This window comes from Onychomys torridus, chromosome 11, assembly GCF_903995425.1.
Source record: "Onychomys torridus chromosome 11, mOncTor1.1, whole genome shotgun sequence".
NCBI lineage: Eukaryota > Metazoa > Chordata > Mammalia > Rodentia > Cricetidae > Onychomys > Onychomys torridus.
The window spans coordinates 1,081,230-1,153,318 of NC_050453.1; positions in this window are offsets into that span (position 1 = coordinate 1,081,230).

Below are 72,089 nucleotides of genomic sequence, written 5' to 3' on the forward strand. Positions count from 1 at the left end.
GTGAGGTGAGCACTCCAGAGCACAAGTTGGGCAAAAGTAGAGAAGCAAGAGGAGCCATTCAACCATAGCTGGTGGTTCATTCAGCCACAGGGGTTGCACATCAGGAGGAACAGAAAAGATCTTTAAAGAAATAATCCACTGTGTGCTGGGCCCTTGATACTATGTAAAACATCAAGAGAAGTAAGACAATGAAAAGATGAAAGGGATGTGGCCCCTACTTTCAAGGAGCTCATGAGTCACAGGAGTTCCTGTGTGGTCATATCATAGTAGCTACAGTTTGCTGAGGTAGTTGGTATCACTGGGTATGCAGGTTTCATTTTTCTTGCTATGACAAATTGTAACTTTGGAGGAAAAATAGTTTATTTGTTATCCAACTCGAAGTCATAGTCCACTATTGAGAGGAGGCAAATCAGGAGCTCAAGTCAGGGCTTTGAAGTCAATGTGACCTGATTGTAATTGCAAAAGCATTACCTTCAACCAAGGAACTTGCTTCACAGCAATGGAAGTGAAGTGTGACAGGATTATGGAGAATGCTGCTTACAAGCTTATAGACAGGCTTATCCTTACATAGTTCCGGATCACCTGCCCAGGGAATGGTGCCTCCCATAGTGGGCTACAGGGCAATCTGATATAAACAATTCTCTGACTGGGGCTTTTCTCTCTAGTGACTCTAGACTATGTCATGTTGACAGTAAAAACTAACCAGGATACCTGGTGTAGTATTCTAGAAGAAAGGCCATGCACATCATGGCTGGGAAACCTGTGCTTCTAGGCTCTGGGATTTTCAGTGTGGAGTCTGATACTGACACTGTGGAGGGACCAAGGGAAGGGGCATTCAGCAGTCCTGGTTAATTTACATACCAACTGAACTGCTCCCCAGACACTTGGCCAGATGTTTTTGAAACCATTTCACACTTGAGCTGGTGGAATGTGCAGAAGTAGAGAGGATAGGAGGAATTTGTCCTGTCAGTTAAAGGCCTAAATATGATTAAAGGCTGTGTAAGACTAAATAGTTCACTTTAACCTGGCTGCTTGAGCTGGGACAGTGATCTTCTTTAGCCTTGAAATTTTGATGGAAAACTTGGATTTTCTTTGGTATCTAGCCTGCTGGGTTTTGTCCTAAAACTTAAATAGTTGCTTCTCCTGGTTCTCAACTATTTGAATTTGGATTGAACTCCACATGGGTATTTCTGGGTCTCTAGGTTATTGGCTGCAAATACTAGGATTTTGAACCTTCATAACTCATCGTAACTATCTATACACTGTTCCACTTACTCTCTTTCTTCCAAGAAGTCCAACCATACATAAACCCCATCAGTAAGCACCTGTCAGCCTCTACTTTCATATCCATCATTACAGGGATCCTCAGTTCTAAGCAGTTTACATTATTGTTTCATTTTTGATGTGGCCTGGCAGTCAGGACATTCCTGCTGTGGGAAGAGAGGGTGATGGTAGATGGGATATGCAACTTGGCTCTCAGCCTCCAGAACCTCCTCACTTCAGCCTCCTTTTGAGGGAAGATCATAATACAGCTTTAGTTCCTGGACATAGTCATCTTGGAAAAGAAATTTAGTGGTATTGTGGGGGAACACTGTCTGAAATACCTCACCACAGACAATGCCATGATGGGAAGAAAGCACTCATTTTCTTTCTTTTTCTCTGTGTTAGCAAAAGGTTTAAATTGACTAAGGGTTTTTGTTGCTGTTGTTTTAATTTCTTACCAACCATAGTCAATGAAGGTAAAGGTACTTCTTCAGGGTACAGAATGTACGAGTTAGCTATTTGCTCTGGAGTTTCTATAGAGTCTCAGTTCTACCCATGCAAATCCCTAAGTCACACAAAGAAGCATGAAACCACAGGGAATTGTATTTCCATACATCGTCAAAAGGTTGTGGTCTCTTTTTGGTGCAGCATAGAGATAGAATTCCCATATATTTATATGTTCTTTTCATCTTACCCTAAGTACTATTCTTATTGGCCTTATTTCCATTATCTTCTCTGAGGCCTTGAAGTGAGCAGTAATATGGATGATCCTTCATATGCAATATGGAGAATTTCAGGATGAGGTGGATTAAGAGATGCAGTGTCAGTCTGTGGAGTCTCACTTGTAAACTGGTTCTTCTTCTTTCCCTCCTTTTTTTCCATCTCTTCATCTTCCTCTCTTGTCTCCTTCCTCAGACATTTGTAGGGAACTAGGTAGAACTTTTCAACTCCTGCCTGGAGACATCTTTGGTAGAACAGAGGCCAACTATACATTCACTCAGCAGGAAATGCAATGTTTGGGAGTAACAGGAGAGGATCAGATAAGGCAGTGGTTTCCTATTTAGAAAAGGCTAAGTTATAGGAGTAACATTTTTATATTAAAATTATTAGAAGTAACATTTAGCTTAGAGATGGAAGGAACTTATTTTAGTTATAGTTTCTTTTGCTGTGAGAAGACATCATGATCATAAGCAACTTGGGGAGGAAAGAGTTTATTTGGCTTATACTTCCACATTGCAATCCATCATTGAAGGAAGTCAGGGCAGGAATCTGGAGTCAGGAACTAAAAGCAGAGGCCATGGTGGAATGCTGCTTACTGGCTTGCTCTCTGGGGCTTGCTTGGGCTCCTTTCTCACACTATCCAGGCCTGGCAGCCCAGGGATGACACCACTCAAAATGGTCTGGGCCCTCCAACCTTAATCATTAGTTAAGAAAATGCTCTACAGCCTGCCTATAAGTCAGTCTGATGGAAGAATTTTCTCAGTTGTCTTTCCCTCTTCTCATATATGTCTCAAATTGATAAGAAAACAAACCAGGACAGAGGTTTGTATGTGAAAGAAGTTATTCCAGGCAGGACAGAGAGAATCTGTGCACACACAGGGCCTGGCACTAGAGCTACAGTGCCAGAGAATCACAGAGCAGTTCAAGTCTAAGGCTCATTTTTTGATTGTGATACCAACTTCCAACAGGAAATGTAATCCCTCCAATCATAGCTCAGCCTCAAGAATAAGAGTCCAGGGAGGTCGTAAACACTACTGACATAGATTAATCCTCCTGCCTGTTGCCAGCCTTTGATAGCTGTTCTTCTTTCTTCAACAATGAAGAGAGCCATGTCCATCTAATGACTGTCATATTATCTCCCATTAACTTCATTATTGGACACCCTTCCCAGTAATAACTCATTCATTGGTAATGACTTGGTGTCCAATTCCTGGATAATTACTGTCACCAATGCAATCAGGCGAATGTTTCGGTGACTGTTATTGTCTGGCATATCAATAGAGGGCTGCAAGATTGTAGGGGTTTCCTGGAGGTAGTAGATAAAAACTACCTTGAAAGTGACATAGTGGAGATGCTGAAAACTCCAACAGATTTTACCCTCCATTGGAGCTTCTGTCTGGCCATACTAGTGAGTATGCACACACACATACACACACACACACCATACACATGCATACCTCTGCAGGACCATTGCTCAGTGGATGCTTCAGGCCCTTATCTCACTAACAAAACATTAAGAGCTGGCTCTGGCCTGAGATTTCTGATAGATTATATTTTATAATCTTTGATAGAAAGAGACTTGACTCCCACATTGCCCAAGCTCTACCCTGATTATCCACATGTATATTGTGAGCTGAAATATGCTACTTATTTATAAAACTGAGGAACAGCCTTCTGAAACTGCCCATGGCTTGGGATAATGCTATAAAGAGGAATAAAATCTGTATGGAATGAAAGGCTAGGTTGTTGTGAAATAGTGCACTTCAGAGGTTGAACTGGTAGAGGGGAGCTAACACAGTAGGTGTGGGAAGCCCTCACTGGAAAAGCCTACCACTTTGGGAAAGATAGCTTCCAGTAGACACAAGTTGTCAATCTTACTGCCCAGAATGTCAGACATGTCCAGAAATGGACCAGTCTCCATTATTCCACACAAAATTACAGCGCACCTAGATCAGACTGTCAAGCTAAGTTTCCAGACATATAATTAACAAATTCTCATTTTCTGAACAAGGTTAACCTCATATTCATGAGTTGGTTTAGTCAGAGTCTTCAGTTCATGTTGTGAAATTAACTAAGTCATTGCAAGAAGTATGACTTGGTAAATTCTGTTACTTTGCACAGCTCTGTTCTGATGTTTGCTTTCATACCCTTTCCTCCCTACATTTCATGTGTATTTTGGTGACTGTATTGGTTTTCTGTGTTCACTTTGACATCTCATAAAAAACAAAGTAGCTTTGAACACTCCAAATCATCTCATAGAATTATGCAGTTCAGAAGTCCAGCCCTCCTGTCTATGTTGCCCAAGGAGACCCCCTCTGCCAGAAATTCAAGTCAAGGTGTGAGTTGGCATTGGTTCTTCCTAGAGGGCATGGGAGACAAACTGCATTCCTTGGTTTGAAGTTCCCAATCCACCTTCAAAGCCAACAGTGACATTCTGGCTCTATCCTGTGCTTAAAATGTCAAACAAAGGCTCTCCAGTCTGTCCTTTGTTTCCTCTCTGCTTTTAAGGATATGGTGGCTCATGTATTTTAATGATTAGTTATCAGGAAGTGGCACTTCTTGAGAAGGATTAGGAGGTATGGCTATGTTGGAGTAGATATGTCCTTGTTGGAGGAAGTGTGTCACTAGGGATGGGCTTTGAGGTTTCAAAAGCCCAAGCCACAACCAGTGGCTTCTCTTTTCTTGCTGCCTGGAGATTTAGATATAGAACTCTTATGGTACTTCTCCAGTACCATGCCTGCCTGTGTGCCATCATGCTTCCACCATGATAATAATGGACTAAACCTCTGAAACTGTAAGCAAAAGCCCAAATAAATACTTTCTTTTATTATAAGTGTTGCCTTGGTCATGGTATCTCTTCACAGCAATAGTATAGTGACTTAAGACAGGGTCATGGATTTACTCCAATAATATAGGTTGGTCTTCCCTATTATAAGGTCAAATTATTAGTTATCTTAATTGCACTTATAATTGAGGCTATATATATCAGCTTACAGTTCTGGGGACTAGAATATAGAATTTTCTTGGAAGTAAATACCTATGTAATGACCTAACTTTTATGTGCTTATTTCATTTCCTCATCCACAGGAATAACCTTTAAATCTAGGTGTTGTTGGTATGATCTAAAAAGTTATTGAATAGTTTTGGGCTAAGGATTCCTATCCTGATAAGGAACATCTGAGAAGTTCTTCTACAGTCACGTGCTTGACTTCTGTCTTAAATGGTCTCCAGGTATAATAAAATTTGCTCCCATTTTACCAGAGGCATTCTTCTAACCTGTTCTCCTAAATTATGGTAACACAAAATGTCTGCCTTTATTTTCCACAACAAATCCTGGAGAGGAGTGATTGATGCATCCTCAAAAGCTCTAGTTGAAAGGACTGGAGGAATCAGCAACAAAGAAACAGTAGGCATGTCCATAAATTATAACCAAGAATGACAGGCACAGCCAACACTCACTGGGTAACATACACATTAGAACACTGTATTAGACTCCTTATATGCATCATCTCACTTCACCTTCCCAATGACCCATGGAAAATGTCTCATGGTAATTGTTTCCATTTTACAATGAAGAAATTGAAATATGGAGAGGAGCACCAACAGCTTGCCAGTTGAAGAGATTGCAATTGAGCTCAACTGTGCAGGATTCCTGAGCCCAAGCTATTAACCATCACTATTGTAAGTGCTGCCATAGCTGCGAGAGCATAGGTTTCAGGTTAGTGAGAGATGCCAAGGGGTAACAGTTGTCTGCCATGAGAATAGAGGGTGGTTTGGATTCTAGGTTTATCTCTGTGTTTATAGAAAGGGACAAATCTGTGGACTGAAGTTTTTTAGAGAAGCTATTATGGAGTAGGTGTGCCTCAAAAACATGGAAGATGGTTGAGACTTGTCTTTTTGATCAGAGAATGTTTCCTATATAGTAAGTAAAACTGAAACAAAATGCCCTAGGCTTACATGAAAACATAGAAAAGACAAGAGTCTTGTGGAGTTTCTTTGGACCTGTGGCTAGAGTAATATTAGGGGGTCCTGTGTTGTCTCTTTCTTTCTTGAAAGAAGCTGATATTATCATTTATCTCAGAAGACAGGGAAGGTTATGTCTTTGAAAGATTTGTCTCAAAGTCCTCATTCTATAGCTTGTTGCACTGAAAGAAATCATATGTCTAGGTTGTTTTTATCTCTCAACACTTGGAAAGATTCCAAAATAACAGCTACTTGATCTATGACACCAATTCAATTTTATTTAAAGAGGGTAACCACATTGGGCAAACTAACTTAGAAGTGAGACTCCAGGAGAACCTGGGCCATGGATAGGAGCATAGTCCTTTCCTTTTGAGGGAATTGATGCTATGGAAGTGGCTCTTTCCCTTTGATGGTAAGTTGTGACTTCCTGTCTGAGGCACAGTCTTTTCTATCTTGAATTACCAGGTGATATAACATGCATAGCATGTATCCAACAGTATACATTATCATTATTCATAGTGAGTGACCTGAACTTGAAATGCTCACATGGTTGTAAACTCCAACAGAGTAAAGAAATTCCATTTATCTGTCATACATTCCTGGGTTAGTCTTCTCCATTGGAGCCCCGTTCAAAGATATGTGGACTGCACATTGAACAAGATTGAATGTGACTTTGCAAAAATAGAATGCCTGGTCTCTTCTCTTCCCCTCTCCATTCGACAATGTAAGATAAATTCACTCTACAGGAACCTTTGTGGGTTGTACTTCTCAGGCAATTTGCAGTTTTCCGGGGGAAAGGCAGCTCACGCTACATTTATCACCCCCTGCCGCTGGCTACAATTCAACCCACTTTGAGCCAATGAGCAGAGGTGCTGATGGGGGCCCTGGCATTAGAATTCCACATCATAATGGAAGTGCAGGGAAGCAAAAGACTGATGAATTAGGGACATTCAGGTCTCTACTGAGAAAGAGGTCAAAATGTACATGATGTTGGATGACAGGGACCCAAGATGAATATACTGAACTAAAGAAAATAAAACAAAAAAAACCCCAACATAGTTGTTCACTTCCTCTTATATTTTTTTCTTTTTGTGATCTTAGTTTGAAAAATGAGTTTCCTGTTGTTATTGAAATCATCACTCACGTTGAGATGGTAGCTTCAATTTCATTCTACAATGATGTTCAGCTCAACATACCCAAAGTGAAAAAGATCCAATTGATCTGCCTTCTCTTTGTCTATTTACTTTACACAGAGGTGTGAGTTCTCCACAGAAACAACTGGCAACAGCCACAGAACTTCAAAGTGGACTGAATGGGTGAGTTGAAGTCTAAGTCAAAATAAACTAGCATGTGCTGCGGAAGTGAGCAACCCCGAATCTCCCCAAACAAAAACGTGTCTGTCTCATGGAAGCTAGTGATAACTCAGAATACATGGCCACCTGGCAGTCCAGGAGGGCGGAATGTATCTTTATGACTACACTAGCTAGCACATATCTCACCAGTCTGACAAAGAGTATGCAGAGAGATCTCCCACTAGAATGAAGTTCTTTGGCTCCAAAGGGAAACAGATTCTTTGCATTCACAGTCTACTGGACAGAACCAGTCATGTGGTCTTTATAACTGTACAGATTCAGGAGAGTATAGTCTTCTTTGCTTCTAGAGGGCAAGAATTGGCTGTGAGTGAGCTGCAGAAGTTTCAGCAATTTTTTCTGCCTTCTGTTGATTGGCTTAGTGAGTCGGCACTAAGTGGTGTGGTAATGCACCTTCAGGTTTAAAGGAAATCAATATATCATTTTTTCGACAAGGACACTTGCAGATACAGTGTGTCTACAAATGGTCACAGTCAAACATTTTCACTATCAAAGACATGAAATCAACCCTTCATTGGAAGAATAGGAAAACAGACCAATCTTGGTGGTAAGTTACCTACATACCCATCATCATTTGATACAGATGATAGGGCTAATGCTTCCCATGGTGCCACAGAACTTTTCTGTTATTGAATTGGTTTTAGATGGTAATACAGTAAAAATCTGACCAGAACAAAAGTGAGAAGCTATGAGACTAAGGGTGGACTAGAAGTTGTAAGACCACACTTAGCATTAGCACCCAGGGCATTCATTGTTCTGATGGAATGGACACAGTTCCCATCATTGCTCTGACTGCTGTCATTGTTTCTGAAATATTTACCATAATATTAGTGATAATCTCTTTCTTCTTGGTTCACCTCAAAGTTCATGGTTGGGTCTAGAGCCTTGTATGTGCAGAAACATGCCCTTTCTTCTAAGATTTTCATGTTGGGCTCATGGGGAAATGCCAGTATTGAGCAGTGTGCTAGAGTAAGCTTACTGAGCTGCTTATCTGCAAGCTCTTCTTGCATTGGGTCCCAGCCTGGTTACCTAAGGGCTGATCACTAGTGCCTTAGCATACAACCGCCGAACTGCTATGCATTCTGGGAAGGAGACACGGCTGTCAGGGAAGAGCCCAAAGCTAGACACAGGTCCTTTTCCTGCCTGGAAGAATTGGGGGCAGAATTACATCCATATTTGTCTATACTGATTTGAATTTTTAGAAATGTTGGTTGGATGTGAATATTAAGAGGAAAAAAATCACTGCCCCTTGACCTCACTTGAGACTCAGGATGTCTTTTTTAAAGAGTCAGATTTTCAGAATTGTTTAGAGAGTTGGAATGGATACCCAGCCTGTTTTAGCTTGTGACCCTGGGGTGTCATTTGGGGCTCATCTGGAGGCATAATGAAGCCGTTTTAAATAGATATTTTTAGTATAAAGTGTGTAAGAGATCAAATACGTCTAGGCTTCTGCAGGTTTCAGAAGAGGCAGAATGGAAAGCCGTGCTGATGAAACACGGCTCACAGGCAAATGTTCTCTTTTGCCATGAGGTGAGCAGCTCATGGGGTCTGACTAGGGAGAGAATGCTTTGGTGGCTGGATGGGTAATGAGCCTCTGCTGGGAATACCTTGTGTGCATTGTTTGTACCAATGTCTGTACAAAAATAAAAGTCCCTCCCTTGATGGTGTTGGGCTTGAAAGAAAAATAGACTGCATTCCACTGGAGTAAAGGGATCTGATCACTGACCAGCCCCATCTTTTTTGGTCCTTTATAATTCTTTTCTATGTCACTGTTTGACACATACAAAGCTGCCAGAATATTTCTTCTCTTCATTTCTACCACAGGGAGGACTCTGTTAAAAACATTAAAAACAAAGATGCTAATGTTTTCATGTGTGTGTGTGTGTGTGTGTGTGTGTGTGTGTGTGTGTGTGTGTGTGCCTATTTATATGTGTGTGTGTATAGAGACGGAATTGTCTGTGGAACACAGATGGGGGCCTGGAATTTTATTCTAACACACTTACTGACTCTGGCCAGCAACCCGAAAACTGCAGAACAGACAGAAGTAGGTCAGGGTGGGAATTGTCCTATCTCAGCATATTATAAGGTAGGTGTGACAAGCAAGTGAGCTGTCAGCTCAGAGACAGAACCAGAAAACCCAGAGATGGGTAGATGACCGTATAATTTATCATCTATGCTAGGACACTATGAGAATGAAAGGGAGGCTGTTAATAATTACACTGGAAAAACATGTGTATTTGGAGGCTGTCTCAGGCAATCTGGAGTGAAGAGTAAGCCTAGGGAAGGGCTGTGTGTCAGAATGCCAGAAGAACAGCCAGTCTTCCTATTAATGAAGGCTGGAGCAAGTCCAACATTGTACACTGCTATAAGATAGGAGATGTACAAAACAGAGCAAGAAGGCGGAACACTGAGGCCTTCCATGGCCAGTGCTGACTTAAAGGCCAACAAGAACAAACAGAAATTCTGCTAGGGAGGTTAAAATGATGTTGGCCTTCTCCAATCTAGGGCAAAAGGCTGTTTATTCCTTTTGAAAGCCAGTAGCAGTCTTCTTACGCTGTGGAAATCTTTTCATCTCTCTGAAAGCCAAAGTTCCCTATACTTGACACCTGTCAGGAGTAGGCCATCCACATTAAGTAGAAGCTGCTCAAGATTACTGTGTTGAAGGTTGGAGGGCAGGGTGTGTAGAGAATTCTGGTAAAAGACTGTCATAAATGGAATGGTTACAGCACTTGAGGGACACTCCCTCTATTCTTTTCTGCTCTGTATTCTGCCAATAAAATGGGTATTAGATGTAATAAAGTAAGATAACAAACAGCCTAGGAATATCTGTGGGGTATTTTTTTGAAGTAAGGGAAGAACATTATTAAGAATTCCAGAAGCATTAAGATTTTGGAAGAAAACATCTAGAATCATCAAATTCCAGATCAAACAATATATACATTTATCATCTATCCATTCATCCATCATCCACCTACTTATCTATCATCCATCTACCCATCCATTTACCATAAATAGTTCATAGAACCTGAATACCTATTATATGTAGGTACCAAACTTGGAACAAAGGAGACATAGATAAAGTAAGCAAGGTTTATAATGTGGAGGACTGTTAAGTCTAGTAGAACCAGTCTAAGAAATTACTCAGTAATATTGTTGAAATGGGAAGGGATAATGCGCTCAGAGTAGTTAGGGAAGTGATATTTAGGGCCTGTGATTATAAAGTGTGTTAGAATTTGACAAGTATAAAAGGTAGAGAAACAAAAATTCCTAAGAGATAATTGAGATTCCAGCAAAGGTATAGAGTGAGAAAAGAGTCCAGTTGGGAAAAGAGCAAACAGCTGGGGGAAGGGCCCAGTGCAGAGAAGGAAGGAGTGGCAGAAAGTTTGCCCTGGCCTCTTATAATGGCCAGTTATCTAAGTGACCATTAACATAAGACAGACTTAAGGAGCCCCCAAAAGTGAAAAGTAGAATCTAGGGAACTAACAACCTAATAAGAAAATAGCCACATACAGGGGCAGTACAGAGACATAGGCCCCTCTGGAGAGGCTGGAGTAGAAATCACAAACTATCCCTTTCCAATGTCTAATAGATGCACGGCCTATCTTCTTTAATTCATTCTGTGGTTAGAATTAGCTGAGGATTCTGAGGCCAACAGGACTCAACACAGATCCTTGGACAAAACACCGCAAAGCCTGCATGAAGAAACTGACCCATGGCATGGATGACATCCAGGAAGATTCTAGTAGACAAATAGGATGGCTTTCTGTGTTTTAACCTCCAGTCTTAAAACCAAGGAAAATATTCTCTTACCTAACCCCACCCCAAACCTTGGCCTTAGAGGACAAGTTCAGTGCTGTGATGGAAGCCTGGAGCCCAGTTTTGGCAGTCCTGTGGCAGGACTTGAAGTAGTGAAGGAAATTACATTATTAACATGCCTAACTACCTGCTGACATAGAGAAGAATGAAATTGTGTGTGTGTGTGTGTGTGTGTGTGTGTGTGTGTGTGTGTGTGCATGTATGCATACACAACCAAGTATTGAGACCAGAAGAAAACCTTGAATATTGTATAGTTTCTAAGGAAAGGCTCATTTGTTTTTTGAGACAAGGTCTCTCATTGAGACCCGAGTCTCATAAGTTGAGCTAGGCTGGCTGGCCCACAAATGATCTACGTATCTGCCCCTTCAACACAGCGATTAACTACATTGCATCCACCACATCAGGCTTTCTGTCTGGGTTCTAGGGATGGAACTCAGATCCTTACAATGCATAGAAAATACTTCACTGACTGAACTCCTCAGAACCTGGAAACAAGATAATTTTTAAGTTAAAAGAAAAAAAAGTCTCTGGATCCTGAGTGAATTTTGACAAGAAGCCTTCCTGCATTGGGCGAGTTTTATCAGACTAGTTCCCTGGCTAACCCCATAGAAAGGAATGTGGCAGCCCAAGACCCCAGCCACTTCCTGAGACTCAGAGACCAGATCCCAGCTCCCATCCACCCTGGAACTCCCATCTGGATCTGGGGTTATAGTCAGAGAGGCAACCGCTCCTGGGTCCCACCCCTGGGCACCACCCTGGGAGGACCTGCCCAACTTGGCCCCAGGTTTTGGCCAATTGGCAGGCCCTGTGGGAAGGCTCCCCTTTCCCAAGACTACAGGCAGACCCTGCAGTCTCCACAACCTGCTCCCACACCCATTTGCCCAGACTCCAGCCACTTCCTGAGACTCAGAGATCAGCCCCCAGCTCCCATCGGCCTCGGAACTCCCATCTGGACCAGACAGAGACCCTCCAGTGGACACTATAACCTAAACGCCTTGCCCCCACACCCATATGCTGGAGACCCCAGCCACTTCTGGAGACTTAGAGACCAGTGTCCAGCATTCCATCCTTGGAACTCCCATCTGGACCAGAGCTTACATCCTGTCCCAAAACTCATATCTGGACAAGAGAAGCTCCCATCTGGACAAGATAAGGTGACCCCAGGGACTTCGTGAGACTCAGAGTCCAGCCCCCAGCTCCTATCTGGCCAGAACTCTCATCTGGACCAGAGCTCCCATACGGCCCAGAGCTTCTATCTGGACCAGAGAGAGACTCCCTAAATCTGTCAGCTCTGTCTGGAACAAGTACACTGATAAGACCAAGAACGAACCCACAAGGAGATGGGCAGATGTCAAGGCAGAAGTACATACAACAAAATAAAGAGCAATACAGCATCACCAGAACCTAGCCCTTCTCCAACAGCTAGACCTGAAAATCACGGAATGGAAGAAGAAGAAGAAGAAGGAGAAGGAGAAGGAGAAGGAGAAGGAGGAGAAGAAAACAATCTTATAAGTAACATCATGATGAGGTTAGAGTCTTATATAGAAGAAATCAAAAATAAAGTGGAGGAACAGACAAACAAAAAATGGGAAGAATGCTATAAAAAACTAAATGAAAGGCCAATTAAAGCAGAAGAATATAATAAGTCCCTGAAAGAAAATCATGAAAAAGCAAGGGAAACAGTCCAAGACCTGAAGAGGGAAATAGAAAAAATGAAGAAGACACTAGCAGAAGGAATGCTGGAAATAGAAAATCTGAGTAAACAAACAGGAACGTCAGATGCAAGTATAACCAACAGAATGCAAGAGATGGAAGAGAGGATCTCTGGTGTTGAAGATACGGTAGAAGAAATAGATTCATCAGTCAAAGAAAACACTAAAACCAAAGAAGTCATGACCCAAAATGTCCAAGAAATTTGGGACACCATGAAAAGACCAAACCTATGAATAATAGGGATAGAGGAAGGAGAAGAATACCAACTCAAAGGCACAGAAAATAAATTTAACAAGATCATAGAAGAAAACTTTCCCAACTTAAAGAACAAAATGCCTATGAAGATACAAGAAGCCTATAGAATACCAAACAGACTAGACCCCCAAAAAAGTCCCCTCGCCACATAATAATTAAACAACTAAATGTACAGAATAAAGCAAGAATATTAAGGGCAGCAAAGGAAAAAGGCCAAGTGACTTATAAAGGCAAACCCATCAGAATAACACCCGACTTCTCAATGGAGACTTTGAAAGCCAGAAAGACCTAGACAGATATAATGCAGACACTAAGAGACCATGGATGCCAGCCTAGACTAATATACCCAGCAAAACTTTAAATCATCATAGATGGAGTGAACAAGACCTTCCAAGACAAAGACAGATTTAAACAATACTTATCCATAAACCCAGCCCTACAGAAAGCACTAGAAGGAAACTTCCAACCTAAGGAAGGAAGATACACCCATGAAAACACAGGCAATAGATAACACCACAGCAGTAAACCCCAAAGAAGGGAAGTACACACACACTACCACCAAAAAATAAAAATAATAACAGGAACGAACAATCACTGGTCATTAATATCCCTTAATATCAATGGACTTAAGTCACCTATAAAAAGACACAGACTAACAGAATGGATATGAAACTAGGACCCATCTTTCTGCTGCATACAAGAAACACACCTCAAATTCAAAGACAGACACCTCCAAAGAATAAAAGGCTGGGAAAAGACTTTCTAATCAAATGGTCTTAAGAAGCAAGCTGGTGTAGCCATCCTAATATCCAGCAAAATAGACTTCAAACTAAAATCAATCAAAAGAGATGATGAAGGACATTACATACTCATCGCAGGAAAGATCCACCAAGATGAAGACTCAATTCTGAAAATTTATGCCCCAAACACAAGGGTACCCACATATGTAAAAGAAACATTACTAAAGCTTAAATCACATATAAAACTCCACACATTAATAGTGGGAGACATCAACACACCACTTTCACCTCTGGACAGATTGGCCAAATTGATACTTAACAGAGACATAATGGTCTTAACTGATGTTATGGCTCAAATGGACTTAATCAATATCTACAGAACATTCTACCCGAACAAAAAAGAATATACCTTCTTCTCAGCACCCCATGGAACCCTTCTCTAAAATCGACCACATACTTGCCCACAAAGCAAATCTCAACATATACATAACAATGGGAATAACCCACTGTGTTCTATCAGACCACCATGATTTAAAGTTAGATTTCAACAACAACAACAACAACAAAAAACCAAAAACAAAACTACAGAAATCCTACAATCTCATGGAAAGTGAACAATGCTCAACTGAATCACCAATGGGTTAAGGAAGAAATAAAGAAAGAAATTATAGACTTCCTAGAGATCAATGAAAATGAATACACCACATACCCAAACTTGTGGGACACTATGAAAGCAGTGCTAAGAGGGAAATTCATAGCACTAAATGCCCACATAAAGAAGCTGGAGAAATCTCTCGCTAGTGACTTGACAGCACACCTGAAAGCCCTTGAACAGGAAGAAGCAAAGTCTCCCAGGAGGAACAGATGCCAGGAAATTATCAAACCAGATCTTCAAAGAAGACTTAATACCAATACTCTTTAAATTGTTCCACACAATAGAAGCAGAAGGAATATTACCAAACTCCTCCTATGAGACTATAATTACCCTGATTGCTAAACCAAACAAAGATGCAACAAAGAAAGAGAACTACAGACCAATCTCCATCATGAACATTGATGCAAAAATAATCAATAAAATACTGGCAAACAGACTCCAAGAACACATCAAACCAATTATCCACCATGATCAAGTAGGCTTCATCCCAGGGATGCAAGGGTGGTTCAACATACCAAAGTCCGTCAATGTAATACACCATATAAACAAACTCAAAGAAAAAAAAACTACATGATCATCTCACTAGATGCAGAAAAGGCATTTGACAAAATCCAACACCCCTTCATGATAAAGGTCTTGGAGCGACCAGGAATACAGGGAACATACCTAAACATAATAAAGGCAAGCCAACAGCCAACATCAAATTAAATGGAGAGAAACTCAAAACAATACCATTAAAATCAGGAACAAGGCAAGACTGTCCCCTCTCCCCATACTTATGCAATATAGTACTTGAAGATCTAGCCAGAGCTATAAGAAAACATAAGGAGATTAAGGGGATACAAATTGGAAAGGAAGAAGTCAAGCTTTCCATATTTGTAGACAACATGATAGTATACATGAGTGACCCCAAAAATTCAACCAAGGAACTCATACAGCTAATAAAAACCTTCAGCAACATAGCAGGATAAAAGATCAACTCAAAAAAATCAGTAGCCCTCCTATATACAATAGACAAACAGGCTAAGAAGGAAATCAGAGATACATCACCCTTTACAATAGCCACAAATGATATAAAATACCTTGGGGTTACTCTAACTAAGCATGTGAAGGACCTATATGACAAGAACTTTAAGTCCCTGCAAAAAGAAATTGAAGAAGATGTCAGAAAATGGAAAGATCTCCCATGCTCATGGATAGGTAGGATTAACATAGTAAAAATGGTGATCTTACCAAAAGCAATCTATAGATTCAATGCAATCCCCATCAAATTACCAACACAATTCTTCACAGATCTGGAAAGAATAATACTCAACCTCATATGGAAAAACAAAAAACCCAGGATAGCCAAAAGAATCCTGTACAATAAAACAACCCCTGGAGGCATCATGATCCCTGACCTCAAGCTCTACTATAGAGCTACCATAATAAAAACAGCTTGGTACTGGCATAAAAACCAACATATGGACCAATGGAATCAAATTGAAGACCCTGACATTAACCGGCACACCTATGAACATATAATTTTTGACAAAGAAGCCAAAAATGTACAATGGAAAAAAGAAAGCATCTTCAACAAATGGTGCTGGCATAACTGGATGTCAATGCGTAGAAGGCTGCAAATAGATCCATATCTGTCACCGTGCACAAAACGTAAGTCCAAGTGGATAAAAGACCTCAATATAAATCCAGTTACTCTGAACCTGATAGAAGAGAAAGTAGGAAGTACTCTTGAATGCATTGGCACCGGAGATCACTTTCTAAATATAACACCAGTAGCACAGACACTGAGAGAAACAATCAATCAATGGGACCTGTTGAAACTGAGAAGCTTTTGTAGAGCAAAGGACATAGTCAATAAGACAAAGCGACAGCCTGCAGAATGGGAAAAGATCTTCACCACCTCACATCTGACAGAGGGCTGATATCCAGAATATATAAAGAACTGAAGAAATTAGACATCAAAATGCCCAACAATCCAATTAAGAAATGGGCTATAGAACTAAACAGAGAATTCTCAGAAGAGGAAGTTCAAATGGCTGAAAGATATTTAAGGAATTGCTCAACATCCCTAATTATCCAGGAAATACAAATCAAAATGACTCTGAGATACCACCTTACACCTGTCAGAGTGGCTAAGATAAAAAACACAGAAGACAGCTTATGCTGGAGAGGATCTGGAGCAAGGGGAACTCTCCTCCACTGCTGGTGGGAATGCAAGCTTGTACAGCCACTTTGGAAATCAATATGGCGCTTCCTTAGAAAATTGGGAATCCATCTCCCCCAAGACCCAGCTATACCACTCTTGGGCATATACCCAAGGAATGCTCAACCATACGACAAGGGCATTTGCTCAGCTATGTTCATATCAGCATTGTTTGTAATAGCTAGAACCTGGAAACAACCTAGATGCCCTTCAACTGAAGAATGTATAAAGGAAATATGGTACATATTCACAATGGATTACTACTCAGCAGAGAAAAACAATGACATCATGAGGTTTGCAGGCAAATGGATGGATCTAGAAAAAATCATCCTGAGTGAGGTAACCCAGACTCAGAAGGACAATCTCATAGGAGGATACTAGATGTAAAACAAAGATGACTAGACTGCTACATAACTGCAGGGAGGCTACCTAGAAAATGGGACCCTAGGAAAGACACAGGCATCACCCATTGACAGAGAAATGGATGAGATCTACATGAACAACCTGGATGACAGTGGGGGTAACGAAGGGCAAGGTTTGAGGGAAAGAAAGCTTAGGGGAACAGCAGATCCCAGCTGATCAAGAACAGAATGGGAGAACAAGGAATAACAGACCATGAAAAATGAAGACCACATGAGAACAGGAATAGGCAGAATGCTGGAGAGGTTCCCTGAAATCCACAATGATACATCCTCTGTAGACTGCTGGCAATGGTCAAGAGAAAGCCTGATCTCACCTAGTCTGGTGATCAGATGGCCAAATACCCTAACAGTCGTGCTGCAATTCTCATGCAATAACTGATGGAAGTGGATGCAGAGATCCTCAGCCAGGCCCCTTGTGGAGCTCCAGGTGTGCAATTGTTGAGAAAGAGGAGGGACTGTAAGAGCATGAATTGTTGAGCTTAAGATTGGAAAAAGCACAGGGACAAATAGCCAAACGAATGGAAGCACATGAATTATGAACCAAAGGCTGTGGAGCCCCCAGCTGGATCAGGCCCTCTAGATAAGTGAGACAATTGAATAGCTTGAACTGTTTGGGAGGCATCCAGGCTGTGGGACCTGGACCTGTCCTTAGTGCATGAGCTGGCTCTTTGGAACCTTGGGCTTACACAGGGACACTCTGCTCAGCCTGGAAGGAGGGGACTGGACCTGCCTGTACTGAATCCACCAGGTTTAAATGAGTCCCCAGGGGAATCTTGGCCCTGGAGGAGATGGGAATGGAGGGGAGTGCCTAGGGGGAAGGTGGGGTGGAGGCGGGGGGTGGGCAGGGGAGTCCATGGCTGATGTGTAAAATTAAAACACAAATATAATAAAAAAATATGCGTATTAAAAAAAGAGAAAGGAATGTGGCTCCAAAGCCCAGTCCAGGCCTATCATTAGAATGAAACTCAGATCTTCACCATCAAACAAACATAGGCAGAACAGCATATTTATTTGTTCATTTTTCATTCCCACTTCCTTTGGAAAAGTAGATTGTTGTATTTAGCTCAGTTGCTCATGATTGGGCTAAGGGTCAGAAGCAGCACACCAATCTGCTCTTTCAGGCCCTCTCCAGACTGGAGAATGCTGTGAAAAAGAGAGAAAAATGTTACAAAGGTTTAATTCAGAACCAGAAGACCCATTTTACCTTACTTGCCATAGAAACACATCACTGGAGAATGCTGCTAGGCAAAGGGGTATGAGATTGTTGTGCCTGCCTTTTATTGCAATGGTGGAGACATCTGCCTCATTCATTTAATATTTTTGAGTCATAATCATTTCCAGAGGAATGCCAGGAGTTGTAGAGAGTGACAGACCAAATGACATGCCTGTGTAGGGTGTAACGTTCTTACAGGGACATAGGCAATAAATGAATCAATAATCAGAGTTATTATACTGTTACCTCTTTTGCCTTCTTTTGAGGTAGTACATATATTTCAGGTTGATCCTTATGAAATTTCTGGAGACTGACCACATGTAACTCTGTAAAAGACAATTATATCAGCTGGTTAATCTTCACAACCCTAGAGAAAGATATCATTCTAACCATGTAATTGGCAGGAAGTGCAAACAAACAAAAACATTGTTGGGAGTCACAGAGCAAGTTTGTGAGCTAATCAATTTAAATTAGGACAATTGGTTTTGGAGTCCATGGTCTTTACCATCAGTGACCTAGCTGTGAAACGACCCTGAGAAATGCAACTAGTCTCAGTCAAACACTCCCAAGCCTGTGAGCATACCCAGGGCTCTCATTCTTGGGGTACAGAACACATATCCCATGGGTTACCCTTTCTGATTATCCCTAGGGCTAACTTCTTATGCATAACTCCTGTAAGAAGGGGACCCTGGGAACTGACCTGTTAGTCTTTTCTTATATTTGTGAATGAAGCTGACATCAGATTCTTCCTCCACAGACACCTTCATGCTTTATAGCCATCTGATGGTGATTACTTGGGCTTCTCAGTTGCCACAGCTCCAAAGATTCACCTAACTTTGACAGCAAGAGAGGAAATGAAGAAAGTTTGGATGACTGCACAGTTACAGAAAAGGGCCCTGGTCTATTGGATGGAGAAGCCATAGCAGTTCACAGTTTAGTGAGCAGTTTTATGGGTGTAAACTCACCACATCTTCAAGGAGTAAATTTTTTTAAAGCCTGGATTGTCTTCTTGTCCATTATTGACTCCATTTTCCCCTACCTCTTTAACTAATATGACTCTCTCCACTGAGGTCTGTAATGTAACCAAGGCAGGTTGTCTGGGGCAAGGAGTTCCTTAAAATCCCTAAGTTCTGCACATCTGTCCATGTATATCTGTGGCGGTATTGTGTTCCGCAAAATATTGTGCACCCTAATAAACTTATCTGGGGTCAGAGAACAGACAGCCACTAGATACAGAAGCTAGAAAATGGTGGCACTCACACCTTTAATCCTAGCCTTCTGGAGGCATCTGTGAGTTCAAGGCCACACTGAAAATAACAAGGCATGGTGACTCATGCCTTTAATCTCAGGAAGTAATGACAGAAAGCAGAAAGGTATATAAAGCATGAAAACCAGAAACTAGGCTGGTTAAGCTTTTAGGCTTTTGAGTAGAAGTTCAGCTGAGATCCATTTGGATGAGGACTCAGAAGATTCCAGTCTGAGGAAAGAGGATCAGCTGAGGAATTAGCAAGATGAGGTATCTGTGGCTTGTTTTGTTTATCTGCTCTTCCAGCATTCACCCTAATACTTGGCCCTGGGTTTGTTTTTATTAAGACCCTTTAAAATTCCTGCTACATATGTCCATCCTTACTAGCCTGAATCTTCCAAGGTTTCTGCATACTGTAAGCACAGTGATGGACCATTTTTCCTCTGACTTTGCCTAAGGATTTGATACCTGATTTTCCTTCTTGATTTCACGGTTTCTTCCAACCATCATCCCTTCGTTAATGGCACATATGTTTTGAGAACAGTCTTGCCTTTATTTTGGGTTCAAGTTACAACTCCATAAGCTATATTAGAAAATAATAATGTATTGATTTAAAAACAAATTAAAGAATATCTGATATGAGAAAAGGACAGGATTAATAGGTGAGTAGACTCAGCAGAAGGAAAGATGGGGAAATACTGAGACACTGACACTTTTAGGTCATAACCAGATGGAAGACTTGGGAAATGCCTAGAAATTCTTAGAGCTGGGCACAGTTGGAGATCCTGAAGAAAAGAGAAGGGAGTCAGAAAAAAGTGTTTGGAGATATTGAGTTAATTTGTTTTCTAAGCATGATGACAATTAGGAAGTTGTAGATTGATTCTAAGCAGAATATCTTCAAGCATCTAGTAGGCTTGAACAGTGCTATTGACCACCTTGGCTTGAGAACAACCATAGAACAATTCCATTCAAGAGCAGCAAGATATAGACTCTTCCCTGATGTCCACAAGATATCACTAGGTTTCTCTCTGAGATTAAAGATAGTCCTCAAACAGAAGCCTTATAGATGGTGAGCTTACTATTGAAGACTGCTAAGAGAGCTGTGTTCTAGGTCATAGAACAAGGCTCAGTTAATTTAAAAGGATCTGTGTCCTAGGAAACACTTCTTTGATCACAATGAGTTGAATCTGAAATCAATATATTACCAAAAATTTAGAAACTAAGTACTGTACTTCTAAATAGTGCATTGGGTCCAATCATATGTCAAAGGTATTTTGAATAGAATAAAAATAGACACATTAGAATTTATAGGATGCTTCCCTAGTAGTATGAGGGATGTTGTACCTAAAATCTTTAATTAAGAAGGAATAGTCTTTAATCAACAATCTTTTTATTTTTAATCCCTTTTATTAAACATAGATTCTTTTCTCATACAATATAATCTGAGTAAAATTTCCCCTCCCTCTACTTCTCCCAGTTCCTTCTCACTTCCTCTCCCATCTGGATCCACTCCCTTTCTGTCTCTCATTAGAAAAGAACAGGCTTCTAAGAGATAACAAAACATAACAAGATAAAAAATAATAAGACAAAACAATAACCATCATATTGAAGTTAGATACTCCAAGCCAACAGAAAAATAAGAGTCCCAAGAGAAGGCATAAGAATCAGAGACCCACTCATTTATACATTCAGTAGTCCCATAAAAGTACTAAATTGAAAGCTATAGTATATATGTAGAGGACCTGGTGTAGACCTGTGTAGGCCCTGTGATTACTATTTCAGTCTCTGTGAGTACATATGAGCTTTGCTCAGTTGTTTTAGAGGGCCTTATTCTTCAGGTGTCCTGTCTCCTCTTTCTCCTTCAACCCTTCTGTCAATCAACAATTTTATTCTCTTGTTAAGAGAATAGAGCTAGGTGTAGTGGTGCCTGCTTGTTTCAAGCACTTGAGAGGCTGGGGCAGGAAAATTAGGAGTTTAAGGCCCATCTTGGTCTGTATATTGAAAGGCCTCCATGTCAAATAAACAAATAACTGGAGAAAATGAAAGGCAGGATGAAGTAGAAAACATAAAAGTAAGGGAAATAAGCCAAAAAACAAAAAAGAAAGAAAACAATAACTTTCAAAGCAAACAGCAACAAAGTGAGAACAATCTAACCAGAGGGTTTGTGGGTTTGTTTTTATCTCTATGAGCCACAATGATGAGGAACAGAGAAGACACAGACTCCTGCATCAGTATGAGACCACTTACCTCAGATTATCTCAGATACACAGACACTGAGAGAAGAGCAAAAGAATACAGTGAACAGCTTCCTGAGTTTATTCTCAGATGATGACAGTGAATTTCATAAGAAGTGTGCATACAAATATAGGTAAATAACCTCAGACTAGGTACAGCTCAGTAGTAGGGCACTTGAATAGCATGGGTGAAGGTAGATCCAATCCTTAGTGCCACAAACAACACAAAACAAAATAAATTGAAATAAATAATAGTATAGTCCCATACCAAGTAAACTGATAATCAGTTTATTCTTTGCTATATGGCTACAGTTTCTGTACTTTCAATGCAGAGGGGCTCACTAGTGAATCTCTTAAATAGCTAAAGAAGAGACACCAATTCAATATAAACAGGCCCAGCTGAGGAAGAGATAATTTCAGCTCACTCTTTGAGGATAGAGTTTATACTGGTATCAAAATTAGATAGAAGTACAAGAGGTAAAGGAAACAATAGATTAATACCGAATATGAATATACTTGTAAAATTAACACAAACTTTTTGTTAAGTACAACTGGCCAGTATGTTAAAGTCTACCTCAAACCAGAGGAATTTATGAAGCAAAAAATTTTAATATCTAAACATCAAGCAATGGGTTACCAAGGTTCAGAAGAAAAAGTACATAATCCTGCAAACAAGGACAGAAAAATCATGAGACGAAGCTAACATCCATTCCTGAGAAGACTCGACAAATTGGGAATATGGGAGTGAATTTCAGCCTGATAAAGAGCCTCTGCCAAGACACTGACAGCATCCTACTTAGCACTGAGGACTGAATGCTCCCCCATCAGAATGTAACAGAAATGCCCATTCTTGCCTCTTTAGTTCAACATCACTGATCCCGACTACACAGGTTTATAAAATAAAGCCAAATTGAACCAAACCAAAACCAACCAAGTCTACCAGCTTGAGAAGTAGGTGGTGAAACTGTTTCTCCTAAATGTGATTATCTGAGTAGAGCAACTTTCCCACCTCTGCTGGATACTTTCTACTCCCAGATTCCTTGATTTGGTAGCTGCTCTGTATGTGATAGGTCTTCAATAGCATCCATGGGCCTTTGTCCACTAACAAAAACTAGTACCACCCCTCCGAGAGTTGACAATGGAAAATGTCTCCAGGCAATACCACTTGTTTGAGGGTAAAAATCTGCTCCTGGCTCAGAACCACTGATAACAGAGAATCTGATGAAATCTAAAAAAATAAAATGAAATGAAATAATAATAAAACCCATAGACTGATAAGTTAGTGTAGCAAGCTTATGTGATATAAGATCAATATGCAAAGTAATTATTTTTGATATGCTAGCAATGACTAAATGAAAATGAAAATTAAGTAACTGTCATTTGTAAAAACATGGAACATGAACACATCTGACAAAATAATTTAAAAATGTACATGTTGAAAACTAAAGTATTGTTGAGAGACATTAAAGCAGACTTAAATACACAGAAAAACACATTTTAACATGTATTAGAAGACTCAACTTAGTAATGTTGTCAACTGTTTCTAAAGTGCTCTATAATCAAAATTGTAGAATGCTTTCCTGAACATTGGCAATCTGATTCTAAAATTCATACAAATGTAAAGGATCTAAAATAGCCTAAGCAGATTTTAAAACAAAGTCAGGGAAGATACTACCTGGTTTTAAGAAAAAGTTGCTATTCAATGAAGAAAGAAAAAAACACCTTTTGTCCAGTAAATTGTGTTTAGCAAAAGGAACAAAGAAGATTCAACCTCTGCTCTGAACAATTCTGAAAACTTAACTCAAGTTAAACATAGGCCAAAGTGTATAAAATTCTAGAAGAAACTATGGAATAACGTATCTGTGATCTTGTATTAGATAGAAGTTACTGAGGCTGGGGAGATGATGCTGCAGTTAGGAGTGGGTACTACTCTTGTAGAGGATAAATGTTTGATGGCCAACACACTGAGAGATGCTCACAAATGCCTGTGACTCAGGAGATCTGATGCCTTGTTTTGGACACATACCTATACTGTTATAAAACAGCATCTGGCAGTTTTGGCAGATTTAAGCCAAGGTGGGTGAGAAAGAGACATACCATGCAGACATGGCATCCACAGGAAAAGTTTTTTAATTAAAGGGGGAAGGGAAGAGGGAAGGGGAAGTGGGGAGAGAACAGGGGCACATGCATTGGAAGAGAGAGAGAGAGAGAGAGAGAGAGAGAGAGAGGAGAGGGGGAGGTGTTTTCCTCTTAATGGGGGCTTTATATAGGATGATGTTGTCAGGAAGCTGGGCAGGCTAGGCTATTACCTGCTTACTGGCCAGGACTCCAAGAAGTGGGTCTGAGTGCTAACATATACAGCTACACATACACACAATTAAAAATAATATTTTTTTAAATTACAGAGGTAAGACAAACCCCAGCAGCCAGCTAGCAGGTGAGAGACCTGTGGGCAGGCAGCACCACCACCACTGCCACCCACTGCACTCTGTTCCCACAAGACCCAATGTTATAAAAAATGCATGTGTGGGAGTAGTAGGTGAACATTCACAACCCAGATGCCACATCTGCATGGAAATGGTCTATTATAATAGAGAGACAAAGATAGGAAAGAAGAGAGAAAGAGAGAGGGGGGTGTCGAGGGGTATACACCTCATGGGAGTGAAGGAAGAGAGAGAGAGAGAGAGAGAGAGAGAGAGAGAGAGAGAGAGAGAGACAAAGACAAAGACAGAGAGACAGACAGGAGAAAGGGGCTGAGTTTTTCCTTAAGAAGAGGCTTCTACATCAGAATGCAGGGCAGCTCCAAGAGGTAGGTCAGAATATTAACACCTACTCTGCTGCCCAAACCCACTGACTCCATCATCCTCTTGGTGGAAATCCCTTCTCTGACAAAATTGGCAGGTCCTATAGGCACAAGCACCACCCACACCAGTTAGAAGAATAGGTAAGTGCCTGGTCTCCCAGCTGAACTGCCCCAACCCCCAGGTCCTAAGCCCCAGGGCACATTCTGTATCTCTCTCCTTCCTATCTCAGCTCCAGCAAGGCAGCTGGGCCCTGCCCCCAACTCTGGTGAAACCCCACTGATCTGGTGCAGACCCCAGCAGCCAACCAGCAGGTAAGAGACCTGCTGGCATGCAGCACCACCACCACTGCTACCCACTGGACTCTGTTTCCATGAGACCCACTCTGCCACACAAGCACACCTACCCCAGCATCCTCCCCTTGGTCAGCCCTCTCTGGCAACATCAGCAGACCCTATAGGCACAAGGACCACATACACCAGTTGGAAGAACAAATGGGTAAATGCTAGTATAAGAATATATTCAACAACATAAAGGGCAATGTGGTACCACCAGAACCCAGTGCTCCTACAACAGTAAGACCTGAACATTCCAATGCAGATAAAGCAGAAGGAAATTACCTTAAAAATAACTTTATGAAGATGATAGAAGCCCTTAAAAACAAAATGAAAAATCTCTTTAAAGAATTTGAGGAAAAGAAAAACAAAATATTTGGAGAAATCAAGAGAGCCTAGAAAAAACAAACAGGTGAAGGAAGCAGTTCAAGACTTGAAAATTGAAATAGAGGCAATAAAGAACAAAAACCAAGGAATTCTGGAAATGGAAAATCTAGGTAAGTGAATAGAACCTACAAATACAAGCATCTCCAGCAGAATACAAGAGATGGAAGAGAAAATCACAGGTGTTGATGATAACAATAGAGGAAATAGATTCAGTAGTCAAAGAAAATGTTAAATCCAAAAAAATTCTTAACACAAGACATCCAGGAAATCTGGGACACCATGAAAAGACCAAACCCAAGAATAATAGGGATAGAAGAAGAATTCCAGCTCAAAAAGGCACAGAAAATATATTCAACAAAATCATAGAAGAAAACTTTCCCAACCTAAAGAAGGACACGCCTATGAAGCTACAAGCTTATAGAACACCAAATAGACTAGACCAGAAAAAAAGTCTCCTCACTACATAATAATCAATACACTAAACATAAAGAATAAAGAAAGAATTTTAAGAGCTGCAAAGGAAAAATGCCAAGTAGCATATAAAGGCAGACCTATCAGAATTATACTCAACTTCTCAATGGAGACTCTAAATGCCAGAAGGTCCTGGACAGACAATAAGAGACCATGGATGCCAGTCCAGACTACTGTACCCAGCAAAACTTTCAATCACCATAAACGGAGAAAATAGGATATTCCAGGACAAAAGCAGATTTAAACAATATCTATCCACAAACCAAGCAATACAGAAAATACTATAAGGAAAACTCCAACCCAAGGAAGTTAGCTGCACCCACGAAAACACAGGCAATAGATAATATCACACTAGCAAACCCAAAGAAGGGAAACACACATACACTACCACCACTATCACAAAACAAAACAAAACAAAAATGACAGGAATTAACAATCACTGGTCCTTAATAATCTATTAATATCAATGGACTCAATTTGCCTATAAAAAGACACAGGCTAACAGAATGAATATGAAAATGGGATCCATCCTTCTCCTACATACAAGAAACACACCTCAACTTCAAAGACAGGTATTACTCAAAGTAAAGGGTTGGGAAAAGATTTTCCAATCAAACAGACCTAAGAAGCAAGCTGGTGTAGCTATCCTAACATCTAACAAAATACACTTCAAACTAAAATTAATCAAGTGATGGAGAAGGACATTTTATACTTATCAAAAGAAAAACGCACCAAGATCAAGTCTCAGTATGAACATTTATGCTCCAAATACAAGGGCACTCACATTTGTGAAAGAAAAATTACTAAAGCTTAAATCACATATCAAACTCCACACATTAATAGTGGGAGACACCCTCTCTCACCAATGGACAGGTCTGCCAGACAGAAACTTAACAGAGAAATAAGGGAACTAACAGATGCTCTGACTCAAATGGACTTAATAGACATCTACAGAACAGTTAACCCAAACACAAAAGAATATACCTATCTTCAGCACCTCCCAGAACCTTCTCTAAAATTGATCACATAGACACAAAGCAAATCTCAACAGATACAAAACATTAGAATAATCCCCTGTATCTTAATCAGGTCACCATTGTTTAAAGTTAGAATTCAGCAACAACATAGACTAAAGAAAGCCTACAAACTCATGGAAACTAAAAATTCAACTGAATCACCATTGGGTCAAGGAAGAAATAAAGAAATTAAAGACTTTGAAATGAATGCACAACATACCGAAACTTAAGGGACACCATGAAAGCAGTGCTAAATGCAAAGTTCATAGCACTAAATGCCTACACAAAGAATTTGGAGAAAGTTCACACTAGCAACTTAATAGCACACTTGAAAGCTCTAGAACAAAAAAAAGCAAACTCACCCAGGAGGAGCAGAGTGGCAAGAAATAATCAAACTCAGAGCTGAAGTCAACAAAATAGAAACAAAGAGAACAATATAAAGAATCAATGAAACAAAGAGTTGGTTTTTTGAGTAAATCAACAAAATATGCAAACCCTTATCCAAACTAACCAAAAGGCAGAGAGAGAATATACAAATTAAAGAAATCAGAAATGAAAAGGGGAATATAACAACAGACACTGAGGAAATCCAGAGAATCACTAGGTCATACTTCAAAAAGCTGTACTCTACAAAATTGGAAAATCTAAAAGAAATTGACAATTTTCTTGATAGGCACCACATATCAAACTTACATCAAGACTAGACAAACAATTTAAGTAGACCTATAACCCCTAAAGAAATAGAAGCAGTCATTAAAAGTCTCCCAACCAAAAAAACCCAGGGCCAGATGGTTTCAGTTCAGAATTCCTCCAGAATTTCAAAGATCTAATACAAATACTCAAATTGTTCCACACAGTTGCTGTGGGATGTCATTCTATATGCTGTAGATATGTGCTGCTCTGATTGGTTGATAAATAAAACACTAATTGGCCAGTAGCCAGGCAGGAAGTATAGGTGGGGTAAGCAGAGAGAAGAATTCTGGGAAAAGGAGGGCTGAACCAGGAGTCACCAGCCAGACACAGAGGAAGCAAGATGACAAGGCAGAACTGAGAAAAGATACCAAGCCACATGGCTAAACATAAATAAGAATTATGAGTTAATTTAAATGTAAGAGCTAGTCAGTAATAAGCTTGAGCTAATGGCCAAGCAGTTATAATTAATATAAGCTGCTGAGTGATTATTTTATAAGGGGGCTGTGGCAACACAGGGCCTGGCATGACCAGAGAAACTTTCTGGCTACAGTTGCAGATGAATTTCTAAATGGTCTTATTAAATAAAAAACACAGAGCCAGCCGGGTGGCGGTGGTGCATGCCTTTAATCCCAACACTCAGAGGCAGGTGGATCTCTGTGAGTTCAAGGCCAGCCTGGTCTACAGAGCAAGATCCAGGACAGGCACCAAAACTACACAGAGAAACCCTGTCTTGAAAAACAAAAATAAACCACCACCACCACAACAACAAAAACAAAAACATGGAGCCAAATATAGGGGTGAAAACCTGAGAGATCAGGGAAATAAGGAAAGCCACAGCTAATCTCACCTCACCAACTCCACAGCTTCCAAAGGTGAGCTACTTCCTATCTACCCATGCCTATATGCCTTGCTGTTCTGCCATCTGATTTGCTCTCTCTGTCCAGCTCCATCACTTCCTCTTCTTTCCCAGCTCTGTCACTTCCTGTCTGTTTGTATAGACCTCCAGACCTCCATGGTTAACTAGTGTTGGAATTTAAGCCATGTTCCACCATGCCTGGTTTTGTTCCCAGTGTGACCTTGAACTCACAGAGATCCAGATTCCTGCCTACCAAGAGATAGGATTAAAGGCATGTGGTACCATTGCCTGACTTCTATATAGTAACTGGCTTTTCCCTCTGATCTCCAGGCAAGTTTTATTTTATTGGGTGACACAGTATATTGGGGGACACAATGCATCACCACACACAATAGAAACAGAAGGGATGTTGCCAAATGTTTTTTATGAGGCTACAATTACCCTGATACCCAAACCACACAAAGATGCAACAAAGAAAGAGAATTACAGACCAATCTCACTCATGAACATTGATGCAAAAATACCCAATAAAATACTGGCAAATTGAATCCAAAAACACCTAAATAAAACCCATCTACCATGATCAAGTCAGCTTCATCCCAGAGATGCAGAGATGGTTCAACATATAAAAAATATGTCAATGTAATTCACCATATAAACAAACTGAAAGATAAAAAGCACATAATCATCTCATTAGATGCAGAAAAAGCCTTTAACAAAATCCACCACCCCATCATAATAAAGGTCTTGGAGAGACCAGGGATATAAGGAACATACCTAAACATAATAAAGGCAATATACAGCAAGCTGACAGACAACATCAAATTAAACGAAGAGAAACTCCAAGTGATTCCACTAAAATAAGGAACAAGACAAGTCTCTCCACTCTCTACAAATCTATTCAATATAGTACTTGAAGTTTTGCTAGAGAAATAAGATAACAAAACTAGATCAAGGGGATACAAATTGGAAAGGAAGAAGTAAAACTTTCACTATTTGCAGATGATATGATTGTATACATAAGTGAACCCAAAAATTCAACCAGGGAATTCTTACAGCTAATAAATACCTTCAGGAATATGGCAGTATATAAGATTAACTTAAAAAAAATCAGTATCCCTTGTGTGTACAAAGGATAAGTAGGCTGAGAAAGAAATCAGAGAAATAATACCCGTTACAGTAGCCACAGATAATATATATATCTTGGGCTAATTCTAACCAAACAAGTGAAGGACCTATATGACAAAAACTTTAAGTCTTTGAAGAAAGAAATTGATTAAGATATCAGAAAATACAAAGATCTCCCATGTTCATGGATATGTAGGATTAACATAGTAAAAATGACAATCTTACCAAAAGCAATCTACACATTCAATGCAGCCCGCCTCAAAATCCTGACACAGTTCTTCACAGACCAAGAAAGAACAATACTCAACTTTCATATGGAAAAACAAAAAACTCAGGATAGCTAAAACAATCCTATACAATAAAGGGAACTTCTGGAGGCATCACCATCCCTGACTTTAAGCTCTAGCCTAAAGCTCTAGTAATAAAAACAGCTTGGTATTGGCATAGAAACAGACATGTGGCTCAATGGAATTGAATTGAAGACCCTGACATAAATCCACTCACCTATGAACACCTGATTTTTGACAAATAACCAAAAATTATACAATAGAAATAAAGAAGGCATCTTCAACAAATGGAGCTGGTATAACTGGATGTCAACATGTAGAAGAATGGAAATAGATCTATATCTATCATCTTATACAAAACTCAAGTCTAAGTGGATCAAAGATCTCAACATAAATCCAGTTACATTGAACCTGATAGAAGAGAAAATAAGTAGTCTTGAATACATTGACACAGGAGACAACTTCCTGAATTGAATACCAGTAGCACAGACACTGAGATAGACAATAAATGGAGACTTCTGAAACTGAAAAGCTTCTGGAAGGCAAATGACACTGTCAATAAGACAAAAACATAGCCTACAGAACGGGAAAATATCTTCACCAACCCCACATCTGACAGAGGGCTGATCTCCAAAATATATAAAGAATTCGAGAAACTGGACATCAAAATATTAAATAATCCAATAAAAAATGGGGTACAGATTTAAACAGAGTATTCTCAAAAGAAGAATCTCAAATGGCCAAAATTCACTTAAACCTGTTCAACATCCTTAGTCATCAGAGAAACGCAAATCAACACAACTCTGAAATACCATCTTACACCTGTCATAATGGCTAAGATAAAAAACACTGATGACCACTTACGTTGGAGAGGATGTGGAGTAAGGAGAACACTCCTCCACTGCTGGTGGGAGTGCAAATTTGTACAGACACTTTGGAAATCAATATGGCAGTTTCTCTGAAAAATAGGAATTAATCTACCTCAAGATCCAGCTACACCAATCTTGGGCATATACCCAAAGGATGCTCAATACCACAAGGATACTTGCTCAACTATATTCATAGCAGCATTATTCATAATAGCCAGAACCTAGAAACAACTCAGATGCCCCTCAACCAAAGAATGGATAAAGAAAATGTGGCACATTACACAATGGAATATTAATCTGCTGTAAAAAACAATGACTTCATGAAACTTATAGGCAAATGGATGGAACTAGAAAAAACTCATCCTGAGTGAGGTAACCCAGACCCAGAAAGACAAACATGGTATGTACTGACTTATAAGTGGATATTAGGAGTAAAATATAGGATAACCAAACTTCAATCCACAGCCTTAGAGAGGCCTAGATAACAAAGAAGTCCCAAGGAAGGATGCATGGATTTCCCTGGGAAGGGGAAATAGAAGAGATCTCCTGGTAAACTGAGGGCAGGAGTGGGGAGGATGGGAAGAAGGGAATTTGAGAGCGTGAACTGGGCAGGCTGGGAAGGTTTGTTGGGGGCAGGACAGATGCGGGAGAGTTGTAAAAGAGATGTCTTGATTGGAGGTCATTTCAGGGTCAGGGAGAAATCTGGTGCCAAGGAATCTCTGAGAAGTCTACTAGGATGACTGCCCGTTTCTGTCTCTTCCTCTTCCACCCTCCTCTCTCCCTTTCGCGCCTGAATCTGTTAAAACATTTTGTCTTTGTTCTAAAACAAAAAAGAGTTCTTAGACCATGCCACTAATGTGTCTACAGTGAGAAGACAAACAGAATCAGACAATTCAGAACGATTCCTTTCCAGCGTGTGAATTATGGAATGATTCAAGTCTTTAGAAAACTGCCTATCAACTTCACAAAGTTTTACTCTTTGGTCTACATCTAAGTAAAATGAAAGAATATATTTGCATGGAAACTCTAAATAAATATTCACAGTATCTCTCTCTAAACACCCTAAAATAGGAACTATGCAATTGTTTACTAAGTGATCCATGGACAGGTAATGAAGCTTTTGGTCTATGGCAATACTATGGAATATAATTTGGCACTGAAGAATGAAGTACTACCAATTATTAAAATACAAATGATCATTAAAAACTCTGGCTACAGGAAAGATGCCATTTTCAAAATACTGTTTTTTTTGTTTGTTTTTTTTTATGAATGCACTCATGTGAAATGTCTAGAATAAGCAAACCTCGAGGGACAGAAAGTATATTAGTGATTGTCCAGTGCTTGGTAGATCAAGAATGGTAAGTTGTAACATGTAAGGTAATAAGTAAGGAATAATATGTGAGGCAATGAAATTTCCTAAACTTAGTTGTGATGGGTACAAAATCTGTGAATATATTAAATATAACTCTTATATCCTAAAGGGGGCATTGTGTGTTATATATGAATTATATCCAAATAAAGCTATTATTAAGTATGCACACAGTTGCAAATGCACACACATACAAAAATCACACATATACACACACGTGCACTCACACACAGTGAATATATACACTCATACATGCAAATTTACACACACATGCACATACGCAAGCAGGAGGACCAGCTGTCAAAAGGAGAAAGGAAGGTGGGGAGATTGAAATCTCTGTATCAATTGTGCTGATACTTAAAATTTGCCAAAACTTACTGAAATGTGTATAAATTAATTCACTCTGAATTTTTCTAAGTCTCAGAATGAAAGAAAAATAACCTAATTTAAAATGGGCAAAAGATTTGGAGTGACAGAACATACCCAGATGGTAATAAACATGTGGAAAGACCCTCAATTAGTGAATGAATAAATCTACTTGATGGAGTCAGGAAGCCTCAGTGGAGGAAATGCTTCTGCAAATCTGAGAACTTGGTCACACCAGATAGAGACAAAGTAGTCAAATCTAACTGAATATTGAAAAAAATACAACTAGAGTAAAATTAGTTAATCTTTGTGTCTTAGGAAATGACAGAATGATATTACAAAGGCACACCACTTCTTGTGAGAATTGCTGAGATGAAAATGATCAGCTAATTGTTGGACATGGTGGGATTGTAGAGGCTGGGCTCCCCAGAGCTTCTGGAGAGTATATGCATAGTAAGTGCTCCTTAGCTGATGGAGGGCAGGCAGCACTAGGCTCCTGCAAGCAGGTGGAAGGCATAAGGGTACTGAAGCCCCTAAGTTGACTGTGCTGATGGTTTCAGCGTAGACCAGTCACTCACTTTATTGTAGTTTCTGGAGCAAACCTCTACTACCTGACCTAGCTATTCCATTCAACAGAAATGAAAACATGTCCACAGGAAGACTAGTATAAAAACACTCAACAGCTTTATTTGTGATTGTGCAAAACTGGCAAGAATTCAAATGCCCATCAACAAGTAGACAGGTAAACACTGCCGGCATTTGATGCTTGGCTATATAATGATATGAAGTCCATATGGCCAGAGTCCACATCTCTGAAAAATGTTAGGAAATGCAAACAAACTCAGAGCAACAGAAAACAGACATTGGTTGCCTAGGGAGCAGGGATGGCAAGTATGTGGTGGGAACAAGGAAAATTTTGGGGGAAATAGGTATGTTTGTTATCTTGATTGTGGTGATAATTTTATGGATGTATACATGTGTCAGGCCTTATCAAATTGCATACTTTAAATATGTGTGGTTTATTGTATGTCAATTATACCTCAATAAAACTGTAAAAACAAAGATGATCCATTTGAAGTTCCTGGTATGCAGTAACAGCTTGTTTTCTCTAATTGCTCCCTGGCTCCAAACAATAAAATTATAGACAGAAGAGTCCCACCTGGCTGAAGAGGCCTCTGAGACACTGTGCTAAATGGTTCTTGGGTGGCACTTTCTCCCCAACATAATTTGTTAGGGAAAGGGGTTAGCAATGGCTCCTCCATGTCTGCAAGAATGGCTATTTTCAACCCAGTTGTCTATCCTCTTTCCTTTATTGTTTTTCTCTCCTTGTTTCCCTTCTTTTCTTTTACAGTGATGGGAATTGACCCCAGGGTCTAGTGCATTCCAGGCAAGTTTTCTACCACGTAGCTATGTTCCTATTTTCAGAACGTTTCTTTCCTCACATGAGACTCTCTTGGGGTCTTGGCTTGCAGGATTATTTCACCACTATTGATTTTGTTGGGAATTTTCTTATGGCCACCTACAGATTAAAGCATCGATAGAACTCAAAACAACTCTACCCATACTTTTCCATATGGAGTGTATTGAGGCATGGCACACATTAAGTCTACAAAGAGAAAAAGAAGCCAAGAAGCATGGGAAAGAGCCCAAGCCTATAAGGGCCTCCTAATACATAAGATGCTAATGGCTATATCCAGTGGTGGGATGGGATTCAGATGAGGGACTTACAGAGACTGACATGGGGATATAGAGAGACAAATGCATGCTGATTCCCCACTTTGAGTTTTGTGGCCCCATCCTGATACCCCAGCTCTTTTCCTTTGCTGTCCCTAGACACATCTAATGATAGAAGGCAAAGTATTTCCTTGCTGGCTAATTGCTTGTTGTGGGGACCTAGAAGACCAGGCAGAATCCAAGCCATCAGGCATCCAACAGGGCTGGCATTTTCTGCTAACCTGAGCTTCTACTCTTCCCAAAGGTCTACATTTGAGCCTACAGTTAGAATTTACTTCTGTGTGGCACAAAACAGTCACTCAGAACTGCAAATATGTGAGCTGTATAAGGAGGAAGGGGAGCAGAGGCAGACACACAGTCTCATATCAGGAGGTTTTGTGTAATTGCTGTGCCCTTCCTGAAGTTCTTGGGTGGCTTTTGTGTCCTGAGCAGGTGTATCAGAAGCCAGGGAGCCATTTTGATGGGATGGTGTATAGATGCAAAAGGAACCCTTATAAAGCATGTGACTGTGGTCCTGCAGATGTCTTACAACCCAAATGCTGCTACTGGAGGATGCCCCTCAGTACCAGGCTAGGCAGAATAGGCATTCAAAGTTACCAAACCTGCAATTCAGAAGAGAATACAATGCAGGCAGCTATGAGGATCCAGCCCTCAGAGTCTGAGGACTACAGCTTTAGGCCAGGACTACATTTTCTACTTTAGGTTGTGAAAACATTTGCTCACTCAAAGCCTCATTTAAAAACAGGAACAGTGGTAATAACAATGCCTACCTTTTGAGGATTGATGGGAGGTCCAGCGGAAACAGTTTGGTGGTGGTGGCTCATGCCCTTTAATCCCAACACTTGAGAGGCAGAGACAGGCGAATCTCTGAGTTCAAGGACAGCCTGGTTTACAGAGAAAGTTCCAGGAGAGCCAGGGCTATGCAAAGAAACTCTGTCTTGAAAAACCAACCAAACAAACAAATACAGGAGGCAAATCATTGGCTAAGGAAAAGAATCTTTAGCTGCCAAAACTGTTTCCTTGTAGATACAAACCAAATGCAAGTCAGGATGTGGTAAAAGACAAACAAACAAACGACAAAAAAACGCACCCTCAGTGACCAGAGATTTTCTTTCAGATGTAAACCATAGAGAACAACCAGGACTACTCAAGATTGCCTTGCTTTCTTGTTTCACCTCAGTAGAATGAAATGTGCACTGGACAAAAAAGGAGGGCTTGACCTCAAACTAAACAAAAATCTGCTACTTCCAGGTATCAAAATGACTTCTATGAAAGTGGGGCACTCTAGACACCAGGATTTTTTTTTGTCCCAACTAGGGGAAGGTAGTCACTGGGATACTATGAAAGAAAGATACATGAATCATTCGTGAGACTTTTCATGAGAGCACAGGACAGTTATGTAACCATTCCCTTCCTACTCCAAAACCCATGGTGAAATCAGTCCTTTAAAGTTAGAGTATGAGTGGAAAAGAGGAAGCCCCCGGGTGCCTTGTAAACTGGCATCTTCCTCAACCTCCTGCAGAGCTTTTCATCCCACATTTACCTGTTTGCCTCTCTCATGGTTCTTTATAGCCTAGCAATGAGCAGGGGACCTCTCTGGCCTTGACCATGTCACCTGATTTTACTAGTCCTTTATACGATGACATTATTTCCATTGCTGGTTGAGCCTTCACTGGGTATTCCTTGGGCTTTGTTCATTTTGGGTATCTTCTTCCTTCCTTTGAACATCCAAATGTAGGACATAGAAAAGGTTGGGTGGGAGGAAGCATACCTATTCATCAATGCTGTTGATGCCTGCCTTTGAATTTCTATTAGTTAATGAATGAGGTTTAATGTGCAGAGGGGAGTGTCTGCCACGCACTGCTCATTGGTGGTGTATTTATTTATCACTATCATTACAACTGAAAAATAGAACCTTGGTGCATAATTCTCAGATGACTTTCTGATATCTTGGTCTAGTATGTTTCTTAAGGTTGCCGTTTTTTTTTTTGTTTTGTTTTGTTTTGTTTTTTGTTTTTTGTTTTTTTTTTTTTTTGTACAATGTGGAGATAGCTTACTGGGATGCAGGGATGGTACAGATTGGACTAGTACAACTGTGTGTGTGTGTGTGTGTGTGTGTGTGCACATACACACATACACATGGGCAGGGATTTGGGCTTTCCCACCCTTTCAAGATGCATTCTTTGGAGGTCATCCTCTGACCCATGTTGTTCAGTGGCTAGAGCATAGCAAGCACCTGATGCATGGAAAGAGCTAGATTGTTGCAATTGTCCTTGGGTACCTGGTCCAGGCCAGGCCTTGCCGAGCTGCCCTGCCCAGAGCCCTAGTGGAGCCTTTTCAATGGGCTCATGCTTCAGGAAGACATAAATTCCTGCTCCAGAAGAACACAGGGACATATCCTCCTTAACCCTGTTTAGAGCCTACTCTAGGAGGTATTGTTCCTTCACCTGACAGCTTGATGCTGGGTAGGCATTTTATACTAATTCTCTGTAGCAGGAATCTTAAAAAGTTCTTATTAATAAAATCAAACCTGAGGCAATTATTGGGGTGAATGCTGGAAGATCAGAGAAGCAGAACAAGCCACAGCTACCTCACCTTGCCAGTTCCTCAGCTGATCCTGTTTCCTCAGACTGGAAGCGTCTCAATCCTCATCCAGAATGAATCTCAGTTGAACTGCGCTCAAAAGCATGAAAGCTTAACTAGCCAAATGCTTCTAGTTTCTGGTCTTCATGCCTTATATATCTTTCTGCTTTCTGCCATCACTCCCTGGGATTAAAGGCTCACTTTCTGGGATTAAAGGCGTGAGTCACCATGCTTGGCTATATCCTTAAACACACAGAGATCCAGGTGGATCTCTGCCTCTGGAATGCTAGGATTAAAGGCATGTGCTACCACTGCCTATCCTCTATCTTTAATATTGTAGCTGTTTTGTTGTTTTCTGGCCCCAGATACATTTATTAGCATGCACAATATTTCAAGGAACACAATACCACCACAATTCTCTTCTCTGTTATGAATCTTTTGTTTAATATGCATTGGCCATTGTGATACCAAGTTCTCTCTTTTGAACAATACTTCCTACAATTCAGATCAACTTCTCTGCTATTGTCTTATATTTCTTTCATTATAACTGGGTCACCGGCATGTAAGGACTACCAGCATTTCCACTTTATAGATACACAGTGAGGTATACATGTATCTAATACCACACAGCAGAGAAGCAGCAGAATTGAAACTAAAATTTAGAAGTTGGTCTTCAGAATGAGGGTTTTCTTTTTTTTTCCTTTTTTACATTTATTATATTTGTGTTTTAATTTTACACATCAGCCATGGGTTCCCCTGTCCTCCCCCTCTCGCCCCCCCCCCACCCCCCAGCCCCTCCCCTCCATTCCCATCTCCTCCAGGGCCAAGACTCCCCTGGGGATTCATTTAAACCTGGTGGATTCAGTACAGGCAGGTCCAGTCCCCTCCTTCCAGGCTGAGCAAAGTGTCCCTGTGTAAGCCCAAGGTTCCAAACATGACTGTTAGGGTGTTTGGCCATCTGATCACCAGACTAGGTCAGATCAGGCTTTCTCTCAACCATTGCCAGCAGTCTACAGAGGATGTATCATTGTGGATTTCTGGGGACCTCTCGAGCACTCTGCCTATTCCTGTTCTTATGTGGTCTTCATTTATCATGGTCTATTATTCCTTGTTCTCCCTTTCTGTTCTTGATCCAGCTGGGATCTCCTGCTCCCCTAAGCTTTCTTTCCCTTGAACCTCGCTCTTCATTACTCCCACTGTCGTCCAGGTTGTTCATGTAGATCTCATCCATTTCTCTGTTATTGGGTGATTCCTGTGCCTTTCCTAGGGTCCCATTTTCTAGGTAGCCTCCCTGGAGTTGTGTAGCAGTCTAGTCATCTTTGTTTTACATCTAGTATCCTACTATGAGTGAGAACGTACCATGTTTGTACTTCCAAGTCAGCTATGTTCATTTCAGCATTGTTTGTAATAGCCAGAACCTGGAAACAACCTAGATGCCCTTCAACTGAAGAATGGACAAAGAAAATATGGTACATATACACAATGGAGTACTACTCAGCAGAGAAAAACAATGACATCATGAGGTTTGCAGGCAAATGGATAGATCTAGAAAAAAATCATCCTGAGTGAGGTAACCCAGAATGAGGGTTTTCATCACTGAATAGTTTGCCACAAAATGTAGCAGATGTGGGAGCAGGAGGGAAGGAACCAGCCCCAGGTTGCTGAATACCAGGGCTTCTGGGGAAGAGCTCTTAGAAACAGCTGAGGGATGCATCAGGAAGCCCACACTATCAGGGTTAGGATGGCAACACAGCAGACATGCAAAAAGACCTCACCAGCTAAATGAGCAAAAGAATGAATGTATCTGAGAGAACTATATGTATTAGCCCCTTTTCTGAGGATGGGCACATATGTTTACAATCAGTTTATTCACCTTAAATAAAAGGAATTGGCACCAAAATCAGCTGCTCTGTGATATAACCCCTGGGGTAATCAGACAGTGCATGAAAACACAGAGCCTGAGTCTAATGTACAAGGACCAGAGATGACTCAAACATTCTACAAGGGACAGCTCCCTCAATGAAGAATCATCCAGCCTGAAAGTCAGTACAGCTGGGTTGAAATACTCACTCTGAAGAGTCAATAGGCTCACACTTGACCACATTCAGTGTGAACAACCATCTTGCTGCTGGTCTTTTCATGGGGTATTGACTACTAAGTTGTGATGTTCTTAAGAAAAAGAGAAGGACCTCAATAAATGTACTGATTTAAACAATGGCTCAGCCAACCTTCTTCCTTTTCTACAAAATGGGCCTTCTCTTCTGTGTGGGTTATAAAGAAGTGTTGGAGTCAGTGAGGGTGAGACCATATTGGAAGCTAGAACCTAAAATCTGAAATAGTGATGCTGAGAACAGTGTTCTCCACTAAAAGCCAGAAAGCTTGTTTGAGAGCTGGAAAGAACTTAGAGATTATGAAGTTGTGTTCCTTTCACACTTGGGGAAACCTCACCTTCAGTCTTATGAATATGTTGAGACCCAAGCCAAACAGGTGAGTAAGTACTAAAAGGATACTACTGTGTCTGACCTATTTGAACAGAGTCAACCCAGTGCCTAGGGCTAGGTCAATTGAGGCAGGGAGATGTCTGGGAAATACTGTATTGAAAGAAGTGAGTTCTTTGGTATGATCTTGGCAAAATAGATCTCTTCCTACTGACAAGTGACCCAAAGTTTGCCCTATCTTAAATGTCTTCATAATGCTCTTCATTACCTTCAAGTTTATATGTACAGTATTCTTTTTCCTTTTTCCCTGAATCATCCTTCCTATAACAGTTTTACCTCTATTTCTGTAAATCATTTCTGGACTGGAGTATGCATACACACACGCACACACACCCCTCAAATAGAACACGTCTCTGCACACTGCAAGCTATTTTTATGCTTTGCACATATTTCTGTTGAACAGTAACCTGTATCATGTTTGGCTTTGTGGAAAACAATAAATAACATCCTTTTCTTCCCCTGTTGAATGCAGAATCAATTGAGAAATAAGACACAGTTGTCAAACACATGGAAATACAAATATAAACTTTATTGGCAAAATTTATTGTAGAATATGGCTCAGTTCTGTAGCCAAGTGCAGATCCCTCATAATTTCCTCTAGTGTCAAACTCACCCACCCAGAAGCACACAGATTAGAGAATGTTGCAGAGGGTTGAGTGAGAGGATGGAGAGACACGGTCTCTACTGTTTTCATCCAGGAAGTTGGTAACTTTTTTCTTTTCTTTGGGATTAAATATTTCAGAATTGACCTCAAAATACAGAATCTGGTAAATTTCAGGAATCTTTGGGGCGTGGTACCATATGGTCAATCTTTGCTCAACTCCAAGTTCAGTGTCTGGTACATAGCTGGTCTGCTCAATGAATGACATTAGATATACTCCGTGTGTCTCTTTCTTCTGACTCATTTCATTACTTTTAAACAGAAGGTTACTGCTCAGCATCCCAGGTTCTGTACCACCCATGTATGCTATTCAAACCAATATAACAGCAGCCTTGGAAGTGGCTCCATTTCATCTTCTGCAGGAAAATCACCCTGAGATACTTGGTAACCTGTATGGTTATTCATCAGCCAGCATGTTGTGGAAAAGCCAGATTCAATATTGTCTCACCCTTCCATGGTGTGCTGTGGAGCATTCCACTCTGGCTTATAGGTCTCTCTTTTCCTATCTCACCCCTCAAATTCTCAGGCAGTCCTGACCAAGATAGGGACCTTGAAGAGACTTAATTGTTCATCCAGTTAATTTGTGATTTTAACATTTACCTAGGTTCAGTTAGTCACTATGGGAACTGTTCTAGTTGAACTATGGCAGGGTACTGTTATGGAAGGCAATCTCAGGCATTGTATAGGCCCTATACAACAGATCACTTCCCTGTTTATCAGAGCCTTCTTTCAAAGTTTCCACCTGTTCAAGACCATCTTTAGGTTGAGAGATGTGCCCTGAACTTAGTACTACTGGGCAACTGCATCTCAATGAGGACTTATTCCATAGTATTAGTGGTTGATTATGCACCATCTTTATTCTTTACCAGGGTGTTAGGCAAAGCTGGTTAGGACCTCATTGTCCGCTCTTGGAAAACCCAGGAGCTTGCCTAGACCTTAGACTCTGTGATCAGATGTCCCATCTGCCATTCCAGAGCTGGCTTCTGGGGTAGGGTTCCAGGGTCTCTATGAGCTTTGCTGAGGACTTGGTAAGATTCTAACACATTCTTTTCTTTCTTCTCTCACAGAGAATCACTTCTCATGACTAAGAACCACCATTCATGATGGAGGTAGGGCAGGCAGGTTTCATAAATTCCCTCTTTGTCATATGAAGACACTGAGCATGAAGGGCTGGGAAGCTTGCCTGAGACCCCATTGGGCTCTAGAAAGAAAATGAGGGTGTGCCATCTCAAGCCCAGCTCTTTCTCTTCACTGTGTAGCCAGAGTCTCCTTCCTGGCCTCTGGGAGCCCCAGTCTTTTTATTAAATCAAAAAGATATCAAATGAGAAGAAAGAAAGAACACAGAAATGACAAAAATCTTTCTCAATTCAACATAGTGCTAATCTGACATGACAAGGCCAAGTCCATATTTCTATGGTGCCAATTACTTAAAGGGCACCAATGCTATGGCACCATTAAAGAAATAGCAGAGATGGATTGTAGGACACTGTGGATCAATGTGCTAAGTGTTGTTCAACTTGTTCAGTGAAATAAAGCATTGGATCATTAACCTTACCAATGTCAATGTATTGTCACTATCAAATTCCACTAAATGGAAGGCCACAGCCCTCATTAAAGGTGTACTTGGAGGCAGCTACTGTATTAATACCTTATTGGCTGATGGTGAAGGGGGAGATACTTCAGGACAGGGTAGAAAAGCTGGACTAGAGATAAGGACACTTGACAGAGAGTGACGGGTACAGATTACAGATGTGGGCTGGATCAGGAATGGTAGCAGCAAAATAAGGAATGTACAGAGCTGTATGAACTTTTGCCTCTACCATAGACCACTCTGGAGTAGGCAGACACTGTAGAAGAAAGTTTGTTAAATAAACTTAAAGGGGATATCTTCTTGGCTCAGACAGGGTTAAAAGACCATTGCTTTTCCTTAATTCAGTTCATAACCTTTAAGCCTGAGAGACAGCCTACACAGGAAGCTGGGAATGAGCTTCCTCTGGTAAAAGCTTGTGGATTACTTTTGTTATCAGTGGTCAGGACTGGGAATCAGGAGATTTAAGGTCCTTCTCCCTCTGATTCCTTTAGTAAGGCTTTAGCCAGGCCTTTCTACTCTGAGACTCAGTTTCCTTATATGTAAAACAAAGAGCTTGGAAGAATGTGTCAGTGATTCCCAAGCAAGCTTTTTTAACCCTCTGGGTCTTAAGCATGTTGAGGTAGGGACCACTGAGGGTAAACCATGATAGACAGAGAAGGGATCTGACCCTCCCCATCTGCCTAGAGCTGTTCTTCTTCATGCATGATGTATTAAGCTGCACATGACATTTCATTAGGAAAAAATGATCCCGCTGCTTTTAAAAAACAACAACAATGACAATAACAACAACAAAAAACCAAGTAAACAAATAAATTTGGAGCAAGCACCCTGGATCATGAAATCCCAGTCATTTAATAATTTTGGACACTGAATTTTCCTCTTTCCAGGTGACTCTAGGTTTATGTCAAGTTGACAGCTGACTATGCATAGTCTTTACTCCCCTCTTCATCAGCTGAGTTGCTTTGTTATGCTTTTAGTAGAAGACTGCATCCTGATTAATGTTACTGCTTCAAGAAGGCTAATGCTGGTTTGAGGTTTCTGTGTTTGCCTTTCAGAAGACCTTTCCATAGTGGCTTCTTGTCCCTCTCTGCCTGCCCCATATTGTTGACAAGTTACCTCATTTGAACTGCTGTCAACTCACCTTTTGCCCCTGTTGGACTCTAGAATCCATGAGGACTTTTCATCACTTAAGGATACACTGGGATGAGACTAGGAGGACCAAAGTGAGTAATATGCATCCTTATTATCTCAGCATCTAGGGAGGAAAAATAGGAGCAAATATCAGCATGGGCCTGCCAGTGTGAAAGTGCAAGAAATGGTTAGTGTTAGAGTCAGCAAAGAATGTTGTAAGAGCTCACTGAGGGACCTCTATCAACCCTGGCCACAAGGGGAAGCACTCTGGATCTGCTTTGGAAGCTGTTCACACAAGACCAAGCTGGACTGACATCAACATGGAGGACAGGGCATCCATAGAAGCAACCTTTTACCAATCTGCACTCTCATCTGAGCTCCCTTGTATTAACCTCTTACACTGATGGAGGAGTCCGTGCTCATTCTGAGTATTTACTTACTTTTCTCCTATAACTTGTTATATGAACTTGGAGGAGTCCCTTTTCTTTTTTCCTTAATATCTCAGGTTCTTGGAGGGTTTTGAAGAAAATGACCTTCAAAGTTTATTCTGAATTTCTATTCTGAATCTCCCTGCAGCATACAACTTGCTGCTTGGCAAACTGAACATTTCTGCTGTGTTATTGGTATATAAAGGTGTGGGAGCATCCATGCATGCAAGGACTTTCTAGATGTAACTGCTTTTATTATAGAGTTAAAACTATATGTTGGAAGAAGAGCTATGGGCCTTTTATTAGGACACAATGCAGTATTCGTATGCTTATGCACACTTATACACAATCATAATACAGATAAACATACATACACATACCAGTGAAGATGCACACATCTAACATCTCAAGAATATAAACAGCCCAAAAAAAGCATAGGGAGGGGAGGGTGGGTGACAGGGAATGGAGCATGGTGTTGTCACAGCCATGGCTTTAAAATGGCTTGAGTCACAATTAAAAAAGGAAGGGGGCAAAGGTCAGTTCCTGGCATTTCACTCTGGGTGGATAATTTTAGAGGACGATGTGTCTCTGCTTGTTGAAATATTCTGAGAGACTTGTAACAGCTTAAGTCTAGGCAGCCTGAAATAAAAATCAAAGAGGCTGACACCTTCAAAGCCCAAAGAGCCCAACAGCACATTGGCAGATGTCAGTGGGGGAAGAACTCGGCTTGACTGGCACTGCTCTGGGATTCTTAACTTCTGATTAACAGTAGAGATTGGATAATTTTAATTATTAATTATTTCCAGAACTCACACATGATGTCAGGTGGTCTTTGAGTCTTGTCACTGGGAAGGTTAAACATTCTCTCTACTTGGTAATTACCTAATCACCGTTACTCTTTTACATTAATTCAGTCCCAGAATTCATTATGGCTGGGCTGGGTTATTAAAGCTCATGTGGGAAGATATAAAGCACCCCATTGTTTGCATTGATTTAGGAGCGAGTGTGATGCTTTGCTAATAGTAAGCTTAGCCAGAGTCTCTCCTGCTGGTGTATGAAATCTGCTCCAGGGTTTTCTTTGTGTGACCACCAGCAAGAGACTGGAAGAAGAGTCACATGAACTTCTACAAGAGATGTAAGTCCAGGAAGGGACTAGCTGGAGAGGAAGGTGGTTAAAGGTGCCATTTCTCCCAGAATATTGGCACTCCTGAAAGCTAATGTCTTCCCATGCTCCTCCTCATGGATCACTTCTAGCAGGTCTTTCCAGTGAATACTACCCTGAATTTTGTCCTCTACTGAATAACCATTAGTGTCACCAAGTCAGACCAGAAACCCTCAAGTGGCCTTGGCCAAGGCAAGAACTCATGACAATCACAAAAGTAACAAATAAAATTGCAATCACAAAGGTAAGTGTGGCATTTACAAATCTGATACATTTAGTTGAAATTACATTGAGTGACAATCTCATGTGAAGGCCAGAGAGGAGGTAAACAGAGACTCTGATGTGTAACTGTTTGAACCATGTTTGTCAGGACAGCTTTTTTAGAGGATAATGTAGTAAAATGAATTAACAACTTCAAGAAGGTTAAAATATTTTCAGTTAATATCTTTATCCTAGGAAATTCATAGATATATGTGTGTGGAAACATTAAACTATGAGTAATAAACATACAGGTGAAATTATAGCATTGACTGGGTTGTAGTTTGGAGGATGTGACAATCTGTTCTTTAAAGACTAAGTTATGAACTGCTTGTTTACATTGGAATATGGTCCTCATCTGCCTTTAATTTCTAGGTTACAGAAGATGTAAAAGTGGGACTAAAGAGATGGCCTAGCTGTAAAGTGCCTACTGCATAAGCATGAGAACTTGAATTTGGATTCTCAGAACCCACATTAAAAAGAAAAATGGGCATAATGGTGTGGTACATGCCTATATTTCTAGCACTAGGGAGGCAAAGAAAGGAATATCTCTGGAGATCTAGACTTGCCAAATCAGTCAGCTCCAGGTTGTAGGAATGACCCAATTTCTTTCTCTCTCTCTCTCTCTCTCTCTCTCTCTCTCTCTCTCTCTCTCTCTCTCTCTCACACACACACACACACACACACACACACACACACAACACACACACACACACACACATACACACAGGGGATTAAAGAAATGTAAACCATGGTAACACTTTATCTAAAAAGACTCACAAAAATGCATTATAAAAATATGTACAGATACACCTAATTATGTTACTAATGATGAACTTGGACTGTTTACCCTTGATAGTAGACATTGAATGGTAGACCCTGGATGATGGATACTGGGTTATGGACCCTAGATTATGGACTCCAAATAGTGGATAGTGCAGATATGGACTGTTTCTACTACTGCATGAAAGGGCTGTTGGATGTCATGTTCAGAAGCTTCCTATGGCAACCACCCTGATGCACTCAAAAATTAACATTACATGGGACTTTCAGGTGCCTTTGGTTGCTGCCACTTACCTTTCATCTTCTGCAGAGGAATACTACATCATTTTTTTTTCAGTGGCACAGGCAAGTATTCCATACTTTAATATGTCTAGTATGGAGCCTCAGGAGAGTGATGTCTGTGGGCTATTCTTTGATTAATATAGAATGGGAGTCAGGGACAAATGCTTCTCAGTGCATTTGTGACATTCCTAGAGTGTTTAGGAAACTTCTCAGAAGATTCAGGGAACAAGGCAATAACTGCCCACTGCATAGATGGCAGGAAGCACACTTGTCTTGACTTTCCCTCCATCCAGTTTTCATGTTCCACTTCAGAATCTCTGATTCTTGCGGGGGGGGGGGGGGGAGGGAGAGAGAGAGAGAGAGAGATTGAGATTCTGGTTCATACCTACAAATGCTTCAGACTTCTGTCTTGGTCTCTGCTGCCAGAGAATATAGATGAAAAGAAAACTTAGAATAAAAAGTTAGGAATGTCTCTATTGCTAATTAGAAGGAGAAAGAAGAGAATAATTAATAAGTGGCATTTAAATATTAGCACACCATTTTGGAAAGAAGAATTTCTATCAAGCACATAGAAATTCTACATGAATTAAAGATTTAATCACAATTTTTAAACGCAAGGCTGTGAAAGCACCAGAATAAAATATCAGATTTTTTTTATATGATCTTGGCCTGTGAAAAGCCTTGTAAATAGATATTTCAAATAAATAAAAAATGATAGAAATAATTAATAGTTTGCATAGAGCAAAAAATAATCACCACAAAATAAAAAGCAACATCTTAAGAAAGAATTTAAGAATATTATAGGGGGTGGACTAATTTCCAGAACTGAGGATTCCTTATATAAACATCTTTCTTAGCCTCAGCTGTTAATTTGACACACCCAGAATTATCTGAAGGAGGTTTGACTTCATCGGACTAGCCTCTGGGTATATCTATAGGGCATTTTCTTGATTGCCAATTGATGTAAGAGGGCTAAGTACACTGTGGGCAAACCATCCCTAGGCAGGAGGGCCTGGACTGTATAGAAAAGTTAGCTAAGTATGAACCTCTGGGTGAGCCAGAAAGCAGTTTTCCTTCATGGTTCCTGCCTTTCATCCAGTTTGATCTCCTGCCCTGACTTCTCTCAATGATGGACTGTGATCCGGACATGTAAACCAAATGAATACTCTTTCCTTTCCAAGTTGCTTTTGGTTATGTATTTATCACAGCAAGAGAAAAGCAAAGCAAGATACATTCAAACCCATTTAAGCAACAGTGTTCTGACTGGCACATTATGGGTGCTCTTTGACTATTATTGGGTAATTCAGTGACCCAAGTAGAAAACAATTAAATAGATTATAAACAGATTATGTTCAACTTCAGTAGAAATCAGAGAAATGCCTCTGAAACAGTAAAATTTTCTTTTTTTCCTCATGGAATTAGCATATAGTATTAACAAGCACCCAGTTTTAATGAAGATAGACAGAAAAGGTACCAGTTTTGTATACCACTGGTGGCTGTAAAAATGGATGTAATTTTATGCAACCTTACAATATCTATCAACACTTAAGATCTACATATCCTTTGACCCCTGTTCCCTACTTCTTAGAATAAATCTTTCTTAGTTAGTCTGTTTGGGTTGGTGAAACAAAATTCCTTAGATTGGGCAATTCATAAACAACAAAAATCCACTGCTCAAATTCTGGAGGTAAAGTTCAAGATGAAATTAATAGCAGATGTGATGTCTGGGGAGGGTTAGTGCTCTGCTTCAGGCAGGAGGGATAGAGTGTGTCCTCATTTGGTAGAAGGGGCAGAAGGGACTACAGTGTCCCTTGAACTGTTTTTTTTAAAACTGAGATCAGGGTCTCTCACTGAACCTAGAGCTCACTAATTGACTAGACTAGGTAGCCAGCAAGCCCATGGGATCTTCCTATCTCCACATTTTGCATGCTGGGATCCCAGGTGAGTACCATCACACCTCGATTTTAATAATGGGTGCTGGGATCTACACTCAGATCCTCATGCCTATGCATTAACCACTTTACTTACTGACTGAGTCATTTCCTCAGCCTCTAACTAAGAATTTTGATTACATTACTTGTAAGTGTGGTAGAACATTGAAGAAGACTAAATGCATATTATTTGATGGGTGGTCAAGTAACAGTGTAGTAAAGCTGTGGGGATATTATGTAGCTGCTGAGAAACTGAAGTGTATTCTGCAGGGTGCATTTGTTTTGATATTGGTATTGATTGATTTATTTTGTTGTCAAAAGTACATTGAAGCTCCACCCCTAGTACCTCAGAGTATGTCCTGTTGTGGTTTGAGTATAAAAAGTCACACATGATCAGATCGTCTGTGGTACACTGGATCTTCATTTGATGGTGCTAATATGAGTGGGTCTGACAAATTCAGGAGGTGGTACCTAGCTGGACTCAGGTCCTTTGGCAGTATTGTCTTTTTTCTTCTGATCCCCCCACCTTAATTCCTGTCTACACTAAGGTGATAAAACTTCTTTGCTACACATTCCCACTGCTATGATGTTCTGCCTAAGCATATGAAGCCATCAAGCAAGGAAAAAAACCTTGAAATCATGAGCAAAAGTAAATCAGTAAGTTAGTTTCATCCTGGCAGAGAAAAGTAGCTAATGTAGGCTTTATTTGGAAATAGGGATTTACACAAAGTCTTACAAGCCAGGACAGTCAAGGCTAAGTGAGTCAATGAGGGTAGACCCCAACTCAGTGTCACTGACAGGTAGCCCTAAAAAAAGGTGAAAATTTAGACCCTGAGGTAAATGACAGAAGGATAGACAGGGGAAAGGTAGCCTGTGACTGTCTGTGGAAGGGAATACCAAAAGTTGTTGACAAACTAGAAGCCAGAAGAGTCAAGAAGTATTTTCCTTAGAGCTTCAGTGAGAACACAGTCCTACTTGATTTCTGACTCTGAGCCTCTAAAACTGTGTGTGAATAAATTCCCATTGCTCATGCTATATTGCTTTTAGTACTTTGCTATAGCAATGCTTGGAAACTAAGACATCGATGATCTATCATGGAGTAAAATACAGGTGGTAGACAATAAATACAATGTAAATTTATTTTGTTCAGGAAAAAAGCTATATACATTCTCCCATGCTTATTTGTACATAAAAAATGCTCTAGAAGGAAATCCACAAGGCAGCCAGGAGTAGTGAATTAAGAGATTGGGCATGATGAAGGGTCTTGCTTCTTCATACATTCTTAATTTGTTTCCCAATGAGCATATTATGACTGAGTCTACTCCCTGTTGATGGTCTGGCTCTGCAATGTCTCTCAAATGCAAAGATCTTGCTTGTCAGCTTGTAGCATGAATCTTAGAATGTCTTCATAAAATCAAACCTGAGGCCAGTTATTGGGGTGAATGCTGGAAGATCAGAGAGACAGAACAAGCCTCGCCAGTTCCTCAGCTGGTCTTGTTTCTTCAGACTGCAAGCTTCTGAGTCCTCATCTACATGAATCTCAGATGAACTGTGCTGCTCCAAAGCCTGAAAGCTTAACCAGCCAAATTCTTAACTAGCCAAATGCTGCTAGTTTCTGGTCTTCACACCTTATATAATCTTTCTACTTTCTACCATCACTCCCTGGGATTAAAGGCTGGATTTCTGGGATTAAAGGCGTGTGTCACCATGCCTGGCTGTTTCTAATGTGGCCTTGAACTCAGAGATCCAGAGGTATTTCTGTCTCTGAAATGCTAGGATTAAAGGCATGTGCTACCTCTGCCTATCCTCATATTTAATATTGTGGCTGTCCTGTTCTCTGACCCCAGATAAGTTTATTTTGGGAAACACACAATATTTTGGGGAACACATTTCCCCTGTTTTTGTCTAAAATTAAAACTTGTATTATAACTAATACAAGAAAAATCATATCCAATAAGTATATACAGTATATACAGTCAAAAATTACATTAACGATGTCTAGTCCATTAACATTTGACAGATTCAGACAAAAAACTCCATTTTATATATATATATATATATATATATATTGGTTAAATCTTATCAGGTGTAGCATAACTGCAGGTCAGCAGGAGAATGCTCCAGAAGGTGTTTTGAGAGCTCTCAATGTTCTTTGTCTGTGTCTCTCCTGGCTGCTCTGAGTGGGAAGTTCTGCTGGGCCACGTGTTCTTGCCTAATCACAGGCCAGAAATGATGAGTCAAGTGATCACAGACTGAAGCCATGAGTCAAAATAATTATTTCCTCCTTTTAAGTTGGTTATTTTTTGTGTTGTTTCACAGAATTCTGACTGCCATATTCTGTGCTGCAATGTTCAAGTCCCTTGCATACCCAGGTGCCCCTCTCCATAGGGTGGAGGCACAAAAAGGAGAGGAGGAGAAGAAACACAGCAAAGGGGTACCTGGGTCCAAAAACATTTCAGGGAAGCATCTCTTCCTTAGTAAACTCTACCCTTAGTGTAATCCCCAATGCTTTGGAGCTGCCAAGATCTAAAATAATCAGACTTCATCATGGTGGAGGAAACACTGTTTTCCACTGAGGGGAACCCTCCCCCAACTAGATAGCTGAGGTCCTCTGTGTTCTCACTAAGTTAAGGATTCGCTCTTGGGTCCACATTAACACTATTTCTAAGCATCCTGAGACTTCTGTATGTCTGGGTATCACCAGCAGGACTTTCTACTGGGAAAAGTGGCCACAGAGTCATAGGAAACCCGTATCATCATATTCCATTTTCTTTCTGAGCTCTCAGGAGCCCCAGGAGTCAGAGAAATATGCATTATGCTGCAGGCAGGGGAGTGGGAACAGGAGCAGGAGTGGGCATAGAGTTTCTGGAGACTGATGGAGAGCCAGCCACAGCAAAAGCCAACATGTGACATCATGGAGATTTTCCTGTATTTCAGGCCAGCTCTGTTAGTCCACTTGCCATTCTTTTCTGTGTCCTGACCGCTTGCTCTCAGCATTTACTGTTGTTCTTCCTTCTTCCTTTAAAAACAAGACAGGATTTGAGTTATTTTCACTTCTCTGATAGTCATTTCCCTTTGTGGCACCAATGACTGGAATTGAACTTGAGTTGCTAAAAGGATAAATCTCTTAGGTACTGAAGGAATATTTTGAGTGTCTGTCTTTCCTGCAGGCCTGACATAAGTCTATACTTGTTGATGAAGAGGGAAAACTAGTGTACACGTGTGGGTGAGTATGTATGTATACACACATGTGTGTGTAAACTTACAATATCCTTCCCACAATGTCCCAAGGTAAAATATATTTAATGGAAGGACTGGCACACATCGCAGCTGGTGTGGCAGAGTTGAGGCTAGATCAGGTGTCACTGGACTCTGTGCCTAGTCATCCGTGACACTACTTTTTTGAGGATCTGGCCACATATGCCTAGGTTCAACTTCCCTAAATCACTCACAAACCTTGATGGTGTGTTCTCAGAGCAAAGTCAAGGATATGAATCAAAGAGTCAACTGGGTTGGATGGAGTCAGCTAAACACCTCAACACCTGGCAAAAGGATCCTCTGGAAAGTTTCTGTTGAACATGACATTGAAAAACAGGACATACAACTTGCATGATAGCTAGTGAAAACTAATCAGCAAGAGGAATCGAATTAGGTCTCATGGGGATAGGGGAAACCACTCTCTTTTGGTGAGCTTCATGCAGAATGGCATATATAAGAAATTGTTCATTTTCCTTGTAGAGAATCCAGGTATATCCCCCAGCCTCCATCTACCCCAGATCTATACTTTCTAGGCTGGACAGGACAACACTTATTTCCTGTTTCCAGGACCTGTGGCCCCTGGTAATTTTAGCTCATGGTCCCAGCTATAGAAGTGTTGGTGGAAGCTCCATGCACAGCAGAGCTTTTTGAGTGAAGTGCTTTTAGTTTGCAGCAATAGAGCCCAGCAGAAAGTGTCAGAGGACCTTTGAACAGGCAGTTGGACTCTGAAAGCTCTTTGCCTCTATTGAAGAAGCCTTCTTCCCACCTTGTTTTCTCCTCAGAAAAGTGACTCTGGCTCTTCAGTCAGCCTGAAGGAGGTTTAGAGCTGAGATCAATATTTAAGACTCCAATGAAGCAAGACCTTCAGCTTCCAGATAAGCAGCAAGGACAAACGACAATGCTGGAGATTCAAGACTTTAATTCCCACCAATTGCTTCTCTCCAGCCCATTATGCATAAGAAATGTACATAGCTCACCCTCTGGGGCACCTCCAAATCACAGACCCATTGCATGTTAGTGCTGGTGAGCACATTAGAGGTCATCAGGCAAGGCCAGCCTCCTCATTTTACACCTGAGGAACTTTCTTCAGGTGTGTGCCCTGCAGACTTGGAGGTTGGTTCTCATTGACTCTTTCAGAGTAGGCTCAGAGCAGCTGCCAGGCTGTGAAGTAATTAGCATGCTTGCAAGCACCATGGGCTTGTGGGAAGGAGGTAGTGGGTAAAGGAGAGATTGCAGATCTGGGTTGCCAGTGCTGCTAGGCATCTGCTCCCTGCTGTGTAAGTGGAGGGAGTGGCAGCTGCTTCTGAACTACATCCTTGAAGAAGTTCCTTACTGAGTAGAAAAAGAAAATCATGTTGCCATATCTAACTCATTTTTGTTCTATTAAAGAATCCCAACATTCTTACATTGCTTTTGGTCCAGTGATGTAGCCAGGATTTTTCTAATTCTTTGGCTTATCTTTGCCTGTTTTAAGCATGATGTTGACAGCTACCAGTTACTGGATATACCTTCTGTATGCTGAGCAACATATCCATGAGTTTGTATAGATAAACATATTGAGCACTTACAAAACTCCAATGAGGTCACTGCATATTAATTCCATTTTATAGATGAAGAAACTGAAGCAAGGAGAGATTGCATAAATTACTCTAGGTCACACAGCCATGTTACCAAAGTCCCAGGAGGGAAACACTTCAGTGGGAAGAGCTTCTGGTCAAGGGTTCAACCAATTGAGAATGACCATGGAGAGAACTTCTCCATACTGCAGGTAAGAGGCTCTGTGTACTGGAATTGACACAATCTCCATTGATAGGGCTTGTAGTTCTTGCTAGCTATGCAGACTAAGGGAAATACTATCTTAAAACTTCTATTGGCACATTTATGGAATAGAAATAGCTATAATGATGATGGTCATATGACTGGTATAAATTATATACAGGTATTATTTCTACCAAATATCCTGTTAATAGCATTTCCCCTCCTTGTGATAGGTTGGGGGACACATCACCTCTGATGGAATGAAGGAAAGAAATCATGTAGACACAGTGACATCATTAGGCTACTATTGACCCTGTTTATCCATCCTCAAAGAGCCATTCTAAACAGTATGATTTTGTTCTCTTTCACCCAAGTTAGGAATGTACCCTTTCTACCCTTAGCCACATATTTGGCATCTTCATTGTTAGTCAGCTGACACTGCACCTCAGTGCTTCTGTTCACTTGACCCTAGCAACAGTACACAACTCAGAAATTTATTGTTTATTTCTGGAATTTTCTGTTTAAGATACTTGAACTGCAGTTGACTGTTAGTAATTAAAACTATGCAAAGTAAAATTGTAGGGAATATATAAATGATAATCTTTTCTAGGAGGCCACCTTTCTTTTTGACTCTTGCTCCAGAGTGGATGAATTTCCATTGATGGAATCATTCTTCTCTACTCACTCAGTGACTGAAGTATGCACACTGACACACAGAGATAGACAGACAGACAGACTCTGACTCTCTCTCTCTCTCTCTCTCTCTCTCTCTCTCTCTCTCTCTCTCACTCACACACACACACACACACACACACACACACACACACACACAGATATCCAGATGTAGACAGACTGGATAGACAAAGATAGACAGATGCACAGATGTAGACACACAGACATACATACACAGAAATAGACACAGAGAGATACACAGATAAACACAGACAGACACCCAGATGCAGACAGATACATAGAGACACACAGAAACAGAGACACATACATATAGGCTTGTAGACATACAGACAAACAAAGCTAGAATGTTGGTCACCCAGCTGGAAGGTAGGGAGTGAAGCTATAAACCTAGGCAGTTTGGCTTTGGAGCCCACACACTGTGATGCCTCGCCATACCAACTGCTTGGAGGGCAAAATACACACGATATCAAATATCCCCTCTCTCCATGTAGTCAGAAAGCTCTAACTACTGACTGTTAAGGAGAAGCACTTTGGAGATATTTACTCAGAGTCCATACTTAGTCCATACTTTGAAATTAGTTTATATCTTTGTCTCTTTCTACTCCGAAGTTGGGAGACTCATGACCTCCCTGATATGAGCAGAAGGGTTTCTGTTTGCACCTCCTTTCCTCCTTCACTGTTAGAACAATGTGGTTTGGAGATAAATTATATGGTTGTTCCCCACAGATGCTTGTAATTGTTTACACAGTGGAGGTCATGGGCAAGGCTATTGGCCTACTCTCTAAGGCAGAGGGGAAAAAAATCTGGTGACATTATTTTATTGAGGGTTGTGATAGTTGGCGCCACCAGAAAATAAGACCACATGGCTTGTGGGAATCTAGGCTTCTTGCTCTGTCTGGGCTGTGCTATCTTTTTTCTTGCTCATGAATGAGCCCTGATAATGTAGTCTGAAGCCTTTCAGAGCCCTAAGTGACAGCTTAGCAGCAGACAGCCACTCCAGGCTTCTGTTGACATGGTCAGAAGCAGCTCATGAGCCACTTGTTGCCAGTGACAGGGACACAAAACCTGAAGTGCAGATTGACCCATGCAGGCTCAAGTCTTAGAGGTAAATTTACTGGCCTAATTGCCAGATGTAATTTCTTTGCACCTCTTCCTTCTAAGTACTATTTAAGAGCAAAGCACTTAGTAAATTATAAGGAGGTACCAATGCAAAACTGCTTACAAATAAGAATTATAGACAATCAGAAGCCAAATGCTCACAACAGCAGTTTTTTTCTTCTTCTTCTTTAATCAGAAACAGAGTCAGGCTATTCCAGAGGGGTGAAGTTTCCTAGGCAAGCGATAATATAATCTGTTCATATATTTTAAGATCTAATCTATCATTTAAAATGTTATTTTATTATAAGCCAGTTTTATATATATTTTTTTAAAAAGAAGTCTGTGTTTCAATATTCTGCTGCGTGACCCAAGGGTAATCCTAGAATGAATGGGAATTAACTTTATAACATTAACCCACCAGGTTTTGAGAGTAGAAAGCACAGATTGGTGAACAGGGCACCCAGCTGCCAAGGAGCCCAGCCAGATATGTCTGGTAGCTGCTTTTGTGGTTTTCATGTCAGGAAAGGGAGTTAGTCACTCAGCCACAAATGAGGGAGAAACAAAACTCAGGCATTATGAAATTGCGGGTGATCCCAAAGGAAGACAAGGACTCTTAGAAACAGAACCCTGAGAGCCAGTCATGTCTTAAGTGCTTATGTTTTTGTCAGCTCTACATCGGTTGCTTCCCGTGGGGCAGAAGATTAGCTCAAGTGGACCTACATTCTTTTCATGTCCCACTACTGCAGCTGGACCTTGTAGAGTTGGGCTCTTTAGGAGACACATCTACAAAGCATGCCTGTACATTGAATAGAATATGATGTCCCAACAAAAGCTGGCCCTTTCCCTTCTCACTGTATCTCCAAGGAAGAGGTTATAGAGAACACTGCTGTGGTGGGGGTCTTAAGAACACCCTGAAGCCCTGTGTATTAAAAGTTTGGTCCTGAGCGGAGCATGCCACTATGGGAGAGAGTAGGATCTTTAAGAGGTGGGGCTAGAGGCAGGTTTTCAGTCAATCCTCAAAGAATATTGTAGAACTCTAGTCTTTTTCTCATCTTTTGTTCTTTTATACTTAGGTAGGAAGGAATCACTTTTGTTCTGCCACATGCTCCCACCATAGGCATATCACACCTGAGACCTGAAAACTATGGGTTCCTGGTCATGGGATGAGCCTCCAGTACTGTGGATATAGAGACCTTTTCTCCTTATAAGTTGATTATCCTTTGAGTTTGTAATCTGCACAGGCCTGGAGACAAGGCATTGTTCTATTCTGGCTTTAGTCCACTGTTGTTTGAATCTTAGATGGTCTTATAATTAAAATCCCAGAGCCAGGTATTGGGGTAAAAGCTGAAACATGGGAGAAGCAGAGCAAGCCACAGCCAACTTCATCTCCCCAACTCCTCAGCCGATCCTGTTTCCATGAATCCTCAAACTGAAAGCCTGTGAGTCCTCTCCTGAAAGGATCTCAGCTGAACTGCCTCAGTTCCTGTTTCCTCGTGCCTTATATAACTTTGTCTGCCCTGTCGTCACTTCCTAGGATTAAAGGTGTATGTGCTTCCCAGTACTGGAATTAAAGGTGTGTGCCACCACTGTCTGGCTTTGTTTCTAGTGTGGCCTTGAACTCACAGAGATCCACATGGATGCATCCCAAGTGATAGAAAGAAGGGTGTGTGCCACCACTGTCTGGCCTCTCTGTCTAATCTAGTGGTTGGCTCTGTCCTCTGATCCTCAGGTAAGTTTTATTGGGGTGCACAATATACCACCACAGTCCACGTTGACTCTGAAGAGATGTGTCATCAACTCACAAGGTGCAGAAAGCTTGTCTCCTATGATGAAGTATTTCAACTCACAAGGTGCAGAAAGCTTGCCTCCTATAATGAAGTATTTGCAATCCAGCAGTTTTCATGAGTGACTCTAAAGCCTTCTACTGAGATCATGACCATCAACTTGCTGACTCAAAGTGGCATGAACCTAAAAGCCACCAGATTCCTTTCTGCCTTAGTGGCTGATAAATACAACAGACAGTCCTAAGAAAAGGATGGGTCACAGGGAATGGAACACTGTTACACCTACCAGGATTCCCTTATTAGTTCTAGGAATTTACTGGATGTAAAACTTTTAAGTCAAAAAATCTCTATTTCATGAAGATTCTTTCCCACATGCATTTCCCCCCAAAGTAGCAGAAAGCTACTGTTAGAACAGGACCTGCAATTTGCCTCACCTCTGCACCTTCCATCTCACCCCTACTCCTCAGAGAGATCCATTAGCAAAGGCCAATGCAGGCAGGGTCTGTGTGCAGAATGCCTTTTGTCTGCCGTCTTCTTGTTCCACATCATCAGAATGTCTGATGACAATGCACTACTCCTTCTACACACTGTCAGATAGGATGCACTGTTAAGCCGATGGCCTGACAGATAAATGGCAAATAAGCATTTTTTCCTGTTCTTTCCATCTATAAAATGCTTTACAGAGAGTTGAAGGAGGAAAGAAAGCCTATTTGTAAAAATGATGGATACATTATCAAACTCCATAGCTTAAGCATCCAACTTGCTGAGGTTTAAATGGGTTGTCACCATTGGACTGTTAGCTAAAGTATGAAAATCAAGAAAATGCCTTTTTGTTGCTCCATAAATTCTGATGAACAATTGTCAGACAGCAGAAAACAAACTCTGATTTGGGAGTGATCACTCTCCGTGCATTGCCAGTAATGAAGAATGAAGGAAATCAAGGACTTATCGCTTACAGATATTAGCATAGACCCAGATGGCTCAAATTTTTTCTTTTCTTTTCTTTTCTTTTTTAGCATAATAGATAATTCTTGAAATATGTATCCAACAAAGACAAATTCTCAAACTAATGGAAGGCATTTATTATATTAACAAGTGTGTTTTCAATTCTTTCAAAACAGAATGTAATTTAATCTTGGCTTCAGAGACAGATTGGAAATGTTAAATGTCTGCTTTTCAGAAATGATTTCTGGAGGGAAGAAGCGTTCCCCATCAGCTTGCGTATGTAACTGAGGAAAAGGATGTTTGTCTTAACAGCACAGAAAGGGAGAAGTCATGGGATTTTTTTTTTCATTTTTTAAATTATAGAGCAGACTGTATACATTCTAGCCCATCCCCAGGGCAACTTCTGCCTTGCCAAATGTAACATACTCCACTGTGATGAAAAGTAATTATCTGATGGTGAGGGACACCCTGCTTGTTGTTGAATGCACTATATGAAAACCTGAAGCCTACCCCTTGTCTCAACTATCTGGCTACCAAGGGATTTCAGTGGGTGTGGTGATTCAGGACAGGGGTCTGGTGATTTATAGAGCAGTATTCTGATTGCCTCAATTTGCATCCTACAGAGAAGCTGGACTGGAATTGGCTGCACTGGCCCCAGGAAGAGCAAAGGAAGAACCCAAAAGCTTGAGGCCACTTAACACAGAGAAGAGGCAGTTTTAGGAGTGAAAGGTGAGGGGCATGGCCAGAGGGGGAGAAGCTTCAGAGGACAAATTGAACCCCTGTCTACATCATAGAAGCCAAATACTTGTGTCAGCAGTATGCCAGTCACCAGGCAGAGAAGAGGAAATCGTGCTGCACTCCACAAGCAGTTCAGGAACTATAACTGGTGTAGACTGAGAAGGACCAAGTCAGAGATGTGGAAGTCAGGGGTGAATCTGGAAGTGAAGTAGCCTGGCCTTATTGAAGGCTCTACTAAAAGTACTGGGCAGAAAGAAGGGACTAGATACCAGGCAAGGAGATGGAAATAGGAAGCATGGGTTTCAGCAAATGACTCCAGAATTATTCAGAGATGCCAATCAGGAAAGTTGCCAATCAGGGGTTGCTCATGCTGCAGGCTTGCTGAACGTCATCTGTGAATTATCCTGAGTCACAAGGGGGCACCTTGAATATTGTACCAGTTTGAAGGAGACCAGACTAATAGCAAGAACAATTGAAAGACAAAAGGAATAGTTTTGTAAGAGGGATTTCTTGTATTCATTTCTGATTATGAGGAAGCCCCTGACTACAGGGATCTGTGTAAGGGATGCCAAGTTTTTTTCTTCACACCTGTTTATGTGACCATTGAGGTTCTTCTAGCTTCTAAGTTGTCACAAAATATATATTTCTTTTCATCATGATTTATTCAGCATTTTTGTAATAAGCCCCTTCGCCATGACATTGTCAACACAAACAGCTCCCTCTCTCAGGCATTTAGTGCTTTCTTGGGAGGATAGAGAATGTACATGAGTGACAGGTGTGCTGGTAGATTTGGAGACATGCCAGTAAGGCAAAAGAGTATACACTATGGTGTGTGTGCCCCGTGAATGTATATATAATACATATATGATAACATATAAATACATCTACATACATGCACATGTACACACAATACATACACACACCTAAGTACACACATACTATGCAAACACACATACATATACCATACACATATGTGCAAACAGATAAATATAGAGTATGGTTTGATGCTGCCATTCTTATTCAGTGAGTACATCAGAGAGTCCCTTGTCCTAGGTAGGTGACTAATCCTCAGAGGGGACCCACAGAGGCCCTCTCATGGCTTACTTAACTTTTGCCTTATTTTAAGAGACTGTAGTTCATGTAGGCTTATTAGATGAAGTATTTGTGTGGCTTAATTGTCTGCTGGAGTAAAGACAGACTTCCTAGAGAGGTTTTCAAATAGACCTATGTTGTGCCTAGGAGACAGAAGATGAAGTGTTGGAAAAGACGGAAAATGTCCTTATGCAGAATAGCGTGAATGGAAACACTGCAGGAAGTAAGGGTGAATCTCACATGGGAACTGGTCTATAGTTTTGCTGTCTGGACAAAACAAATCCTGGGTCTACAGAAGGACCTTACATGTACTCACTCACACAGCTTAATTAGCTGGATTTAATTAAAAGTTCAGATAGGGAAGGCAGAGCACACACATCCTGGTGTGGTTTATAGTATTCCAGGAGGGATTAAAAAGTGGGGTTATTTCTTACAGGCAGAATTTTGTTAATAAAAGCCTAGAAGTTTAAGGGCAGGTGAGAATTTAATGAGCTTTTTGGGGCAATGCAGGAAGTTTTCAGAACTATCAGGGCATAGAGGCACAAACACCGAGCTTTTCGTGGCTGGCAAATGTGGCTAAGGCAAGTCTTCCTCCTAGAAGTGCCATTCAGCACATCTCTCCTAGGAGTCCTTCATTCACAGACGTTGTTAGTTTGGGGCCAGCAAGACAGATTCATAGGAAAAGGTAGGTGCTGTCAAACCTAAAATCCTGAATTCAGTCCCTAGGATACACATGGTAAAAAGAGAGACTATCCCTGCAAATTGTCCTCTGACTTCTTCATGCACTCTGTGGTATGTATGGGCTTCCACACTCCAGAATAAGTAAATAAAATGTATTAAGAATGTTTTTAAAAGCTTTGAGTTTGGCCAGAATGCCCATGGGCTCTTATTTACTACAGGTCAAATAATTTCTGCTTTTGGAGAAACTTGCCTGAATCCACTATATACTGTGCTTTCTATGGCGCTATGTAGTTTGTAAAATGTTCACACCCATGTGCAAAGGGTTTGGCTATCTTTATTCTTGACCAGAGGAACTGAGATTCAGAGACAGGGGGTGGCTCACCCAAGCCTGCAGCTACATTTTAAACTAGCATTGGCATATTACTGGTTGGTTGTTTCTGCATGTGGTTGTCAGGGTTAGAACACTGGGCTCTTTCCAAGAAAGTCCCCTATATAGCAAGTGAAAATAAGTAGCACAGATAACAGGCAAACCTAGCAGGCTGCTTTCCAGCATAGCTGTATGTCCTTGGAACAGATGACAAGGACTTTTCTGAAAGGGCCCACCTGTAACAATACCTCCAAACAGTTGATAAGTATTTGCTCTTCTATTCTGGTTATTTTTACCTTCTTTTTTTTCTGTTGCTTTGCTCTGGAGTTGAAACTGGCTGAATCAGCACCGAATCGTTTAGAGGAAATGATGAACACTGTCATTTTCCCCTGTCTGCACAGTGACACAAGGCAGAGAGCTCTGCAGAGACGGCAGGCCTCCTGACAACACCTCAGGCCTCAGATTGGATTGTGGGTGGGAAGAGCTGCATTTAATCAGCAGTCACTCCCCAGAGGGTTGGAGGGTTGGGAGTGAAAGTGAGGTTGTCCCTGCAGCAAGGACACCCACTCCACAGACCTACAGAGGGAGCTCTGGTGAGGTGAGGAACCAAGACAGAAGGCAAGCTGTAGGTCCTCCTGGAAATGCTGCATTGGAAACTGAGCATGCAAGGTGTGAAGGATGGAGTAACTTAGAGCCCTCTGGTTATTTACACCAGTCAGGGTGCTTTTTTGACAGGAAGACAGAGCTCCTCTGGGCTTCTCATCTTAACAGGCAACCTCACTGGGCTCCCATTCAGGAGAGATGTGGGGTGGTGTCACAGTCTGCTCATGTTAAAACACATTCTGGATTTGTCAGAAAACAACACGGCCCTGAAATGTTTGTCATGTTACTTTTCCTGTTGAGCCTCAGTTTCTTCCCCTATAAAGTACAGACCTTAATACCTAAAGTGCTGGCACTATGGGCTGAGTAATAGCATAATGGATGTGATGGTACAGTGAAGAGCACACCATTACATTATTCAGAATCTAGAGTCCTTAGGGGCACTTCAGAACCCTACACTAGCACTCATCCCAAGCCAGTAAGCACAGCCACCTCATCTGCCCATCCTGTCCCTGCTTAATGGCTTTAATGCAGCTTTGAATGTGACCCCTGATCCTCATGCTCTAGTTGGGAGGTGGTAATAATGGCTTCTAAATCTAGAGCTGCCTCTGCTTTCTGTTAAACTACCAGTCAGCTAAGTCTCCAGCTTTAACTGAGTTACATTTGTTGTCCAAAAGGTAATGTGCAGCACAGTCAGACATCCACATGTTTCCAATGGGTCAGATTGCTAATACCATTTGCAGGATGATTAAAAAATTATCTTCTGTGAGTAAGGATGGAGAGAGGACACGGAAAGGAAATGTTCTTGTATGTGTGTGCACACTTGTGCATATGTGTGTGAAGACCAGAGATCAATGTTGAGAATGGGGAATGGGCATTTCATTTAGCCACTCTCTACCTCCTTAGATTTTGAGAAAGGCTCTCACTGAGTTTGGAGTTTGTTGATTCAGCAAGATTCAGTTCCCAGTGTTCTTCCTACTTCCACCTCCCAGCATTGGAATTACAAGCTCATGCTTACTTGTGATGTCCAAACTCTGATGCCAGGCTGGGAGAGAGAAAAGAATTGGAGAATTAATAGACAGATAAGATATACTTTATTCACCAGCACACAGGTTGTGAAGCAGGCAGACTCTAGCAAGCACAGGTTGCAGACCAGTGCACAGGCTTCATAGAGGTATGCACACAGATCTATAGACAGACATATGCATTCATGCTGTTGAAGGCAAGGGGTAAAGGTGCTTGCCTTTGACTTCAGGGCCATATTTATACAGAATCACATAGAAGTGACATTCTGCCAGAAATAGTTATATAACAGATTATAGTACTGTTTATTTGGGGGTTCCTCAGCATCTGGTGTCAGCCATTTTGTGTTGTCCTATCGGCCCTGGATGTCCAGCTATAGCCATCTTGATCCATGCCAAAGATCCATATCAGTGCTATATTATCTAAGCATAAACTGGCCAAAACAGCACTCTGTTCCCATCACCACTATACCCAGGTTTGTCACATGGGTACAGGGAATTAAATTCTGGTCCTCAAAGAAAATGGTTCTGAGGACCATGAAAAGTCTAGTGGACATACAGGGCACACAGGGGGATAATTACACCCTGGGATTATTTTGTGGAATGATGCTGACTTCACTCACAATAATTATACTAGGAAAGTTCTGCCCACCTACTTTTTCTCTCATATATTAAGAAATATTTACTAAGCTTCTACTATTTAAGGCCATTTAAAAGGTTTATATTGACAGCAATGTAGGGAGTGAACTTTAGGGAGCAAGACTAGAAGGAAGAAATAGAAGTGTAGGCAGGTGAACCCCAATAATGATTAAAGTTAGGATAGTGGCTATGAAAATGGAAAGGAGACATATTTGTCTTTGAAAAATAAATGACATGGCTTGTCAACAGATGAGGTTTGGATTGCAAAGGAGAAAGAGCAGGAAGAGAGGGATGGGTGAGGAAAGAGGAAGGGAAAATGTTGCCAACATACATTTGGCTTAGAAATGGGTAGATAAGGTATTTTCTCAGATTAATTCAGGAAATGTTTTGATAAGTCAATAATAGCAAAGAACTCTGTTCTTGCTAAGTTGTATCTTTAACTCCTTTAAGCCAGTCAAATGGAGATAAGAAGGGCACACTTGGGTGAGCATGTTCAGAGGTCAGGTGGCAGAGAGAGAAGTCTAGAGAATACAAATGTGGCTAGCCTCATGTTCTGTGGTTCTGTGACATCTAAATCTAGCCAACTGGATTTAGGTCTCTCAGAGAAGATGTGCCCCTAGAGAAGGGGGCCCAAGGATGCCATCATAGCATTAAGAATGAGAAGTCTGGTGAGTAACAGGTGAGTGGAGTCATGGAAGGGAGGTATTCTGGGTAACTGTGATGGTTCCTAGACTCAGTCCTGTAAGATTCCTAATGTCTTTGTGTGTTGTCTTATACCATGAATGCTCAAATTGGTAAGTTCAGGAGCTTGGACTTCTGCTTGCCTCTGTAAAGGAGTCCCACACTTTCTCAGCAGCAACTAACTTGTCCACATATAACAGTCCACACTGCCTTTCTACTTTATTATTTCTCAGTGTTGCTTCTTCTAACTTCTGGGAAGCTGCCCATATTCTTCTGTCTAGATGACTCACTGATTCCTCTACCTGTTTCAGTCCTACCCCCTGCCTGCACTGTGCTGCCCTCTCCATACAGTGAGTCTTTATACACATCAATCTGACTCATCTTCTGGGCTTCTCCAACTTCAGTTGTCTTTTTGTGATTATTTGAAATCCATCTGATTCCAAACCTGAAACTATATATCCTTATGGTATACAGTTGTCTGGCTATTGTTTATCCAGTGCAAATATATAATTCCCCATAACTTGCTCCTTCTTCCAAGTTGGGGACCACATGTTACATTACAGAATCCAATGATGTCAGGTCATCCCCATAACCACAGAGATAAGATGAAATTCATTACCATTCCTATTGCCTTCACTGGGAGGAGATTCTGGTCAGAATGATTATCCCCTGAATAATACTTTGATTTTAATCTCTCTTTCCTTTCTTCTCTCCTCCCTCCCTCCCTCCCTCTCTCCTTCCATCCCTTTCTCCCTCCCTCCTTCCTTCTCTTTCCTTATCTCCCTCTCTTAACTCTTCCTCTCATCAGATTTGATCTCACATGTTTATTCATACCCCACTCTCTGCTCCTCTGATTGGAAGGCCATCTCTAGTGAGGTTGGGTGTAGTGTAAATATTTTATTTTTGAGATTTGTTCAGCATTATCTGTTCAGAAGTGAAGAAGAAATGTCAGCTAAAGTCCCTGCATGTAAAGAACATCGTGTTCAGCCTTTTACTCCCAAGGCAAATTATTTGCTTAAGTAAGGGTATCTTTCTTGATTACAGCTTTTATTATTGAGATCTTGTCTGAATTTCCCAGGTGTGTTCTGAATCCTACAGCTTCTCTCTGCACCACAGAGCAAGTTTTGAAAAATGTATTTTCCTGTGCTCCCAGCTTAGAGGGCAACAGAACCCTTACCTAGACAAATGGCCCTGTGAACAAAGGGCCACCCTGTTAACCAGCATCTGGGCATGCTAGTTTCTTTTCCTGATTGAACACCTTGGCTCGATCTTCATGCACACATAGGTGCCATACTGTTTTAGAATATGACTTCTCTCATTTTGCAAAATCTTAAATCAGATTAAAGAGAATGAGTTAAAATAGACAATTTGATTTATTGATTTACTCATTCATTCAAGAAGCACACTCTGGGTGCCTGTGATGTAGGATGTACCCATCAGTGTGCCTGAACAGGGGTACAGAGATGGAGTTCCTCCTAGAGAGACATGGAAACAATCAATTAAAATACACTGATATGTTCTCTGTCTGAAGCCTCTACACATTTCCAGGAAATATGGGGAACAGCACTGCAAAGGCTGACCCCTATGGGCATTTGGTCATGTATGTGTTAGACAGAGTCAGTAGAGCCTCACTCAGACACATGTGGCCCTCAGGCATGAGGAAGGACAAGGGTGGAGTGGAGCAGAAAAGTCAGGAAGCAAGCCAAGAATGAAGAATGCGTAATAAAAATAGACAGTGTTAGGGATCTTCCCAGTGAAGATCAAAATTTGGCACAAGGTGCCCTCTTCCTGGTAGGATGAAGGCAGAGGGAGATCATAGACATTTGGAAGAGACTTTTGGAAGATATTGCCACAAGACTTGGCTGGTCTTGTATAGGCTTCCAATCTCTTTTTTGGAAATAATAGCATGTTGAAGCTCAGGTTTCTGTACCAGAACAGCTGTTTTACTTTGCTGCCATGGCTGTGGGACCTTCCAAGGATCTTGACTTGGTACTTTGTCCTAGAGCTCCTGTTTCTGTTTAGATGACCTGTCTTCTTTATTGTTTTCCTTTTTGTATTTGTATATACATGTATATGTGCCTGTGTATATGTGTGTGCATGCATATGAGAGCCCAAGTCTGATGTCAGGAGTCTTCCTCAACCACTTTCAAGCTTATTCATTGAGTCAGGGTCTCTCTATTGAACCCAGCGCTGGTGATAAAGATATTTTAGCTAACCAGGTTGCTCTGGAGACTATCTTCTCTGCCTTCCAAGCCCTGGGATTGCAGGTGAGCTACCATGCCTTCTCGGCATTTTGCACGGGGTGTAAGGATGCTTGCTGCTTGCATGGTTGATACTTTTTAACAGCTGAGCACCTTTATGACCCCAGACTTGTGTTCTTTTATTCATTTGCTTTTAAGCTGTGATGATCTAATTATATCCCATGTTGGAGCCTATTTCAATCAAGACTCTACTTTTGGGAGCAATAACTAGGTGTGATGATGCTGGCTTATATACTGGAAGCAGATGACTAGAGAGGATCAGCCAAGGCCTGTTGTCATAGGTACCATTGATATGGGCTCCAGAAGGTGGGATGTGGTTGATGAGACCTCATTTAGGATCATGCTGGCCAGCGTAGGAAGGGAGGTGAACACAACAGCAACTTCATCTGAAAATAGGTACATGAGACACTGTTGAACAGCTAAAGAAAAGTACAGATTCCAGTTCTGGGAACTCCTACAAATTAATGGATATGCATGTTATTGGGAGATGAACTGGAATCATTATGAATAGCGTGAAATTGAAGTGTAAAACAGGAAAATAGCCGGCAGTGGTAGCACATGCCTTTAATCCCAGCACTTGGGAGGCAGAGGCAGGTGGATCTTTGTGAGTTGGAGGCCAGCCTGGTCTACAGAGTGAGATCCAGGAAAGGCACAGAGCTACACAGAGAAACCCTGTCTCAAAAAACCAAAATAAATAAATAAATAAATAAATAAAATAGGCTTGGTAATTGTAACCCTGGCTTTTTCTTTGGACAGTGCCTCCTGTATTAGTTACTTTTCTTTTTGCTCTGACAAATGCCCAGAAAACCCTAAGAAAGGAAGGGCTTTTTCTGGATGGCAGTTTTAGGGTCCAATTCATCATGTAGGGAAGGCATGGCAGCAGGATCATGAGACAGGTGGTCACATTGCATCCACAGTAAGGAACCAGAGAGAGATGAATGCTAGTGATCAATGTGCTTTCTTCTTTTTAGTCAGTCTGAGATCCTCTCCATCCCATGGAATGCTGTCATCCACAGCTACAGTGAATCTGTTTATCCCAGATAGCTTAATCTAGATGTTCCCTCTCAGGCATGTCCAGCAGTTTGTTTCATAGGTGACTCTAGATCTCATTAAGGTGACAGTCATTATTGGCCATCATAGCCCTCCTCTTTCAGCTCCCTTAGCCAAATCAAAAGTATTACAAGCAGGTATGCAGGATGTAGGAAAGTAGGGAGAATGAGATCACACTTTGTCTCAGGATTCCAAAACATAAAATATGTTATATCAGCAGCCTTCTTACTTGGAAAAACAGAAACCATTTGTGGTCTGAAGTTGTCCCTGTAAGAATGGGGAGGGGGCTTAAGGAGAGTGGCATTGCAGGGCAGGGTGGACTTGAGTATAGCCTTGCAGGAATAGGGTGGCTGGGAGGTGGAGACCTAAGGAGAGTGGTCTGGAGGGACCAGAGGAGCATTGGGTTTCTCTCCATGAAAACCTGTTGGAAGAGGAGAGAAAACCATCTGTTTGGTACTGTGTAAATATCGTCAGGCTTTTGCCCAGGGGATGGACTTGTTTTTCATTTTAAACAACTTTCATTAGAAGTTTTATGAGTACACTGTTGATACTGATTTGCAATTAGAGGGCCATTTGTATTTCTTGAGATGATTATTATTTTATTTTTACTTAACGTTGTAGCTTGGGTGTTTTCTACATTTTTGCCTGGTCCTTGCAGTTATTTAAATGGCAGCATAATAACCCGATGTACTGTCCAATTGTTGATTTAGTAATATGTCTGGGGTTAGCTCTGTACATCCTTTTTTGAACCAATGTTTTATATTTTATGGTTATTTAACCCCTCTACTCTGCACAATTGAGTGTAGTTTTTCTTTCCCACATGTTCTGATGTTTCTCTTTGCAACCATCTGTACAAGCTGAAGCCCAGTTTAGCCCCATCTGCTGGATTGCAGGGAGGGGTAGGGTGTGGAGCTGTGGCCCTGGTGTCTGGGACAATCATATTTCCAGTTTGACATTTACTAGTTTGATGATCTTTTGACTTTTGTTAAGTGGTTTAATCGTGTGAGCTTCAGTTGGAAAGTAATCACAATGATAAATACCCTGAATGGCTATGTAAGGATTAAAGATGCTGTCTGTAAAGGGTTTGCAGTTAATGAGTAGATGCTCTCTGGTGTGGTCACTCAAGCTCCAGCCCCTATGTACTGTTGAAAGTATACCACAGGCGGAATCTATTTTGTTCACCCTGAAGCTCCTACTGGTTTGGGGAAGGCTATGATTCCTTCTTGTTAGCTGACTATACATCATTGCTGAACATCTGATTCCATGGACCATTTCGTATTGCTAAATGGTTGAGTATAGGGTGTTAGATATTGAGGTGGACAGAATAGAGAAGATGGGGCTGTTGGGTATGTAGTTTTTGTCATACTTCTTACCTTTGAGCAGGTTCCAAAATGGTGACAGCTGGCAGTCCCAGATTCACCTGCAGGGGAGAAGCTATTGCCAGCTCCAGGAAGAGACTACCTGTTATCAGCCTCCATGTGGGGACCCTGCATGAATATTCAGTGTGTGCTTTTACACTATGACAATTTTAGAGACCAGGTGCACCTACACACAGGCAGATGAGAACAGGAGAGGAGAGCGGAGGAGGGAGCCCATCCACAAACAAACCTGATTTCTCAGCTCCTCACAAAACATTTGTCTTTTCCAAGCACACAGATAAATCCCAGCAGAGCAAAGAGTGTCTGCCGAGAGGGAAGCTGGCATTTGAAGGGCTTGCAATATCAGCTAATTGGTCTCAAACCTAAATCATAAAAAGACCTGTAATTATGCTGCTCAGAATTAACAGGGAAGGCTATTGGGTGTGTGGTGTTCAGAGGAGGGTGCCAATGGGGGAAGAGTCTGTTTTTTAAGTGAATTTATACTATTATAAGGCCTGTCAAGGGTGAGTAATAAAAATAGCAATGCGGTGTTCAGCCTTGTGTTATCCTGTTTGCTCAGATGCTGTTTACGCCAGCTGTAGCCAGCAGAAAGCACTTTTCAATTTATTTTTATGACTCTTCTCTAAAAGCATTCCATTAAAGGAATATTACCCTCTATGAAGTTTGGAGGCTCCAATGCAGTTTATTTGCTTGTGCTGGGAAAGAATAAACAGTTATCTGTGGTATCCATTATTTCGGTTTTGTCTTTCTCTCCTCCAGTTAAGGGTCAGATGTAGGTTCTGCTGGCTCCTCCTTGAGGGAGTGCCCCTTCCTAATGATATAGAGTTGAATCTAGGTCACGTTTTAGTCTAATTTTCAGAACTGCTGATATTCAAGTTTGCAACTCACTGAACTCATTTACCCCAACCAACTGATGAGAAGAGATGTCTATAGCCAGACTTCTCACATAGATAGGTGGGATCTTAGCTAGGCAAGGAGAGGCCTCCACAGCTGGTATCTATACCATCTCTTGTGGTTTTCCAAAATCTGTAATTTGGTTATTTTGGCAAAGTGTTCTATAGTACCCTTAGGTAAGATGGATGTAGACTACAGAATCCAACTTTTGACGCTATCTTTAGACTCTTGTCACCAAGGAATGGAATTCAACTTTAACACCTGTATCTGTCATCTTTGGCAAGCTGCTTATGACTGCAGCATTGTAGTTTTCTAACCTAGTAAATGAATACATAATAGTCACATCTCCTAGTGGTTTGTGAGGAGAAAATAAGAGGATGGATATCAAGCCCTCAGCACAATGTGTATCATGTGGTAAACACTGTCTGTTCATTAGGGATTTTGTTACAGCACTAAGAGATTAGCAGCCATAAGAGGACACTGACTTTGCCTCTGATTTCTTTACTAGCTTGTCACCTCAACTTAAACTCATCACTTCTTAGGGTAATATGTCATGTTATACTTCTTATTCACTGGGGCAGATGGAGGCCAGCAGAAAGCATGTCTTAATTCTTACTACAATGGTCTTATGATTATTCATGGATCTTTCATAAGCCATATGAATACATTCCAACTAACTTGATCTCAGTAAGATCTTTGGTGTCTAACCATATTTTGAAGATCTATCTTGGGTCATTGTGAAGTAACTTCCCTAAGGCTGAGGGTTATTATTTAATTAATAAAAACACTGGGAAGAGATTACAGAACCCCACAGAATTTTTATTTTCATGCAAGAATTTCTAAATTGGTGATTAGTGTCAAGTCATAGCCCATGTCCTAACCTACTCTTAATGGTGGACTATCTCACAGGTTCATCACACAAGCTCATCTCTCCTAGTTCTAAATGACAGAATTTCTTCCTTTAAAGTCATATGAATTCTTCCTATTTCTTTCATTAAATGCTTAGCCTTCATGTAGAAAGTTCAATTCTTTCCATATGATAGCTGTCCAAACATCTGAAGACAGCAATTCTTAGTATGTCTTTGCTTGTGGCCAACTTTCTACAAATAAACCTCATCACTTGAACCAGAATGATCCATCATCACATTGGCTGCTTACATCAATGGTTTACAATCTTACCAGCAGTGTCCTTTAAAAATCCAACACCTGATACTGAAGACAGAATTCTATTTATTGTTGGGCCACTTGATTGAAATGTTATTCTTCCATGTAACTGAGAATTTTATTTTTGTGACCAGAAAATAATCTAGACCAAGCCATTCATACTTTGGGATCATGTTCCCTTCCTCCCTAGAGGGAACAGTGACATTGGCCTGATACAACCTCACTGAGTATAACCTCCAAGGGTGACCTGCCCCTGAGGGGTTTAAAGTCATTGAGAAAGAAGAAAGGTGAGTATCAAGTGCTGAATTTATGACTGCTGTATTTGTGGGGCCCATGCACACCCTTGTTTTTCTGGGTAAGTACTGCTGTTAGCCACTTTTACTTCCCATTTCCTACTCTTTGGTTTACTGTTGTTCATATTTCAAACACTCCTCTCTATAGAGATAGTACAGAATCTCAACATTGCAACCATTTTATTATCCACTGTACCTAACTCTAGAAATGCTCTAGGAATTTGGAGTAAATAATGAGAAACAGAAAATTTAGAGAAATATAACTGAAAGGTCAGACAATAATTACTGTGGCCAATGTAGATGGTTTCCATGTTCTGGTCCAAAGAGAAGCTTCAGAGTAATCTTTGCCCAAACAAGGTTAGAAAAGGATGGAATGATTTGTTCTTCCTCAGACCCTTCCATTTCTTTATGTTCCAGGGCATGGTGGTGGTTGTGGTGGTCGTGGTGGAGGTAGTGGTGTGTGTGTAGCCTGTATGGAAGTCACTGCCTTTATTTCACTCCCCTCCTTGAGGCCTGGCTTCTCCTTTCATTGCCAACTTGAGAAATAAGCCCTTACAACTGGAAAAGGAGGGTGGAGAGTCTTCCCCTCTGACAGTAAAGATTACAAATCTCTCTCAATTCTTTGGTTAGAAAATACAATTAAGTGGACTGGAGAGGGTTTTGTCCAAAGAAAATTGGCTGGATTGAGATGTGAGTATCCTAGAAGTTGAACCAATAAAAACCCATCCTTTCATCCCCCAGGGAAATAGTGCCGGGCTAGAGTTTGTGTTGATGGTCTGGGTTTGGGACAGAATGTGTGTAATTCTTATCCAATCAATAGAAATCTCTACAATGAAAGATTGAAGCTGCCAGGACTTATAACATCTCTATGATGAAAAATGTTTGTGAGAAATGTCTCCACTAAGTGCCACCTCCCTCCCTCAGTCCCACTTGAGTGTTTGCATAGCACTGCTGCTGCTTGTCCTTTGGCTCAAGTGGAGATGGTTTGAAGAGTCTCCAGTCTGGATGCAGCACTCCACAGAAAACAACCTGCTGGAGGATTCAGGCTCACAAGGTAGGGAGGAGGCTGTGGAGGACAACATCTTTCCTCGTGTTTCTTTTGCCCTGGGTCTGAAGTTATCCTTCACATAATACTTTCAGAAAACAAGACTGCATACCTCCTGAGACACCTAGTGTCAAGGCTGGAGATCTTGCTTAGCATGCAACTCTGTTCTTATATTTAGTCTTATTACTTAGCTTCTTAATCTCAGTTATGTGATTTCTTTCTTTGTGTTGCTTTGTTAGGATCATAGCTGATTGTGTAACATACTAAAAGTGATGTCTCTTTATTTGTTGTTCTTATTCCTTTGTTTCTTTTGAGACAGGGTCTCACTCTGTAGCCAAAGCTGTCCTGGAACTCACTATGCAGCCCAGTGCTGGCCTTGGGCTCATGGCAATCCCCTCAGAGATTCCTGAATGCTGAGATGACAGGCATGAAGTTGAAGATTGATGTTTCATGAAGGAATATGTTAGGGAATTTGCTACTAAATTTTGAAAGCCATCTTGTGGATCTCTGCCTCTTTTACAAAAGTCTAGATGGGCCAACTGGAGGAACATGCTGAGGACCCCCAAGCTGTTGAGAGATGCCTGGGCCCCCACATCTACTGCACAAAAGTTGGTTGTTAAAGTCTGGATAGAAAATATCTCTAAAAGATCATGTGTTGAAGGCTTGGTCCCCAGTTGGTGGCACTATAGTGACCAGATGATGAAGGTGCTAATATTAATGAATCCATTGACAAGTTCATAGCTGAGTGGGCTATTAGCAGGGGCAGCCTGATGAGAGAAAATGAATCACAGGGTAAGGTCTATATAGAGTGCACCTTATTCCTGGCTGTTGCTAGAGTTTTCCATTGGCCTCGGGTTTGATTTTATTAATAAGACTCTTTAAGATTCCTGCTACACCTGGCATCTTCCTCTCTGTCTCTTTTATGCCATGAGGTGAGCCACTTTATGCATTACATAACAAGATGGTTCTGTCTCAGAACACATTTGCTTAGAAGCAGCAAAGCTAAAAAGACCATGGACCAAATAGATACCCCTTCCTTAAGGAGTTTACCTCAGACATTTTATCACAGCAGTCAAAGGCTGCCTATCACACAGTGGGTCATAGTGAAAAAGTGTTAAAAACCACAAGCCTATAATTTACTTTTTTGTTGCTGTTTTTAAAAATGAATAGTTAAGTTGTTCATTGGATTGGAATCAATCAGTCCTTCCCAT